General features: G+C 39.6%; 1 protein-coding gene and 2 long non-coding RNA genes across 5 annotated transcripts in view; all 3 read right to left on the reverse strand.

Annotated features, from left to right (window-relative positions):
- Positions 1-3,859, reverse strand: part of Shaw (potassium voltage-gated channel shaker cognate w) — a 56,953-nt gene extending 53,094 nt beyond the window's left edge. The window contains exon 1 of the mRNA XM_086983003.1: positions 100-3,859. The gene's annotated coding sequence lies outside the window, so the exon portion shown is untranslated. The remainder of the gene's footprint in view (positions 1-99) is intronic.
- Positions 3,860-16,976: 13,117 nt separating this feature from the next.
- LOC111248065 (uncharacterized) lies at positions 16,977-54,051 on the reverse strand. 2 transcript variants are annotated; one of them, XR_015324715.1, is made up of 3 exons: positions 53,593-54,051; positions 17,584-17,779; positions 16,977-17,154 (listed from the first exon to the last, which is right to left on the reverse strand). It is a non-coding gene; the product is annotated as an uncharacterized LOC111248065 (long non-coding RNA). The 2 variants fall into 2 exon arrangements; XR_002672391.2 differs by having other exon boundaries at positions 17,584-17,809.
- A 12,277-nt stretch (positions 54,052-66,328) lies between these two features.
- Positions 66,329-72,089, reverse strand: part of LOC111247314 (uncharacterized) — a 6,631-nt gene continuing 870 nt past the window's right edge. The window contains exons 2-5 of one of the 2 annotated variants that reach the window (XR_015323874.1): positions 70,852-70,910; positions 69,985-70,249; positions 69,393-69,476; positions 66,329-67,039 (exon numbers count right to left, since the gene is read on the reverse strand). This is a non-coding gene — a long non-coding RNA (uncharacterized LOC111247314). Of the gene's footprint in view, positions 67,040-69,392; positions 69,477-69,976; positions 70,250-70,851; positions 70,911-72,089 lie in introns of both variants that reach the window. The other variant, XR_002672079.2, reaches the window with a different exon arrangement.

The raw sequence follows: 72,089 nt of genomic DNA on the forward strand, positions 1-72,089 counted from the left end.
AAAATGTTGGTTGGAGTTCTTATCAACACATACAACCTTTCTGTTCGCGATACCCTTCACATTTACCGGCTTTAATATAACAGTAATACGCAAGCTCACCTCTTGAACTGCGTTCAGGCATCGGAGGACAAGAGCATCCTGGGCGCAGCTTGAAACGTTTGTGCGTGCACGGTCCGTCTGGCTGCCCCTGAGGGCGCAACTTTACAGACTTCTAACAGTAAAGCACAATAGAACATTCACTGCACATAACAACATACAATTCACTCACGTCACTCACTGCTCTATGCAGTGAACAAACAGGCACAAACGCATCGGAACACATACATACACACAGGCAAACAGACGTCTGCACAGGCTTACCGAACTCACGCCTGCACAACTGAAAGATTTTGCTTTTTAGTCGCCGGCGAGGTATCCGATTCCTATGAGCAACTGCTATTCCTTTGGGTTCACTAAGACAGTGATGACTGAGAGTGATGCGGACACTGCTGATACTGTGATGACATTTTACACGGGGAAAGAGTTTTCCACTTAGGCGAGACTCTGCTTGTTGTTGTTGTTGTTGTTGCTGTCATCATCGACTTTGACGGTGTCGCTGCTGTCGATAGGAACAGCAATGATTGTGATGATTGTGGTAATGATGATGATGATGATGATGGACACGGCAATGATGAATGCGGCGAACACTGCCCCCACAACAACAACAACAACAACAACAACAACAACAATGGTGGTGATGACGACGACGGGGGCGACGGCTGTGACGAGGAGAAGCAGTCCCTTGCATTTAATGTTACTGACGATGATCATAATGGTGACGATGGTGATAATGATGATGATGACGACGACGACGACGGCGAGGGCCGTCGACCCGACGTATGGCGGCGGAGGCGGCCGCCTGTTCGTGGCTGTCGTGTCCCGCCTCTCGTCAAGCAGAAGCTTGTTGGGACAGTTCGCCGTCGGTGGCCACAAGTAGCAGCAACACACATCCCCACCACAGCCCCCACAGCTCCACAACCTCACGCGCACCCCCACCCGCACCGTACCAGCACAACAACACGGAACGTAACAGCAATAGCAGTAGAAACAGCAACTAAGTATTTATCAATTTTACCTGAGTATATGCTTATCCGTATTCACGTCGGACGTTTTTGTTTTTATATTTCGACAATCATCTCTTTTTTTACTGCACAATTTCTATAATGATTTTTCTCTGTTGTCGATTAGTTTTTTTATCGTTTTTCTTCTTATTTTTCTCTATGTTTCGTGTTATTTCTCTATCTTGTGGCTTTGTAAAGTTGTTGTTGTTCTGTGATTTGTTGCTGTTGCCTTTTCTAATCCTTGCCAGGAGAAAGCTGGTGCCAGCAACACTATTAGGTCCCACGAGACTGTCACGGATGACGGCTATAAGCACTAGACCAGCGAATTTGTATTTTTGTGCGATATTGATGCGATCGACATGGCTATCATGATCGTTGTTAATTAAGTATTGCTGTTTTTTTCATTGTGTTTTGGTTCGTTCTTTTTGCTTTTTACTTGCCGCTACGAAGACTACTCACTTGTCATATTGCGCCTCTGCTATACGGTACCGTGATTTCAACTCAACAATTTCAGGCTCTGGACAGCAGAAACTACAAGAATGACGACGACAACGACGACGACGACGCCACAGCTGCACGATCGGATTACCACCTCTGCGTGCAGCTCAGAAATTGTAGCAAAAACGGTTGAAATCGTAGTAGTGCTAATAATGGTCCTGTTAAAAATATCTAGTCCACAATTGACTTTTCTATGCAAATATCTCTACGACTAATAATGCTGATGATAAAAATTTTAGTTTTACTGCCATCGCTACTGCTTCGTTTAACAACACTGAAGATTTCCGCCCACTTGTTGTCTTCCCTCTCTCGGTGTCGAGCCAAACGTGAAGAACTTAAATCAGTGCTTGTCGTGGCGGAACAAACAATCGCCGCTTAGTCTTTTGGTTCCTTGCTTGCTTTGTATTCTAGATAATGTATAAGTAAAAGAAATAAGTTTTAAGTATTTGGAAGTAGTAGCCAGGTGGCAATCTACGTTCGCGACACCCAATGATGGTGGGAATATCTAGGATGACGAAGATGGCGGTCAAGCTGACGGTTCTAGCGCTACGGAAGATTCCACAGAACCACATAAGCACAACCCAGATGATTCTCTTCCTTTCTCTCGCTTCTTCACTCGTGTTGCTGTGTTTTCCTCACTGGATCACTTCGCGTTGTTATGCGCCTCACTGGCAGATTCTCTTTACGGCTGCGCTAGATCACTAATTTACACGCATTAATGTTAATGATTTCGTTCTAAAGTCGAGAGAAAAGTACCATTATTGTACCGTATCTTGACGCTCAAAATGGGTAGACACAGCCGGCCGTTTTAGCGCACTTCAAAGCTGATGACAACAGCGACACGTAGAGAGAGTGGGTGCATGAGTAAACAAAGATTAGTAGAATGATCGAGGGGGGAGTAAAGGGATAAACGATAGCCACAACGATAACGGCGGCAATGCGTGAAAGCTTTGTGGCTTGTTGCGGTTGTTGTTGTTGTTGCTGCTGCTGCTGCTGCTGCTGTTGCTGTTGTTGTTTTTGTTGTTGTTGTTGTTGTTGTTGTTGTTGTCAGCGCACAATAGTAATGCGCTTTAAAATTTTGGTCGAATACAAGCTGAGCTGACTTGAGCGGTCGTTTGTTCTGCTGAGTGCTACGATTAAAAGTAGAGGTATCTCCCACGAGCTTTCACTTGCTAGCTAACTCACTCGACATCTTCATTTAGTCATCTGCTGAGTGATTTTTCAGTTCTGTGAACCTTGCCTGTTATACCCCTCTCCTATCTCAACAACTACGGCATTAACAAATGAAGAAATGATATCTGTGGTGTCGAGATAAAGGTGCCGAACCGTTGCGTCACTCAGCAAGCACACGGATAACACAACGAACGGATACAACACGCACTCCGCGCACACACGGGTTGTCACAACTCCGTAAAGATTGACGTGGGCAAAATACACGGCGACATTGAAGCCTCCAGACGCTTTCCAAACTTTTGGGCGATCCTTTCGATGCAAGCAAGCTCTCACAGACGAAAATAAAAGTAGAAGATACGCTTGTAGGGATGGATGTGCACCGGGTAGTAGAACAATAGACTAAACCGCCAAAGAGTAGACTAGCAGAGACACTCAAAGCGCCGGCGACATACTCACGCGTAAACAACAGATGAAAGGAAGTGTTGGCGGGTGCTCTCGTGGATTGCCCCTCAATATTGTTGTTGTTGCTGCTGCTGTTGTTGTAGTTGTTGTTATTGTTGTTGTTATTGCTATTGTCGTATTAATAATGGGCATTCCAAGTTGATGGTTCCTGTTGACTTTGTTGGTGTCAAAATAGCGTAGTTGGTTATTCCTCTTATTGGAATCGTCGGTAACACGAACTTACTGCCGGAACAAAACGTCGATGATATTAGTTGTTGTACTGAGGGTCTTCGTGTTTGCTAGTAGACGACGATTTTGCCGCTGCTGCCGAAGGAAAACGGCGGCGTTTCTTTTCGACGATGCACCCTCTTTATACAACGATGATGGTCCTGGTCCGCCCGCTGCTTGCCTTTCGTATCGTATCAGAACGGGAACCTTCAGCAGCGGTAGCCAGGCAGGCAGGAGCAGCCAGGCAGGCAGGCGGGCGGCAGGCAGACCCTGCTGCTGAAGCGGGCGGCCTTCAGCCCGGCCCTCAGGGCCGCCGTGCGGCGGCGGGCGGAGGGATAAAGCAGGGGAAAGGGATGAGATGGTTGGTCGTCGTTCGCATCGTCGTGGTGATGGTAGCGGTGCCAGTTCTAGTGGCAGAGGCCAGGGCAGGCAGGCAGGCAGGTTCTATGTTGCATGCTCCTGCTTGCTTTGCCGTCTGGATGGCAACGCAGGCAGACAGCCGTGCCGCTGTGGCGAGCAGGGGGAAGGGGCGAAAGGTCCTCCTCTATGCGGGAGGGAACACTATGGCAGGCAGCGTCCCAGGCTTAGTGGCAGGCAGGCAGGCTTGAAGGTGCCCAGGCCAGCAGGCAACGTTACGGATAGCAGGCAGGCAAGACGACAGAGCTGGAACGTGGAAAGGACCGCAAGGGTAGAACGAGAAGGAAAGAGAAAAAGAGATATTGCAAATGAGAGAGAGAGAGTCAGACAGTGGCGGCCAGCGGGACAACCCACCCACACACCCCGTCCTCCCTTCCTCAACCCCATCCATTCTACTCTCGCACACGCTTGAAGCAGCAGCAGCACCAGGAGGCTTTTAGTCCGGAATATGGCAGCTGGGCCTAAGCTAAGTCTAGTGCACTCGCTCTGTGCTCACCTCCAACGGCAAAACCACCACCACGGATGCTGCCGTCAGCAGCGGAAGCCTGCAGCACCATCATCGCGGAACGGCGCGGCGCTACCTCTCTCGTAAAAGCCGCCAAAACCCTCGCTCCGCTTGCCACTACTAGTACTAATACAACGATTACGAGGACCGCCACTCGGTAAGGCTTTTCCTTGGCTAACAACCGAAGCTTTTGCTTTTGTATCACCAATGGACGGATGACATCCCGGCAAAAGCAAACCGACGGCCATTCGGTAAAGGTCGACATAGACGTGCCGACAACGTTGATCAAAAACACTGGTTAGAGAGAGCCCAAATTCAGCGGATTCCGCTATTGGTATTTAAGTACCCTATGGCAGTGCGATGCACTACCACAAAAATCGAAGAACAAAAGAGTTTACTCCATCTTAATGAAGTGCACTGGCACAAACAAAAGAATATCAGTTATTGCTAACGAATAATCGACAGAAGTTGAATACGCAGAAGATGAATGAAGACGCTTTTTCAGAAAGCGGCGTTTTTTTTCTGTGATTTCAACAGCATGAATAAAAGACTCACGTCACAACAAAATGGGTCCAATCAGGAGCAAGCAACCACTCTTAAAGCTGCTAACAACGATGCCTTGATGACTTGTTGTTATGTTTGTCGTTTGCTCCTAGAGTGCACGAGCGTGTGCTCCCTAGCGATTGGCGTGCAACAGCTCCTAGAGTGCCTCGAAATAATCCAAAAAACCCGAAACAGATTAACAGAGCTGCCAAATAGCGTAGAGTATTGATCAGCTAAGTCTTCCTGTTTCATCTGTAGAGCTAGTATACGCTGCCTGATTGTCGAATGCCGACCGCTCAGTAGTAGGTAAACGCTTTCCCCTACGAGAGGCTACTCTTACACTCCTTAAATAGGAAAAAATCTTCTTCTTCCTTGTCCTCTTTAAAACTCATCGTGTATTCAGACAGCTGTTCGAGAACTAAACGCTTTGCTCGTCGCACATGTGCAGACACAAATACTACCGTAGGGCCGTGGACGTTAATTATTCGCAAAAGGTTCTGGCCATAGGCTGTTCTGTTCCTCATCAAGCCAGTTCAGTAGCTATCCCTTAAGTAAGTTCGTCGGAATGGGAGCGATCTGTCTTCAATATTACTTTTAGATAGAAAATACACTTTATTTTTTTCCACACCCATATCCATGTCTTCAGCTATCTGTTGCCTTCTGACTTTTTCGTATCTCCGTGACGGGTAAATAAACACATTCCCCCCGTAGGCAATGAACAGTGCGGCTGAAGAGGAAAAAGATCGCTAATAGAACCCACATATTAACACATAGTCGTTTATGCTGGTATAAAAAAGTTTTCATGAGGCTTCGATGGTATTCAGCCGTCAGTCAAGTAGACGCATTATACCCAGGACGTATAAGGCCTCTGGTCCATCTAATAGTGTCTATTTACCTTTAACATTTGAGCCTATTCTTGTTTCATGGTCCTACGACGGTTTTACGAAATGAAGCACCTGTCGGGATGGGAGTGATCCGGTCTACAGATAAATGAGAGCGGATACACGTAGCACGGGTGACGAGAAAATGTGGAAAAATCGATGAAGCAGGCTACCGTCAACATAGATATGGACGACAGGGTTAACGATAAAGCTAATAAATCATTCCGCGTTGGTATCTTCCGACACTCCTACGCTGATTGACGAAGTAGACTATTTTTTGTCTACACGTAGGTATATACAGCGGACGTTTTCTAGCGCATATTTTCCTCATACGTGTGACCATTGAGAAGCGTATTATGTATCTGAGGCAAATACAGTTAATTAGTTTCACTCAAGATCAACGTAGCGCACATGCTTTCTTCTCACTTTTTCAGAACTTTTTCAACATAACTTGTACTTACAGATAGGTGTAAAGCTGAGGTAATTTATTAATTAATAATCTGCTGTACACGGCCGCTTGCAAATTCAAAAACCGCTTCGGTTTATGTATAATCATGCAGGATTCAGCAAAGGACTACAAAAATGTCTCTAAAAACAACTACGCTAAAACATCACATATGCTGTTTTCTCATTATTACCATTATTTATAACTTAATGCTATAACTGAATCCTCGTTGGGTCGTTAACAATCTTTCGGGACTGCAGCCATAAGGGCCAGCAATTTTATGAGCTTGTCAAGCAAACGTTGGTCTACAGACAACGAAAGGTTTTAAATCAAATTACATTTTATTGATAAATTAAAATGGTGGCATTAACAAAAGGCCCAGGCACAGAACCACCCCCGCTGAATGTACGCCAGCTGTTCACTGCCGGACAACTCGTCTGTTTTACCAAACAAGGTTATTGCGTGTTCTTAAAAGTCAAAGGTGGACGCGTTGATTAAACTAGGGTAATTTACAATGCGATCTAAACATATCATTTAAAACAAATTATCTTAAATTCGTCTTTCGACAAGTAAATACGAAAAAGAAAACAAGATTGACTCATTTTCCAGACTCGTGAAATCAAAGTACCATAAGAGGTTCCCACTTCCAGTATAGTAAGAATTGAAGTGTAAATAATATTGTATATAGTATAATAATATATATACAGTATTGTTTTAGTAGGATGCGCTAGTGTTATGTACAAAATGTTGACGCTTTGCTGTTATCTTAAGTCAAACAACCCCACTATTATGGCCGCCATTGACGTCCTCCCGCTGCGTATATCTATTTACTGCAGCTAAATACAGACAAAAAGTTTGATGCCTTATCCTGTGCGTCTACAGTCAGGCAGGCTATAGTGCTTTTGTCCTTGTTACTCCTCTATACTATTTATTAACTTACGTTTGCTTGCAGCTGGGACTGTTGTAAAGTTAGTTTATCGAAGCTCGCAATAAAATTGGCGTCCAGTAGTAATATAAGTGCTCTATCTAAGCCCATACTGGTTCAACCTTGGCATTGACTGACAGATACGAACGCTTTTGTAGCCGCTGATTTGTTTTCATGTTACAGTATTATAAATTTCGTGACAACTCTGCCACGCTTACCCGGCAGAATCTTGCCGGCGCTTTTCATTAAGTCCAGGGTGAGTTTGGTTCTACTAATACCTGCCTAAGTTCAGGAAGAACTTAAGCTGCCTCTGTTGTCACGTAAAGTCCCGCTGCTGTGGACCGCATGGAGTTTTTTTGTTTTTCCTTTGTTTAAGAATTGAGGACATTCTGGGTTGGCTCTCGCACCTAGGATACTAAATGGCAGGTGCCCGTGTTGACTACGATTTTGAGGGCTTTAGCCTGATGAAGTTCGCGCTCAACCTGTCAAGGCAGTTGATCGTCAAAACAATCATTGGTTCTACGAGGATCTGCACCGCCTTCTTTTCGTTGTTGTATTTCTTGCGTTGGCCACCTTCGCAGCCGCGAATATCCTCTCGATCCTCCCTATGTTTCGAGTTCTACGTCTGCTATCGCCATTAGGCATTCCATCGTACGGCTGGCTCCCAGCGCGAAATCTGTGTGTATCTGCGTGTTCGAACCTGCATAATTACAAAATCTTAATACCACCACACATATAGCTTGGCCGCAAAGCTATCACAGAGATTATGATTTCGAGCCTTAGCTTAGGCTCTGCCTTGGAAAATAGCACGTTACCAATAAACGCCCTGGGGGTTTTGACGAAAGACTCGGAATGGATACCACGGCCTCTGCTGATCTTGGCAATACTAGGTAATACTACTCGTGACTCTGGTGCCTTAGCTTAGGGTGACTCGTTTTAACCATCTTGCAGCTCACTGCGGGTACTCATCGAGGATCGTCTAGTTGATACACCGTGACCGACGTCGTGAATATTGGTACATCTCATAAAGGGCAAGCAGGTTGGCGGATCCACGTCAAGTGTCGCAGCATCACCCCACAAACCCAAAACAAGTGGAGCCCGATATTATTATCATTATTCTTATGAATATTATTATTATTAGAATCAGGAATTTTCGGCTATATCGTCTCTATCAATAAAATCTCGGAAGCACCTCTTAGATATAGAATGCTCCCATTAAGAATCTAATCGAAAAGGGCCTTATTGGAAAGCGGTTTCTCCGATGAACCTTTGAAACGATATAGCAATATAGATCTTAATAATAAGTCTTCGTTTTTATTAATTACTTATCTTTCTTAGTTATTATATTGTATAATTTCTGGTAATCATTTTTGCTAACGCTGAGATTGAACCCTCGTGCTTGCTTGCGTTTTAGTCAGTAGCCACCATAACGACCCACCTATAAAAAATACACATCAATCATCTGCACTACCAAAGTTTTAGTTTAAACGGACTTAACAGCTGCAGATCCTCACTGATTATCGATACTTCTTTTCGCGGAACAGCGATAGCAACAGGTGTTCGTTCCTTACTGCGCGCATTTTGTGTGTGGGAGTCAGGCCTTGAGCTAAGTCTGTGTAAGAATTGGGTTTTGTTGCTGGAATGAAGTTAGTAAAATCGCCAATTTGACACTCCTGCGGTCGTTAACTAGAAACACAAGCTCGACTCCCCCAGCAGATCAGTAAACACAATAACCGCCCAGAATGTCTCCTTATTTTTACTTGAGTAGCATAATAAAAGCTCAGAAGATCTAGTCTTCCTTGCAACGAATGGTCCTATGGTTTCTCTTTGAAGCTTTATCATGTAGTTGCTCGTGGCTTTATCTGATAAGATCGGCGGCTCGGTGTCATTGGTTAGCTGAAGCGAGCACCGCGCAAGTTAGCTGTCGATGTCCTTTATCCTCAAACCCAAATTACAATACTTCGTTACAAGTTTTTTTTTTTTTAATTTAAATTTTATTTTAAGCGCAGTTACAATGCGAAGTGAGCTAATTATGAATTCGTCAAAAATTTAACCCCCCTTGTATATAGCCAAAGCCATTATGTTCGACTAACTAGCCAGAGTAACAATTCATTTTTCTTAGAATCAGATGTGTCATTGTTCTGTTGACCGAAGTTATCTTTACTATACTTTTAAATTACTGACATTTTCACGAAGAATAGGGAACCTAATACCATTTGTTTTCCTGTAATAGGGTTGCTTAGATACATTTTCAGTGAGATTTTGACATTGCCTTCCTCTACTGATGATTTTTATTCAAAGATTTGTATAGTCTGGTTTTAGTGAGTTTCACGCCCAGCTGATTTACGCGAGATATCAGTTAGAACTTATTCCTTTTGTTTAACTTACGAGAGATCGATAGTGTTGTGCCATACAGAAGGAAAGACCGTTTCCTCGAATAGCTTCAGAGAGCTCCAGAGAACTTAGTTCTAGGGCTTCACTGTCTCCTACGAAGCATGCAATTATCACGTATGCTGGCACATCTCTGATAGCGTGTTCTTGTCTGTACGGCGGCTCGTGCTTCCTGCTATTGCTCCTGTATGTCTTTACATTTTTCCGTCTACCCGTGCTTATATTCGTATAAGCGTACCAATAATTAGCAATTTCCTGTCAACGCTGTTATTGAGTGGAGCACTAGAATTTGGAAATTTTAGCTTCTATGCAGGCGTATCTAGGGCTTGTATTAACCCGATTTTTCCCTGGTGTAACGTTTCCGTAGGCTTTGTGCGTCAAGACAAGAGTACGCATCCAAAATTATACAGATAGTTACAGACGTTTCCAAGATATAAATTCTTGTGCCTGTTGATGCGGCTCCGAAAACCACCTCTGCTTTGATGATACCACTCCTCATTAGATTCTTCTATATATGGCTTTGTTATTCAACGTCATACGCAGAAGAGTCAAATATAGGATGTGTACCTATTTTTTTACAGCCAGAATAATTCGATAATCAACTGCCTCGAGAATACCATACGCAGAACACTGCACACGGCTGTAAGGCCTTACTTTTGCTATCGTTTGTTAACCATACAGACAGATGTTTCTTTAAACAACACTAAGACGTATAATGCAAATCACCCTTAAAACGATGAATATGGTAGTTTATGGCTGTCATCTATTATAATATAGGCAGATTTTCCTTTACTAACACGGATGTTGTATACGATATATGATTAGTATCTTCTAAAAGTATTTCCGAGGGTGGGAAGCTGTTGAGCAAGAAACGCGTGACCTGCAACTGTTTATTTACTAATAGGTAGACCTTTCTGTGTAAAGTAGAGTCAATAAGTAATCTCGTTAAGGCCAAACGATGTTTGTTTTTTTTTTCTCATAATTTATGTACCATGTTCGTCAACAACGAAAAACGAATCCGCTGCAGATTTACGTGGGTTTAGGCTTTCGTTTAAAAAGGAATTTTATATATATATATATATCTATGAAAATCCTATATTGGATACTCGAATGGGTGTACTAGTGAGACAAAAGCACTTACGGTCTCAAACGAGCTCAAAAAGTCTATCAGGAAACTATTTGTTGAATGAATTTGACTGGTAATCAATAATACGCTACCCTGGTTCGCGTAATCACACCCCACTACAAAACGTACCAACGTAATATATGATACAGTATTAGGAATACGAGTTTAAGCGTACAAGGTAGCAGACGAATAGAATCACACCATCTCTTCGCAACGGCTTACACCAGTTTGTGATGCTCTATATTCTTCGTTTCTGTTCATGAGATGTTGTCCCAGCATAATTTCAAGCTGCTTTTTGCTGCTTCAATCATTTCTCATTTCTCCTAACTATCCCCAGGAATCCCCAAGCTAACTAAATATTTTGACCTACTTTGTCGACAGCAATCACTTGACGACAGTGTGTGTCCTGTTGAAAAAGCAACAGGTTATCATCTGTTGCCGATGGTTCAGGACCGCCTCTTCCAATTAATAGCTCCGTTCCATTTCTAATATGCCAGCACCATGCGAGCTATTAATGGAGGCATTCATGCGATACGAATTGCCCTCGTCAAACACGACCTGCAGTAACTTCTTATCGTTCGATGGATTCGTCACGCCTTACTTCAATATGGCCCGTGCTGTGCCTTAGATGCACGCCGCAGCACCGCGCGACCGTCGTCAACGATCGTGTCGATTGTAATTGATAATGAAAACGATAGCGTTAACTTGGATCGTCGTGAAGTCGAGTAGCTCTCAGTACAGGACGGCACGTAGCATGTTCTACCCCTTGAACCATCAGGCAGTGACATTCAAAGTAACACCTACAGATATTAAAGTACAAACAAGGACCGAAAATTTTCTACATTGCAGCTTGTATACTTTCAGTGGTCAGTTCCTTCGCTGGATCCTAGATCCTTGAAAATGTTGCGCATTCTAGTAGTTTCTTGACGCTGTCTTGTACAGGACGTTACGCCATAATTCTCTAATGATAATTAGAAAGCGTCGAGCGTTGACATAGGTAAACGTACTAAATTGCTTAGAAGGTAACGACTGCGGGAAAAGCGCCATTCAGCATCGCTACTGTAACATTGTTCTTACATACAACTCTAATAATTTGGAAAAACTTTTTAATTAATATCAGCTAATCATGGAATCTAAATTCATTACCCTGTTGTATGTTTTAACAGCTCGTAATGGCAATCCACGCCAAAGCACTGTTATATCGTCGACTGGCAATTTCTGGCTATTGTAGGAAAGCTTCAAATTCAAGCACATTTTCAATCAGAAAAAAAGAAAAGAAAAGAAAGGAATTAAGAAGTAGTGAAAGCATACTCTGTCGTTTCGATTACTTGCTCAGAGATGTTTAGAGTCTGTGAGGTAGTTTTGTACACCCAAGACATCGTGGCCAGCTAAGTTTAATTTAATCCTTAACTTTCAAAGAGCAAAGCGTTCAACGAAGTTAAACTTCTTTATTACTACGATTGTCAATGCTTTGGGTCTACTATAGCCAGGGTCAGACTATGATCTATTAAATTTTAATAACTATATAAGTCAGACATGCTGCTGGTGCCACAACGTAAGGTTGTGCCGAGCTTCACTATTTACTAGTTTTGCGTACCACAGGAAGTTGGAACTCCAAAGCATTTTTATTACTATTATTATAAATTAATAAGGCACGATCCTGCCGATTTCGCGGTTACGTTTAATCTGCTTTTTCAATCGCAAAAATCACGCCATATACAGTAAATTTGGCAGATGAGTTGGTGCTGAGAAGTTTCTCTGTGTTAATAGAATGCGCTCTTTGTCATTAAAGTCTGAAAGCATTTGAGACCTAAAGTGTGATTAGGAATTATTTTCGTTTCACTTAACAGATCACGAAAATACATCCTTAAATAAAAGGTCTTCTAAAATGACCGTAAGGCTTGCTGAGTTGAGCCTATTATTTCCCCATATTGACAGTGAGAAAAAGTCGTAAAAGGCATTTTATCGAAGATGTTGGAAATCATACTTCGCGCGTCTCCTGGCCTGTCGAGGTTTGCATCCGAAAGGAGATAGTCTTTAAGGTTTGTCCGAAGCTAATAATGTATGAAGATTCCTAACCTCTTCCAGTTAATTGCATGTCATTCTTAAGATGGAAGTTGTATTCTTCACGTCAACTTCAGATCTGTGTATGCCTTACAGATCATTGTTATGGGATGTTCGCTCATAGAACTGGGGCTTCTGATATAGGAGGGTGTCTGTCCTCAGGCACTGTATGAAATACTTATATATTTATCAAAGTACGGGGGGGGTATTTTATCCTGCTAAAAACGAAAGCTAGAAGCAATAACTGAATAACAGCAATAATAATATATACTTCATTCGCCGAATCCCTCACGGACGGCAGTTACAAAGTAACAGCGATGGACGTAAAAAAAACTCTAACCTATGTTATTATCTTAAAATATGCAGGTTTTTGACTACTCATATCTATGAACCCTGAAAAGCATATCCATATATCATTGGAGATTCCCAGTTGTCATACGGTAAAACCAGATTAGCCTGAGGGTTCTTTCACTAAACATTACCTCTGCACGTTGCATGCTATAGATCACTGCCCACTTATGTCGAGTGCCTGAAACGCTAAGGGCACTCTTCACCCAAGGGGATATATCCGTCTGCACTTACGTAAAAGCTGATAAGTAATTTAGGTAACTACCTGAATACCCTATATATATATAAGGGACACACTACTATATTGTTGAAAAATTATGTCTATTTAGTTATAAAACTAAATAGACGTAATTTTTCACCATATGAATATGTGTCATAGTCCACATTCAGTCTACGCTTTTAAGAGTTTTCGGTGTAGTGTGAGTTTTTCCTAATGATGAGCCAAGAATTTATTGGCTTACATCTAAGACCTCTTATATATATACTAATCTTCCCTAAAATTTGCACCGAGCAATATGCATTATTACTATTTAGATATGTTCAGCCAATTTGGCACTAACGCTTCACATACTTCTGATAAGTCAACCGTTTATTTAACTGCTAAAGCACAGAATAAACTGTATCTAATAAGTGACCAGTTGAGAAGGGATTGCGGAACTAGGTTCACTTTGTGCCTAGGCAGAGTTACACTACCTAGATCCCTGTCCCTACACTAGAAGGAAACCACACGAGTTCACTACGCGAACATTTCCTATGTACCATGCGAAATAATATAACAGTTAAGCAATATTATTACTTTGGCTTCAACAGAAGAATACGTTTATCTGTGTCTAATATGTATGATATCATAGAGGGTTTCTCAAGTAGCAAACACACTTCGACAAACTATTCGTGGCTGAGAATGAGTGCACGGTACTACCGGACCAGGGTAAAGGAACTGTTGATTGATATATTGGTTTTAACCAAATTAGGACGAATCAAGGCACAGAACGATGCGAAAAATGGGATGAACTCGTAAGCTACTAAGCGAGTGCTTGGGGAATGCGCATCTTTGAAGTTTAAATTGGATTCTTAGACATTTTTTGGCCTTGTCAATTTCGCAAGCTAATGTACCAGAACGAGGAACCTGTGTGTAGATCGTTGACTTTACACAGTCTCTGAAGGAGAAGGTCCAGTGTATCGTATTAGAATGTTAGACAGCAACCCATTACACGGTGCATTATGGCATTATGATCTGATATTTGGTAACTGTTTCAACCAAGTCGGTATCAATAGTGAGTAGGACATTAAGAGTAGAGGTAGGATAGTGGATAAAAGTTGTTACGAGATGGGCAAGGTCTTTTTCGAAAGCAGACATTTATTAATAGGCCTTCTTTCATCTCAGCTGGCACAAAAAGGGCAACTGTCGACCATTTAATCCGAGCAAAAAGAGAATTTCTAGTAAATGTAACTAATAAGCCAGTGTTCAGTATAGAGCAGATACCCGGCGTGACATCCATCACAATTTTGGAGTTTCCGCCGCCTCTAAGATAAAACCATACGGTACAAAGTTTGGCAAGATTTAGAAAACGTTGATTCCGATATGTTTACCATGTTAAATTAAATACGATCTCGATCATACTAGGATAACGCTCGGACAATATGTAAACTCCGTTATAGAGTGTAAGACATCAAAACTATTATTTTTTAGATGGTTCAATATCACTAATAAGGCTCTCGAACCCAGTCACAAATAGATATAAAATATCCGCACGCAGTCAGCATCTTGTACGAGTAAACGTCGCCTAAGGCAACAAGCTTGGCTGCAGAACGAGGATTTCAATGGTCATAACATTTTACCTAGTAGCGTTTGGTTGGCCAGCCAATCCTCTTGGGATAACAGAGATAGCAGATGTTATCGATGGTCTAGCAGGCCAACGATGGGCTGGGCCATACCAAAGAGAATTTTCTATAATGTTGAACCATTAATTTTTAAATATATTTCATGCGGGACAGACTTTCGCCGTATTTTTGTCCGTAGGTCAAACCCCTTACCTCATGGAGTTATAATTAAGTGAATTAAGGTAGCGACTTTAGGTTTAAAATAGATACTTTCGATAAGGATAAAGGTGCATCATTTCGGTGGCCAAACCTGCCTTTGGAATCAACTAGACCACTGTGATAAGTAAAGTTTGTATGATTATCAAAGTCTACAGGTGTATCATAATGAAGATTAAGAATAAATAATAGGCAATTTTACGGTTTAGATGAAGGGTGATTTTTGGGAAAGATAAACGAACTAGAAAAGGACGGTTCGTACCTTTGCTTTTAATCAAAGGTAAAACGTAATGATGCTTTACTGAATGTTTCTAACAAAATTTTTGGCATTTGCCAGGCGAGAATATATCAGCTTTTAAGGTTCGTTCAGGGAAGTGCCGGAGTCAGAGGTATGAAATGTCTAAGATGTAGAAGCTTACACAGCATAGGCATAAATAGGTACAGTATGAAAAGCACGCTCCTACAGCATGTTTGCTTAATAGTACTGTTATCTGTTACCATTTGTAAATAGTTTTAACTATTACTGACGAATTGCACTTAGTTTCTCCCGACACATCGTTTAAGTTAAAAGTTATTGAGACAACTTTCAGCTGAGCGCAATGAATGAAAATACTTTGTTTTGGTGTTTAAGTTGCCAAAAGTGGGAACTAACTTTGCACATTTTTTAACATAATAATAGCTCACAGAAATTCACTTGTCGTCTGTTTAAGCTGTAATTCCGAGTCGTATCACGTACGCTCTTGTGTCCACTTTGATGTATAAAACTGTGTATTAGGTGAGAAAAGTTCGAGAAATCGCGCGAGGATTAACAGTACACCATTTATAATAAGTTATAATGCGATAGGTTTTCTATTCTATCGGCCTATGGAATATAGCTCGCCAATTATATTATACTTGTATCCTCCTACGCCCTGGATCGTCCAACTCAAAAAAGTATCAGTACATTTTACTGACGGCCTAACATGTTATTGAGTGAAGGTAATAATTTAGCACACTTCACTAGTGGGACGCCTATATCTCTGACGGCAAAGACAATCGTGATACGAATTCGGTTGTAGTCCATGTTTAGAGAACCGTCAGACGACACGTGGCGCTTCCGTAAGCTTGCCTTTTATAATTAAGGATTGATTTGAAGATCGCAGTGAGGACCGCTACGAGCCGTAATAAAGCCTCCTACTTGGCAGCGTGTCTTTTATCGTAAGACACTGATGGGTCATTTTTTTTTTTGATAAATCGCGCGACGACTATGTCTGTATGTAACAAGGGACAAAACGTAATGAACGAAATGAAGAAATTTTCACCTCTAGGATCCTCTAGTGAAGATTTGGTAATTTTATAAAAAAAAAAACTTCAAAATAAGAATGACAATTTAATGATGTTTATTATTTTATTAACACTTAACATGTAACTTTATTATTAGTCTATTAGAGATGTTACGCAAAGGACGGTTTCATTTTTAAGTGTACATCTAAGTCCGCCACACCACGTACCCTTCCAGCATACTTTGCAAATATGTAAATGACATTGAAATGCAACCTAGTCTAAAGATGTGCCTGTACAGATAAACACTCATTTAAAACTATTCACCATAAAACTCGAGATCGACCATCGTAGAAACGGGCTAACGGATAAAAAGCTCTTCATTATAATGCAACAGTATAGCACCCGCTAAAAACTGTCAAGCATCAGATATAGAAGTTCTGGAGATTTTTAAAAATGGTTTTCGGCCTTCTGACTAATAAACAATAGGTTTTCCAGCATGAACAAAAGCCATCGTTAAGCTTGTATCAATGCAAACCAGAAAACAACACTCTCATACGTGCAAATCACATGCTCTAATGGCATACCATTTTTTTGTCCACGTGTGTGCATCCGCCATGCACGCTTGACATCAATTTATTCTTGTACCGCTGCGGTCTTCTGCTATATAGAGCGTTAAAACGGGAAGCCTCATCAGAGCAGCGATGAAAAACGTCTGTCTACTGTGGGCATATCACCGATAGAGGCTTCAGAACACCTAGTAGCTTTACTTCTGAAAAGCGAAGTTTCATGGAAGCGTCAATTTTTTTTTCCATTAAAATCTCCATAAATTATATGCGTAGTTAATAAAATTTATTTTTACGGTTGATCAGGTAATGATATCAACGAACCCGAAATACGGTTTAAACTAAATTTTAATTAAGCGATAGAAGTGATAGCATATATGTAATGACTTACAGCAAGTTCAGTAGTTGATTAGGCAATGTTCTACGTATCAATTACGCTAGGTTTTGACAGAAAAATTGAAACATCTAACTTATCCTGCACTCAGTATCGGCCTGCATGCTAAATGATCAACGTGAATCACATTGCCCAGGCCTTACATTTGCGCTTCAGAAACTGAACAAAGCCATTTCGGCCAGCAATCCCAGTGATACGTCGCCCATTTCTCGCTCACCGGTTATTCTTTAGGGGGACATACCTGGACTTGATTGTCACGTTTTTGGTTCGAGTCCCCTTTAGAACCTCTCCATAAGCTTGGAATTTCTAATTAAGCCTGGATCTTTTGTGTAAGGCCGTCGGTCGGTCGGTCGGTCGCTCTCGGGCGAGGGGGGGGGTCAGCCAGTCGGGAAGTCGGGAGTCAAAGGAGCTCCGTGGATGTCTGTTATCACCTATAACTATGACACCCCATGACAGAATGAGGATTCCTTAAGAGAACAAAGAAAAAATTGAAAACAGAAGAATTGGCTGAGGCAATGCTTTTATATTGAGTCATTGTATCAAGTTCACCTATTGTCGTGTTTTTTTCGAAATATTTCTTTTTTATTTCTACATAATAATTTGCTGACAATGATCAAGACTATATCATTGTTTGCTACACGTTAAAGCATTGTCGTGAACTCTAATTATATCTCGTTATTCTTGCCCGTGATATTAGTACAGCCTAAGTAAATGGTGGATAAGTCAAAACGCCTCAGCCAAAGTCCATCGTTTTATTATCAAAGTTCTACAGAGGCACGTCGTGTCAGATCACACTGGCATAATCGTACCAGATACACAGCATAATATTCTTTATAAAGCGTACTTTTCTTTCTTTTTTTTTTATCATTTTCTCACACACTTTACATATACGCTAGTTTTTAGGCGCTAACTGTAGGCAAATGTCTGTGGGATCCACGTAAGGATCGTTCGGCTCATCGAAAATAGGTTGAGATACTTTCCAACCACAAATAAAATACTTAACCGTAAATACATACATACAGATTTAAAAAAAACTAGCTGCTCTTTACGTTTATTCCTAAGTTAAAAGAAAAAAAGTTCATACTATTGGAATATACATTTAGTTAATGCAGAGCACAAGATAGATGGAGTGGGTGTTCTTTCTTGGGAGAAGTTGGCACAAAAAATACTGGTCGCGTCGGTCAGTAGCAAAACGAGAGAAGTGGACATAAGATGGAGTCTAGGAGTTAGTCTATTTATGTAATATTTAAACTGAGTATGTAGGTGGCAGCCTAGGAACAAAAATGTCAAACGACATACCTTCCACGCCACAAAGCCTTTTTACCATAGACCAACGGGTAAATGAAGCGGGACGAAGTCCTACAATCCTATGAAAAGTGTTCTCTTGGAGCTGCTGAAGTTTTATTCTCAGATTGAGCCGATTATATAAATACGTCGTTTTCGGGGGGATAGCGTCTTCTATCATTTGTAATCTCGACAATTGTTAAAAAGTGTATTTTAGGAAGTTTTTTTTTTTTTTTTTTTTTTTTTGTTTTTCGAACTCTATAAAATAGGCGCAAAATTGTAATATGTATAGATTTTACGATCTAACGGTAAGATTGTCCTGGCATTGTTTACTATTAATAATATAGAAATCATCCTGGCACATAATTGCTATTCTTAGCCTGCACGACTATTTTTCTCGCGGTAAGAGTTTTTTTCTTCTATAAGCTTTTGATTCTAATTCCGTTAATTTGCGAAACGGTTTATAAATGATGAAATATCAGGCATGTATTTTATGTTCCTCAGCCGAAGAAATACTTTTTTACTCGGCGGTTGCTCTTTTGCGGCAGAGAATATAACGGCAAATTAATGTCCAACGGCTGAAACACTATACGTCGAACACGAAAAAAAAAAAAAAAAAAGAAGACATAATGATAATTTTGCCAATTTGAGCTGTTCTTCGGTGATTTGTTATCTAACCGTTGAAGATTTTTGTATGACTGCCACTAGATCAGCCCACCTTTCCTGAGGTTCTCGCAAGTAGCAGAGCGCGATTGGACAGAGAAGGTAATATTGTCAGGTTACGTTCTAGCACAAAATTTTCACTTGATGTACATCGGTCTGTGTGACTGTTACACGATTAGCTGCTTCGAATTTCAGTTCCTTCTTTGATTGGGAAAACGCTGTCCAATTGGTGTACCGTTGCGCCAAGCTATCCGCGCGTCCATCTTGTTGCTTTCGTTACGCAAACCAGGAACAGAGCCCGTGGATAGGAATCTACTAATGTATTTTATTTATCAACATCATGAGCTTACTGCAGAAACGTACGTTTCAGTGGAGAAGTCGAACCAAGGACCTTCAGAGTAGCACATAACTCAAATAGAAACAAATGCAAAATCTAGACCTACTTGGGCATCACCGAAATTTCCCAGCTGTAAACCAATATGCTCTATCTGAAAAACGGACATTTTATACACAGACAGTTTTTTATTTATTTAAAGCATATTTGAACTAAATGACGAGCTCTGTCTACGCTGTTTGCTCTCTTCAAGTTTTGGTTTGCGTTCTTCTATATCGCACCGTCTTAACAAACCAACATGACCCACTGCAAACCCTAGGATATATATATATATATATCCTGACACATTTATGCATGTTCCTACGTACGTATGTGTAGAAAGCGGTTCTTTTCTACAAAAAGCATTTGGATTTATAGCACGAGCGTGTGGGAGGCATATGAATGGCCGGATTTGGGAGCGCGCCAAGAGTGATGATAACTCTTGGCCGTCCATCGCAGTAACGCTCTTCCGATTAACAAGAAGCAGGAGCTCTTCTTACTATCTCACACATGTTCCTCCCATCTAATAGCGCTTTTGTGACTGGCGGGGGTAATGATGCGTTCATCTGTGTCACCCCAAATAAACACGGCCAAACTATGCAAGTTGCCTTTGCTCTATAGTTCTTTACTAAGTGTGCAGGTGGAAGCTGCAGCGTGAATAATATCAGTTGAAGCAAAAACAATGCATTGCTATGTGTTTGTAATAGAATGGTGGTGGCTAATTGTACGGGTGTCCGTAATGCCACACATTTAACCACTTTTATCTATTTCTCACTTCTCGAGGTCTCGTAGGTCAATAGATATTGAAACACGAGTCATTTACAGAACAGGAGGAAAAAAGTCGATGGTGATATCTTTGCGTTCGTTTCGAATTAAGTTCGAACGTCGCCAGCAACCTGTATTCATCAATGACCCACTCGTAATATGTTGGGGGAGTTGGACACAATCCGTCAATCACCCTACCCGTTCGATTGACTTTATATATATATATATATCACCAGCAAAATAACTGCCCATATTATTAGACAGATTCCGACCCAGAAAAATTTGTCGGAACGTGTGGAGCTATCACGTAAAGGCTTAATATCTTCAGGTAAAGGTTACGTAATATGTAAGAGCGTACATTTATTCTACAGACCTAAGTGCAGCTGGTATAAAGCTATCATAGGAAACTGAAGCGCCTTATATTCCCAGTAAAAATGATCTAACTTCTCTGCCATCGGTTTCAGTAATTCGGAGGCGTTTACACACACACAAATTAGAAGTTGCGTTGCAGATTGAATCAAAATGGTTAAAATAAAATTACATTTTATTTTGGGAGCTGCATTTTCGTAACATACTATTTTATGCGCAGTGAATAAACATGATTTGTTCTTTCGAAGATTACGAGCATTATTTGTTATGTTATTTTTATTTACCTTAAAAATTAAGTATAAAATTAACACAAAACCAAGCGTAGCTTATATAGCTTTTCCAATGCGTTTACTCGAACTAACCGGTCGTGTTTTTATGCGCATCCTGTAATGACTAAGCGAGCATAACCGATTGAAATATAGGCGGAAACCCCCATCATCAGCCTATCTGGTGGCAAAGACATTTTGTACAAAAATGTGTTTTATCCATTAGCAAAAGTTCTAACCAGAAAGAGGCTCTTTATTCAACATAACGTCCTGCGACAAGATGAGCGGAAATAGCGTCGGTACACGAGTTTCTAGGAAAGCAGTGATATTAATGACACTGATGAAAAAGCTGACAGCAAATCTAGTTTTTTTTGTTGAGTTTAGGAAGGTTAATAAAGAAGAAGAAAAAGAGCTAAAGAACAATGGTTGAAGAATCTGCGCAGCTCAAGCTCTGTACAAAGTACTATTCACAAAGGTTACTCTAAAAGGTGACAGAATGGAAAATAGCACATAAATAGCTAAGGTTAAGTTAGGCTAGCTGCTGAATTTGTGAATGGGACCACAGCAAAGGTTTCCTGCCTCTAATTTTCGAAGAATTGCATTTCTGTGCATTCCAGCCTGGTATCAAAACAGCATAGGTTATTTTAGGAACCAACCACATTAAAAATAATAAGTCGACAATTTAATGACGAAATGTCGTTTTAATCCTGGCACGAACTGTAAGCACAGGTACGATAAACAAGGTCAGTCAGTTATAATGCAAGTGTTCAGGGGACTTAGCTCCTCTCGCTGTTGTAGCAGGAAATAAGTAATAAATTAGGTTGGAAAGAAAGTGCCCTTTGTTACTAAATAGGCAATAAGTCATTATGTAATGCGTTGTCCGTTACTGTCGATGTGTTTTTCTCTTTTTTTTTTGCTAAATGATGTATGCCGTCTCACGAGATAATAGTAAGGTTCATCTCGAAGATGTTTTCTAACCACGCCCTGGTTGGCTCTGAAAGTAAAGCCAAGGTAATTGTTCAGTGAACGGAAATGATGAAAGTCCATCGGTGCAGTGTCCGGCGGGTGCAGCAAAACGACTCATTAGAAGCCGGGAGAGTAACCTTGCCATATGTAGCCTCGTGTTATGGGGCAAAATGATTTGACTTGGTTTGTCGGGCCTTCGTTTTACATAGCCTGGTTGACTAGATGTAACTAGGCCAAACAAACGTGCTGGCCAACTGGCTAAAAAGCAATTTCCAGTGAGTAAGGTTCTCACAGTTTCGCCAAACGCAAAATATATTTTTTTTCTAAACAACCATCTGGCTAAGACTTCAGCTCTGGCTTCTCTTTTAAAGTCACCCATATCGATTGGTTAATCTTGACTTACAGGCACCACCTCTTATTACCGGTGACAACTCTGTGCCAAAAACCGGTTACTGAAACCGCGTGACGTTCTCCGTTTCTTGTTGGACTCAAAAACCTCACGAAATACTCAAGCTCCAAATTTCAGTGTAAGCCCAAAGGACTTAAGTTGACCAACGACAGCTGTACGCCTGCAGTACGTTCTTTCGGCCGATTCCTGAGTTGTTTGTCAGCTATTTTCCTTTAGAAGTGCCTCCCGATAATCATCATTAAATTCAGATGATCGGGCAGAGAAGAGGGTACCCTCTAGGTCCCGGATTCCGTCTTCAAACTTGCAAAACCACTCTTGAGCAGTCCTTTTGGCGACAGCGTTATTACCATGTACAAGGCAAATGTCTTATGTACTGCGGCAGCGTTTTGGCCTTCACGCATAATGTATAATGTAGAAAGTGTCGAAAATGTATTTTTTTTTTTACCCGGAACATCCATCTTCGAGGAACCCTTTCGGGTTGAAGTGCATTCGCAACACCATACCATTACAGCACACCCCTAGAAGGGGAAGAGCGCTCTCGAGCGGCATATCAGAAGTACACAACAAATATGAGGAAATGAAAAAAAAAAAACAGTTTTTTAAATGCGCAAGAACTGTCTGTCGAACCTATATATCAACAATGACTAGTCGGGCCAATCTTTCTTTCCATCTCTAAATTTTTGTGAGTGTTTCTTTTCCTGGCTGAAGTGTCTATAAATCAACGAGGACATTACGGTTCCAGCAGCAAGATATTGGTCCACTTAACCATCTCGACAAATACCCTCGAATAAAAATGTAGCTTGCCCAAAGGCTTCTTCGACGGACTCGTTTCTATCGAAGACATTTCCGTACTTGCGGGAAATGTTTGGGTCCATTAATGCGCACAGCGAACTACAGGCCTCTATATCCCGATGAGTATAATTGGCGTTACGCAACAGCTTAGAATGAACGCGCAACACCGTATGACACCCAATTCTCAATCAAAGTAAGCTAACTATTTTAAACCATTGTCCGCCAAAGCCACGGGGTAAGCTAGGCTAGAGGGTAAGTAAGTGGTAAAGGATGTTACTATTTTATAATTATAATCTAATTAAAAGTCCAGTTTCGGGTGGACTGATTTGTCGACCAAGTTCCCGTCTTTTAATGTCTGTAGAATACAACCGAAATGTTTGTTCTCCTGATTGTTATCACCACGGGAGTCGTTAGGGTGCGATATCATAACTATCGATCTGCTCAGGAAGCACTCGCCTTTCGGCAGGAGTTTTGTTGCAGTGTAGCAGACCCTTGTTATCTCATACTTATGGTCACTAACTGCTTCATCCAGGCATCGGCAACCTCCAAATTTAATAGTATTCTATACAACAAGCTGACAATAAGACGGACCCAACAAGTGATGCCTTTCTAAAGTGAGGATTCGGTGTGTGCAACGTTCAAGTAATAGATTGTGCAATAGAATGTTTCATAAGATATCTGAAGATCAGTCCATATTTCAGCTCTAAAGCAATAATAATGTATTGTGTCGTCCATTGTTTACTAGCGCTTGAAGAAAGGTTGGCTAATCTCGCAGAAATGCGAAGACCCCTGTGACCACCGGAGCGGACCACTGGAACGACCGATACGATTATCATGATAAAGAAGAGGCGTCCTGCTCCCACAGAGACACGTTTCCCTAGAAAATTGGTGAGGGTAATAGGCGACAAGGTAGTAAAAACGCTGAGATCTGCTTCAAAGGAACTCTTTCCGAAAAAGAAGTCTCACAGCCGTTCGATCAACGAAAAATGTAGATATAACCAGCATAGTCAAGGAAGCCGAGAGGTACATCAGAAGCACTTTCGGCCCTGCGATGACCTTTTCGCAGGCCAGTTACCATGGGAGCATGGAGCCCTCCGACGTTAACTCGAAAACATTCCGACTTATCTCTGAACTTCATGTCCTGTCTGTACACCTTTTTCAGTTGATTACAAGTTAGGCAATAATGATATCTCATTAAAAACTAAGCCCGGGATAGCTCACCTTACTACGCGCTTTGAGTAACATAAAGAGCAGCAGATGGTCAGAAGTGACCGGTTCAGCCGTAAAAGAGACGTCGACAAGAGAATCGCAATCAGCTAAACAAGGAAAACCAAATATTTTTTTAGGAATCAAAACTCTGGCATTTCACCAAAAGAGCTTTCAAGAGTCTGTGGACTAGAACCGCGACTGACCAGGGGATGACGAACTTTAACTACCCCGAGTAAACTTAAAGAAGTCCCCACTCAATGGTCGTCAGCCCTTATACCGATATCTGAACCGTTATAACAAACACCATTTCGACAAAGCGCTTTGGACGCGGGACTGATGCCTGTCTTCGACACTCGTAAATCTAACAGGCTTCCTTACATAGGCACTGGCGGGTCTACATGTTCGGGAGGCGTCTTGTCGCAACGAACAGTAGCTTGAAAGAAGCCGTACTCAGTCCCAAAGCCGGTCACAGAGTAGAGACCGGAGCCGTAGATGTCGAAACAACTGAGAATCGTACACTTTGATTAAAAAAGGAGTTAGTTAAGTAACCTCTGTTGTATAGTCGAATGCAAAGGGAGCAACTCAAGGTCCATCGCTGCTACCACCAACTGGCTGTATTGGCTTTGATGTCATTATACTCACTAAGACCCGTTAGTCACTGCCCTCCGAATTATCGGGTTTTCTCGTCACCTTTCCTCCACACGCCTGTCTCAAGCAAAGCTGCTGTTCTGGGAACATACTGGTGCTGGACAACATTTAAAAAAAATTAGTGCTGTGCTTCCCGAGAATGATGTAATGGTACTGAAAAGCAATAGATATAGCATCATAATACGATACACTCCCCCTCCAAGCCACGAGGACACGATTATACTAATCAGCAAGATCACTTGTGCCATTCAGGTCCACCATTTACGTCCTAACTGTCGATATTTGCAGGTAACTTAAGCACAAGGGTTGACAAACGCGGACGCCGCAATACTCAGCCTGCTGAATCAGGTCGGATGTTACTTCCCGTCCGATAGCAATACGGTAACGTTTGAGAGGGAGTTCGGTAGTCGACACATCCAACTTAATTGCTGGAAAAGCTTGATACTTTGGAAAAACAATCCACTAAGCAAAACTAGCTCTGATATGGCACGTGCCAGTGGGTCAAACTGTTTTCCCAATAAAAAACAGTCTGCAAAAAAGAAACACTGGGTGACTTTATATGCTTTATACGACCAAGCTGGATACCAAACTAACAAGTCTGTTCCTGGTACAAGGGGATCCGGGCATCGACCCTTATACCCAAACCTTGAGCGAAATATTAAAATTGATCCAAAATCGACTTGGCAATAGCCGCGGTTTTATAAAGGTTGTAGATTGGCTGCTGCTGCTGCTGGGCTACGCCAGCCAGGAAAATTGACCAAGCGCCAGCCAGCTAATCGTAATGGACCAAGGTGATTGGATGAGACCTGATTCGCAGTAAGCAGTTAAAAAGTGGGTCTGACATGCTTTTTTACAGTAGGTATATTCAATGTTGGCTTACGACATGCCGAAAAGCAGGAGTGAAATATTTTTGAACGCCATTTCCGAAGGAAAAGGCCATTCGCTTGACCCATCTTCGTGGAGAGCGATCACGATGAAACGCTGCTAAGAAGATGTATATGCAATATGCTCTGCAGTGCCATCATTGGATGGTTGTTTCGGTTAGGTACACTAATCTTGAAGTTTTTAGTTTGTGTTCACAAGTAAATTTCTTAAGCACACATGAACTACCCGTCATAAGTCACCCATCAAATGTTGTTGGAAGCAGGCAGTCCTTTTCGAGGTAAGATGCACTGCTGGCTACACGGTCGCAATAAGCCGCAATAGTAAGAGAATCTTAAGATGCGTGAATTGATTGTTGCTAGGTGGTACGACAAGTCAATGCTACTTTCAAGCCGCATTATGATGATATTGGAACAAGCCTCAAAGGCGCATCTCTTCGTAGTATGATACAGTGTTGCTCGGTCTTCGTGATACGCCCTGGTGTTACATAAACGAAAGTCTAGGACACATGAATTGTTTCAGTCTCTCTAGACCTCGCAAATTACACCAAGGCCAGGAATCGACTCACAAGTTCAGCTATCAAACTGTAACCATGTATAGAGTAAACCAAAGCATATACCCCGAGCAGTTCGGAGGCGTGTAGATTAGGCCCCGGCAACCGTTCTGCAGGAAGGAAAAACCCGAGATTGTTGGGTCTTTCCTTCCTGCAGAACGGTTTGGATGGAACTCGATCATGATGCATAAATACCGGAAGGTAGTTATGAGCACGTTTCTTGTCCAGCAGCGTCTCGCTTTGATTTCGCTGCGTTCGTTTATTTCTTTAGACTGTTCTGTGGGTTGGGTGGACGTCGTTCCCGCCCACGAAGGAGTGTGCCTAATGATGTGGTAGCCACCGCAAAATTGGTTTCAAGGTAGGTGGCCTGATGTGCGAAGTCAGGAGTCGTTAAAGTCTTGTACTTTACAGACTCCTTTTTGAATGATTTCAAAGTAATACTAGCTCTGCAAGAAAAACAAGCGGAAGCACAAGATAACTCGTCCATGTTTTTCATCTGAGAGACGCTAAGTGTACGAAGGCTTCATTATGGCTGCCCTTCATTCGACACAGATACTCTACTTAGCATTGGCTAAGTTCTGTGACACTAGCTAATGAATATAAATTGAAGATATGTTTCAAACGAGGTAAGACTCATCATATTTTGTGCATGTCTGTTTTCGCTCCGTAAGAATGGTTTATTTCGCTTTAATGCTAATTCCTTGACTTTGAGGTATGTATTTCTAAATTATGGATATAGTCCGCATTCGCGACAATCTTGTCTATGCGTTTGGCCCAGTGCAATAGAGGTCTGACCCAATGGAAAACGCGTATTACTGGAACTTTTCTGCTGAGCAGAACAGCATTCATTATCCCAATTCAATTCAAACGAACATCTCTGACGAAACAAGAGAAGGTCGTATATTAGATAAGGTGAAGAAAATGTCGTTTAATTTTTTTTGAAGCGAGACAGCGCAGACTTGAGCCGTTTGCAGCCTAGCTCTTGTAAGGCTTAGGTCCTTATTTGTGGCTATTCTCGTGCAGGCAATGCACGCATGCTAAACAAGGTCAGTCTAACAATTGTCTAACACAGAGTCAACCTCGTGTCATTCTGCGGAAAGATTTAAGGTCATGCCTTTATTGGAATCCATCAAACCGTCATTCGAAACCGACAGTTTTGTCAAGGCAGTGGCATAAAGCCAACGAGCAATATCTTGAAGGTTTTTCGACAAACTCGTAACGGATATGGCTTCAAAATTTCTTAAATTTGCCGCCTGGCAAAACGAGTGGAAGATCCTTTTGTTTCACGGGCTCGGTTAAATTCGTCGTACTAGTTAGCCGTCGTGACCACTTAGTGTGTTGGCACGAGGTGGCAGAACTGACCACACCTAGCATGCTTCCGCATAGTTAGAGGATTTGCTTGCGGAAGATCACTGGACGTCTCTTGGACGTTGCTAATTAGAAAACGACTGGTCAATAAGTTTCAGAATTTAGAAGTATCGTTATCTGAGCACAATCGCTTCCGCGATTAAAGTGCTTAGACATAGCAGAAGATAAAACGTGGCTTATGAGACGGTAGGTTATGATGCAGAGCATGCTTGAGCACAGCGCGCAGTACACACAATTTAATAAGCGTTGAAAATCTGTTTCTCGGAGTTTTGTGTATAAAGTACGATATATTTCCGTTAGATCCTCAATGTACCATTTTGCCGTCATGTCCTATGAGCTATTATCGGTCTTCCTTTTACCTATTGCTTGGCCATCAACGGCATTGTGTCGTGTAGGACATTTTCCGTCACGGTATAATGTAAATGTAAAGGTGCTTGTTTTGTTTTATGTAACCCGAGAACGCTATCCTGCATCGGGAATTGCTGAAATTTATGAAGCAAACATTTATATAAAATAAGCTTTCCTCAATTTCTTTTTCGATAGATTCCTGACCCCGAGGCGTCCCTTACCTCATGCAGTTGAAGCAATGAATTAGCTGTCAGAGTCATAAGCATGGTATCTGAGATCGGTCCGCAATTCTTTTTAAACGAGTTGAATTTTTAATTTTAATCCGGTGTATAGCCATGTTTTTCAAGAGTAAACACCAATACATTTATCGTATGTAGACGTCACTGAGTGCTCTAGCAGTATTTTGCAAAAAAAATAAATGTCTACGTTGCTAAATTGGCGTAAATTGACAGTACTGCTTTAAGTTTAGTACTGTTCTATTGATTGAATTAATAGGGGTTTGCCTCTTGTGTTGAGCACGTCTTCGCTTTAGTAGCAGAAAACAGTCAGTTCACCAAGATCATCGGGCCTTCGAATTACCTGAAGACGTTGCTGACCGATCGGAATCTACCCAAAGACCTAGTGATGTTTTATTAGGTTGAATATGATTCGTCATTCCCGTATAAGGTTGACGGAAAGTTAGGTCCCAAAGCAAGCCAATTTCGCGCCCCCTTACAATCGACATGAACGAAAAGAGAAGTTTCCGAGATTTTGTGAATATGTTTCCCGTTGATCGGGTCTGTTTCTTGATGTGATAACATTTAGTCTTAAACTATAGGTAGTTTGCTTTTTGTAAAAACCTTTAGGACAGGAACGGATGTACTAACATATAGCTTGGCATTTCTCCACTCGTAGATGAATGGCAAACGATTTCTCCCGCAATTAATATAAAACATTTTTTCAACTCAATCGATGATTTTCCTGACGCTACATTAGTAGCATACTAACCGGCTAAATTTTCAACCGAAACTCGACATAGCTATACTAGCGCTTTTTTCGTCCTAATGGGGGCCGGCTGTTTAAAGCAGCAATGCTTGGCTGAAATTCCGACCAAACCCGATCATTATTGACCCATAAATGGAATCCGTCGTTTTTGTGTTCTATTCTGCGCGTACGTCTCAGCGCAAAACTCCCCTAGGTAATAAGCCTCGAGTTAGTCGAATAATTTTAAGATAGGGTAAGCATTTTACGGAGCCAGCAACATAAAAAATTGCCTAAGACCTTGCCTAAAAACTAGTCCTAAAGCTGATTCTTACCTCTAAGCGCTTCGGGACACATCGTTGATCATGTTTAGAAACGCAATGCTAACATTATTAGACAGATTTTTTTCTGAAATCTCAAACTACTTTAGGTACAATAAATCTTGATAGTAAGTCGTAAGCTATATTACCGATCCACTATTTTACAAAATCATATTAATGAAAAACGCGATATTTGCTCCTCGTTTTTTTTTTCGTTTCCACTCCCTTAATTACAAAAGGTTTAACTGTTTTCTAAAGGCGCAAGTAAGAAACAAGAAAAATAATGAAATGCTTATGATGCTTCGAATAACCTAACTAATAATTATCGTTCTGTGTGTGCTGGAATTGTGTAACAGTTGCTGCTTCTTTTTTTGTGCTTGTTCGCGGTATTCATTCTCAGTTCCAGTCTTTCAGAGCCTAATACTTGTATGTCCTTCTCCTTAGAATTGGGCCTACCTGCATATAGAAGGTTTGTTATGCGTCATTTTAAAGAAGTTCATACTTCATGGCCTTACCCTATTGACATAGGTGCTAGCTAGTTTTTCTCACCGTGCAATTATCCAGTTGATTCGTGGAATACAGGTACATGGCGTTCTGTAAGAAAGAAGCCCGTCTACGGTAGAGCGTATAATAATATCGATAAATTATATAAGGGAACTACGTTCTGGACCAAGTAATCAGAGCTGAATAAATATGGATATGTGGTAGTCCTATGTTGCCCATATCTGTAAAGAGCCATTTACTACTTAATGACAAGCTGAATTGTAAATAAACAGAAGAAGGCTCGCAAGCTAGAGGATTACGAGATGAATAGACTATTGTGTATATATATATATATATATATATATATATGTAAAGAAGGTAAATTCGACAACCGGTTGACGCGATTACTCTAGCTAACCGATTAATCACAGTCCCATAAATGATTTTGTCTTGGTAAGGCAGCGTTGCTTCATACTCTTTATGCGCTGCCATGTATACTTCGGCTTCATTAAGCCACGACTCAATTTACTCAAAGAGTTCGTGAATCTCACCCAAATCACCATTCATTTCACCTTCGCAATCAATCCTGCCCACATGTATATGTGCTAGGTAATGCCGTTTCCACCAAGGCTGATTTTCGACACTTCAACTTTATGAACTTTTCATATACCTCGTCGTTTTCGCTCCACTTACTTATTTGTTTCTTCATAGACACTTATACGCGGGCGTGTAAAAATGCCGTGGAGAAACTGCCGTTGATCGACAGCCTCTTAGACGTAACGGGGGCTAGCTGCCAATAGATTGGCAAAATATTGCAGTACCCGAATACGATTTCTTAAAATATTATCGCGTTAATGAACGTATAATAAGCAATAGTCGCAGCAATGTACGACAGAATATCCTGCCGTGAGCTTATGGACATAGTGTCATAAACATTTAGAAATCGTATTAGGGTGTCTCTAGATGCACCGTGAATCCATTCCTGGTTGTAATAATTCCCGTAGCTCCTGCTACTTTACTGGGTATGAAACTCTACATATACATATAACTGTCAAGTGACTTTTTTCAAGCTGTCCATAGATTTCGGTCTCACTCTGTATACCTACACTCTAATAAACTGATACTATTGTTTAATAAACTCTCGTGCCTGTGCATTGTAGAACCTACAGTTGACTTAGCCCAAGTCACAGTTTGCTGGTTCACTGTTTTTCCAGCATTTTTTGTGTCTTTCCAAAGTTCGAAATCCGGAGCAGAGACGTCTACGGTTTTTATATTCGTTATATCAATAGACATATGCCGTCAAGTCAATACGTATTCCTACTTTTCTAAGCCGACACAAGCATGACGTATCCCCGAATAATGCTGTTGAATAACAGTTATGCGCGGAAAGCTTTGAACATCTCCTACGATGTTCCCCCATTTGCTTTTTGCTTTCGTATTTACAGTTTCACTAATTATATCCGCTTTTCTCTTGGTTAGCTATTGATTCAGTCCTCATTAATTAGACACATCTTTTGGCCACTGGCGGTAGCGGTGACGCTTGTTTGGTGCTTTGGCAAAATTGTGTATCTCGAAAGACTAATTTTTAGGGTAAAGCGGTTTAAATAGAATTGAATACAAAGCTTCTTTATGAATAAAAAAAGATTTGGTAGACAAATACAATCATGGGACATGCGTGTTGGTAAAGTATGATCTACGGCACTGCGCTAGCTCCGTTCATTGAGATAGCTTGGTTGCGGGTTATTCCGCCGCCTAGTGAAATTTGCCAACATCTAATTGCGTCCAGTGCCTAAATAGCTAGCCATGGCCTTAGGATGGCACGGGGAGGTACGCCTGTGTCCGGCATCGTGTCCAGAACAACAGAGACTCGTGCTTAACCACCGATAACAGGATTTGTCTCCTTTCTTTAAACGACATTATTCTCGTGCAGGTCGATTTTCTTCAGGAGGCAATTTAAAATTTGCCTATTTTTGAAGCACGATAATAATCATGTTATGTGTGCACGCTGGGTTAATTAAGAATTAAGTACATGTCACCATCTTATGCTACATCAAAACATTAAACCAATGATTTACCAAAATTACCATAAGGAAGTAAAAAACAACTGGATTGTTTATTGAATTATATAATTTCTTCAAATTTAAATATGGCGTTTGTTCTTTTATGGTGAGAGTATTTCTCCGTCTTTTATGGACAGAGAAATACTCTCACTAAACGCATACACCTGTATTTTCTCTGTGCAAAGAATAAACGCACTGTGAAATAATGAGATTTAGGTCAATAATAGCCGGCATAAAATAGGGGGAGCGTCGAAAACACTACACTGATGCGGCTAACTATTTAATTGTTCTAATAATTTCTATGCGTTTTAGAACAACACCCCTCGAATAACAACACACTCTTATTAATTTTTTTCCTGCTCTTGACAAAACTTCGTGACCTTAGGGTTTCGGTATCACGTCAAAGTTTGCTGGCATTTTTTTTCTAGTGCACTACACGTTTTTTCCTAGATATTTGAAAAACAAGATTAGAGATAGGCCTGCCACTGTGGACAGGTACCTCGTCGCAAGAAGAAGCTCAACGACTATAATGATCTGGCACCATTTCAGAATTGAATATCGCGACTTAGAGTGTGCATGTTATCAATGATAATAACAGCGCTAAGGACATATTGTCATAAAATTGTTACATAAGATTGTGTAAGGGATAAATGTAGTCCCATTTGGAATTTTAATTAAGCCGGCACCGTTTCAAGGATTGTGAGCTGTAAATTTATATCATTATTACTAGAATTATCTAAACAAAAAGTAGACTGTCTACGAAAAATCAAGCTCGGGCCGGACCGCCAGTATCTTAACCTTCGTTTGTCGTGGCAGTCAAATAAGAAAAATGAATACATATGAGCAGTTATTAGTTTCCGCCTGCCCAGATACGTATTGTTGTTGGTAGATCACTGTTGGAGCCGTTGTAAGTAAAAATATAATAATTACTAACATTATTTTTTATACTGTTCACCGGAACAGGTGTTGACTTATGAAAGATATATGATTTGACGAAATATTTTATTAGTAAAAATTTAAATTCTTAAAAAACAAAATTAAAAGCTTAGAGGTCCATTATGCTTAAGTCATACGCTTAAGTGAAAACAACGAACGTCTCTAACTAATGCGCCAGCAAACAACCAGCTTTAGTACCCTTATCCATATTAATGGGACCGAAAAATCGTAGAAAAATTAAGATGAGCACGTACATTTCTTTCAAATGGACGGTGTTTCCGCTGCTCATGAAGCAAAATTAATCGAATGAGGAACTGGACGCCTGCAATACTTACTTACTTACTTACTTATAAACAACTTAATAGCGCATGAAACGCGATCTATCGACAGACGGACAAACATATCAAATTAGAGAAATAGTTATATTTATTATTAAAAATATTGCGAAGTTGGCCTAATTTGAAGTTATGACGTACCTGTATCAAGCATACTAAAATACCTCGTATTATTTATAACAGTTCCATTCAGGAAGTGGTTTTCTTCAGTCTGGATCTTATTCATCGATAGCATGTACCACTGCTGGAATATAGCTTGTCCATTTATAACATCTTAAAATCCACTAGATTTCAAGTTTTTTTGCCGGTTTTTAAGGTATTTCTTATATATATCTTTCCAGTACTCTAAGTCGACTGGTGAGGTCCGTTAATATTCTAGGTTTTTCGAAACTGAACAGTTTCATTTAAGTTACAACTTTATCCATATAATTGTGAATGACGTTGGTGGGACCCCCTTGCTTGCGATATTGGCCTGCTACATTATTACATATTTCTAATAGCATTTCCGAGTAAATTTTCCTCGTTCAAAACTTTATCATAATCATTTTGAGTTACATCTTGAGAAAAGAATCATTAGAAGGTTATAATACAGCAAATCTTATTAGTACTATTATTATCATTGACTAAACTGAAGTAAAAATGTTAAGTCAAGTCTTTTTTTAATTTTTAGATCGAGATAGAGATTTAAATCGTTCGTCAGCACTATTATGATACACACCTTTACACAATTTATACGCCTGTCTTGAAGCCTAGGACCAAGCACCCTACCCTATAAAATAGGTTACAAACTATATGCAGTGTAAGTTGCACAATGTACAAATAGTGACTTGTCGAAAAAATGCGCTTCTTCTTCTTCTTAATGATCCGATGTAGCCGTTCACCACGAACGTGATACGCTTCACTGTCAAAAATTATACACAAGACAAAACTGCTCGAATCTTCTTCTTCTCTTCTCAGGGAATCTAGTTAATCAACCCTTGAAACTGATTTGGATCCGATATCGCTATTTCTGAACACTTTTAGGCCTATGTCTTCATAGGCCTGTGTTGCTTATTCGTAAAGAGAGAGAAGCTAACGACGATGAAGCAAGACATGGCTATACATATAACTTAAAATACGAGGAGTAAAATAAAGCAAGTTCAAGCTAACTAAACTGCTGCCGCCTGGTGAAAATCACTTGGTGATTTACGTTCTACAAGAGTTTGTAAATAGTAACTTGGTCTATAATTATAGTCGCAGTCTGCTCGTGTACATAACAGCTATCCTCGGTACGGGTCAAAGTGCTTAATACGGATCAGGTTTTTACCTAGCCATAGCACCAAAATGGGAGGGTATTACGCTTATGTATCGAGGATGGAACATATGTACCACAGTTTTTCGTTTGTTGAGCTAATCGCTTTTAAGGCTTGGTTTCTAAATCAATTGCAAGCACAGTATAATCACAACATAATGCTTCATAATGCACATCTCATTTAATATGAACAGTATATATTACTGAAATTTTTTTGTATCAAAATCAATGTATTATTCAAGGATTCATGTTTGTTTAGGTTCGCTGACTCGCCGAAATCGGTTAGATAAAATGTTGATTTGATCAGAGGTTTTATCGGCCGGTGGACCATCGTGCAAAAATTAAATTCTTGTAGAAAATATTTTCTGTAGGAAAGAACTGGTTTCATTTTATTTTTGTCTTTACATAAAGTAGCTACACGACTGCAAGGAGCGTGGACTGCATTGTATATATATACACACCATATTGAAACGGTTCCAATGTTTTTTGATTTTCCGAGCAACGCTATAGGAGTTCAACGTGTTGTTTACCTAGGAGCCCATCAGCGCTCAAATCATGATATAAATAATCAATCGAAAACTTCAAAACAAAGTATTTACGTAACTGCCGACGGATATTTTGGACGATAGCTGTTAAGCCTACTGAATAAGATTAAAGTATTTTGAAAAAGGGCTTTATCTCTAGCCAAAAAGAAGCCGAAACATGTATAGAGGCATTATGCTATACACTTCAGTGAACTCTGTCTGCTTACTTGAGCCGCAGTAGACAGGGTTCATTGGACTGCATTTCCACACAACTATAGCTTCATCTGACGCGGATGACAGGTTCTCTGTTATTAGGAGAGCAGAAAGCCCAATATCCTCGCAGCTATCCGTTGGTCCCCGCTAATCTACGGGGTCTTTAATGGGTAGAAAATCAAATTGCTACTGGTTGTTCAACACTAAGATCTCGTGAAGATGAAATAAATATCCAAATACCAACCAAGCTGATCTTAGAAGAACGCTTTGCAGTTTTTGTCAAAACATCAGAACAAATTTGCATCTATAACCCATTTGACAAAACAAGCAAGTTTCAGAAACAGAAATTTTCCAATCAGGATCCTTAAGAATCGCCCCTGATTTTTATCAATATCAACCCTTGAAATATCAAAAACTGGTTTTGGCATACGGAAATCTTTCTCGGGTTCTTCAAAAGTACAACGACGCATATTAGGCTGATCTTATTTCATACTTCAAAAACGGACTTTTGGCTTTCGCTACGATGAGTTCGTAATTTTGTTAAAAAAAAAAAAAAAAAAAAAAGTTGCCTACTTCTAGTATCGAGAACAGCGGACGAACTCGCTCGCGTTTTCGCATATTACGCAGCGCCCTATTTGACGACTCTGTCGACTTTTTATGCTTAATGATTGATGCGTAGCATAGTAGACTGCCTATACCGATACGAACGTTTGTATGCTACGGCTGCTAGCATACGATTATATGTTTATTATTTATATATATACAAAGTATATAATTGAACTAGTTGTTTCTACGATTAGTCAAGCTAAAAGTAGCAAGTACATTATAAGGGGCAATATCACTTGCGATGAGGTGAAAAGTAATGATACAACAATATGGAGAGAAGGAACAAAAAAACACTCAACTATACAATGTTCATATATTTTAATTAATTTGAGCTAGGATCTGTGGGATGTATTGAAGTTGTTATAAAGAACAGCCTTAGTTTTTAGGGGTAAAGATATAGGCAGTTCATGTATTAAGGTATTTTGATTCTTTTTAGTTAAGGTATTCAAGGTAGGCCGTCCTTGTTTTGTGGGTGAGCACTTCATACTGCGTCAAATAAATACAGTCCCGTCATCCACAAGTTTTACCCCTAAGAACTCCCTAAGGAGCCTTACACTACATGGTTGAGGCTGCATGGTAACGGCTTCGTTGGCTAGCACTTCGCAGTCGTACGTACGTTGCTGTAATTATTTATTCAGCGGCAGACGTAACTGTTTGCAGCATAATGTCGCACCTGTTCGAGACGGATTATCACTGAAGCCTTCGTTTGAAACAGTTTTTCCGTGGAAATAATCGTTATTCTGTCGCATGCACGTTATGTCGGAAACGTCGTATCAGGTTATTTACGTCGAAAACAGAATAGTTCAACGGCAGTCCCGAACAGAAAATCTGAAGGATTTATTTGAAGTCATTCAGGTATTGTTTTTGTGCAAATTTTTCTAAACACCTTTGAGTGCACTGCATTTAGATAGCTTGGGCATAAATGAATAAGCATGTTTCAAGTTTATTTGCCATATTTTATAATAGTCTTATTTTTATTTAATAAGAATATTACCTTTATTTAGAGTGAACTCTTTTAAAGACCTTGCAGTACTCTTAAATTATTTCCAATACGATATTCCGAAACTTTTTTTTTGTTTCGTTTTTGACATTTTCCAACGGGTTCGATTACTCGAGTAGGAATGACTTGTAACGTTAGTGTTATTAAAAGAAAAAATAATTAATAATTTTAATATAAATATTTTTTGTGATACTGAAACAACAATTGTATAACGATAAAGGTCATTATTGTAGGGTGTTCAATAGGCTTCAAAACCCTACCAGGAGCTGAGCAAAATTGAGCTTTTGAAAAGCTCATTTTTTTGTCGAAATATAAAATACATACATAGTATCGTTCATTTAAACACAAAGCAAAAAAAGTTATCTTTGCTGACGGCATTTATAATATCGTACGATCTCTTTTGGTATGTGTCCGCCAGCTCTGCTGTCACCTGAGTTAACTTTTAAATGATACAAAACACTTGCGACCGTTCAAATACGTATTCACGAATCATAGAAAGAAAATGTCGACGGCGCAACTTTTTGCATATCCTGCACGCTGCACGAGAGCTGATAGTTCAATTTAAGCTTTAGATCCACATACAATACAAATCAGACAGTTTTTTTTTACATCAATATCTACGAATATTGCAAACGGTTATGTTTCAAAAAAGATACCTTCATCCTATTTTGCACTGTCTGTAGTAAATAGCATATACAAAAGCGCAGATAGAAGGTAATTTCTTTAATCATTCTAAAAGTTGTAAATGTGCCTTGGTCTTGGATCGGACTTGTTGGTCTACTGTCAATCAAGCGACGTTTAATAAAAATTTTTTTCTGTTTTAGAAAGGAGGGCATACGTTTTGGAAGAATTCATAACAAATTAGAAAGGAAAAAGTATAGTACTTCTATAGCACTACCTTGTCGTTGTACCTTTCCATTTAGATTTACGGCGTATGTTTTGCGCTTGCGTTCTTACCGTGCTTATCTGTTTCGCCCTGTCAGCGGAAATCGCAATAAGGTAAGTTGTTCCTCCCTTGGAAGCGCAGTGGACAAATAGCAGCTCTTAAGCCATTAGTTAAGGCATCGACGTTGACACTCTATATAGTCATTTGATTGTCGTGTGTGCCTCGTCCTGCATAGCTACTATTACGCCACTTCATTTTGGCTAATGGCAATTCAGTACAAAAAGAATGACGTTTTTTTTACTTGTCTCTATTCGTTAAGGACCGCCTTATTGCGAAATGTGTAAAATAGAGCAGAACACAACTTCCAAAAAATTATTAAGTCGTTTACATATCATACTTGTCTATAGATCCTTCAAGCTTAAACTACTGATAACCAGCTAACTACTGATGAAATAATTTCCTTTTAACACTATGCCGAAGGTACAGTCTATCTGTGAGGGATCTTAGTTGAAGATGTTTTAGCGTCCACTGTCTCCTGCTAGTCGGTTCCCTGAATGGAGTTTTTTTTTTTCTATGGGTCTAGGTTTTAATGGCATTCTATGACACCGACGGTACTTCGCTTCATAGGTGGCCAGTGTTTCTCTCGAGAGGTCGTTTTCCATCGTGTGAGACCACACTGGATTGAGAACTTTATATATTGTCTTTGTAAATTAATATTCTTATAATTCCAATGAGTGATCACTAGGTCATATCCAGTAAATGTACATCACTTCGACGCTCTGGCAATCCCGACCAGAGGTAGACCAAATCGAACTGTGATTCTTAAACCAAATAACCCTGTGCAGTATAGAATGGTGAGGTATACAAAAGAGGAATTAAAGATATGCTTGGAATACAACTTACAAGTAATATTTAATCATAACGTGTGGATTAGTAGCTGGTGTTTTTGCAGATCGATGTACAGCTTTTGCAGGTTCAACTATACTGCATGGAGATTTTTAACTGAGATGCTCGATCTAGGTGAGTGCGGTTAGGAATTCCCAATTATTTAGGTTTTTGTTCCTTTTAAGCGGTTCACAGGGCGAGCTATATATCATCGACCTGGTGTACGGCTTTCCAATAAATTATCTACAAATTATAGTAAGATTAAAGAAACTTAACTTCAAGTTGTTCGTTGAGCCGAACATTCACCGCCCATTCTACTTTAGGAAAAGCTTAACAGATACCTTAGTTTATGTCTGTACCGACAAAGCCCGGTAAAGGTTGTAGACGATGTAGACTCGAGGGCACAGAATAAAAACCAAACATTACAGATTCAAATAGCAAACGGCTATCGTTGACGAGTAGAAGCTCTATGGCTTTTTACTTAACCATCAAAATTTCGCTAAAGGCATACGCGATATAAGTCATCGAGAAAAAGTATAGAAGACATTGGCGTGTCCGACGGAGCAAAATGGGTCCCACACAAACTTAGTAAAGGTTCTATTGTTAAGCACTTTATAATATGTAAACTATAACTAGTAAGGCAGGAAAAGAAGTAGTTTCTAAACAAGGTTAATATCAGTTGAGATGAAAAAGAAACTTTTCGTAGCAATGTTCCGCAAAAAAAGGGACTAAACTCAAAACAACCCGCTTCCGTTCCAAGTGGCTATTTCAGACGAAATGTACTTATTAATAAAATTAGTGTAGATAACATTCGTAAAATAACATTCGACTTGATCTCTAAAATTTTGGCAATCTTCAGGTGGACATTTTGTGTGCTTATACTGTAGCCCAGAGTTCTCCCTATTTGCTACAGCCAACCAGATTCACGCTAAAATAATACTGTAAGAAGCTATAATAATAATTATATAATAATAAAAACGAGTTCATTTTTAAGAAAAATTAAAAAACTTTTAAGAAACTTTTTTTTTAAAACTTTTTAAGAAAATTTATTCAACTGGTCCGCAATAATAGTTTAAATATAAATAATAATAAAATCGTTTAAAGAGTCATTTGGAGCCGGCAAGTTATGAAATTATTATACACAGCTATTTGCCATGTTGTTTGATTCCGCCATAGATTTCACCATGTCAAATACCGTATAGAGACTATGCAGTAAGCAGTGTCCATCAAAATTGATGACACAGATATTTGTCCGTTAATGACTTAGATAAATGATTTAATTGGCATTACGGTATCCCTTTCGTCATCTTATTACAAGGTTGAACTTGGATTAATGCATTAAAAGAAGATAATTGAATTTTCTCTTAGATGGATTGCGCAATTTTAAAAAAACCTTTACGTATATACTGCTCCCGCCTCCGAATAACTTAATGAGAGACGTCCTACTGCTCTGTTCGTGCCTCATTAAGCAAGAATACACACAAAGGAGAGGAAAGACAGATCTTTCGTTCGAAGCTGGACCTTCTTCGGCTTTGAGGACGGAAACCACGAACAGCGTTAAGCAAGGTTCAACGAGTACGTCATTTTTTTTATCAGTGCCACTCTTGCTTTCGTCATGCTACCGCAAACACATCAGTGCTGAGATCGATGCTTTTTTTTTTATTTGTAGCACGATTTTATTCCTTGGGACAAACTCAAATTTTCTGAAAAATCTATTAAATGTTATGATGAATCACCAGGATGCTTAAACTTATAATGAAAGTGAGTCAAAAATGTCGCGCAGGTACCAAGCCATAGACCTTTACATACGGTATTGTTGCACAATTGAAACTAGATGTAAATGCAGGCTTTCAATGAAGTGCGTTGCGCAACTATACTATACTAATTAAATGTATATTAACTTGAAAGCTACGGCGAAAACTTTAGGCCAGAACAGATGCAAACAAAGGTGTCGTTAAAAAAAATATGTGTATATTATAAGAGAAACGTTTGTAAAAACAAAAATGCAGACGGCACATTTCTGAGTTAATGAAGGCATTCGAATAATAAAGACGTTATCCTATCTGGACTTGCGCTTTTTATATGAAAAAATGTTTTTCTAGAAAATCACAGATAATTCGATAATCGAACACATTCTTAAGTAACGCAGTTACAACACTTCTCTGCTCTATTTTATGATATTCATTTTTCTATGATGCACAAATTTTTTTAGCACAATATCGAAATTAGGTTAAGTCGATAATATTGCGGTACTGCATAAGCGTTAGCTGTAGAAACAATACCATAATTTTACAAAAAAAAAAAAAAAAAACGTCTACATAATTATCAGAACCTTACATCGATTATATTACGAATATCAAATACGCCATCTTCATAAGGCCTTATATGATCCCATACTCCAGCTTTCATTCTTCTTTAGGTTTAATAACAAAACCGTTTAAGCGACATGGCCATATTGATTAAGAAAAAACTATCTGATGCGAAGTGGTTTATTGTGAGCTTCCCTGCTTTGTCGACGACTTATGAGGTTCGCCACCGCACCGGAAACTATAGTCCCATCTCTCACAAATGAGCCTTGTCGTTGGGCCAAACATTGTGGCCAACAGCGGCTTTTCTATTAGAGCGTAAAAGCGATCCGGCTATCTAGCGAAGGTTCAGAATTCATAGTCAAATGCGATGACCCAAATGAAAAGACACGCGGGAGCTACTAAACGCATGACAAAGAATTCAATCCAAAGCTACGACGTAAAAAGGAACCAGTGATCTCCTTAAAACACGAAAAACTGCGGAGGTGATGGAACAGCACCGAAATCCGCTTTTAGTCATGTCTTTTCGTGGTCATACCCCCTTCCTGTCTTCTGATGAGAAAAGAAAGTTTATTTTGCTTGATTTGGGTTGCCTAGTTGCCAAGCTGTCGCTTTGTTTGCTCAGCTCGGATGCCAAATTCAAAACGCTGCTACTCTTTTCGTAATCTCTCAATCTCGGTGATGTCTGCTGTTATTTGGGAAAGGCGTGTCTCCTTTGTGAGCCATTCGAATCGCTTAATTAATTCCAGATGATTTTAGGCTAGGTTTCGAAGGCGGTAAAGCTTCAATGTATGTGGTGTTATAGCCGCGTCAAAAACAAGATCTTCGAAGGCACAGCGACCTATGTACACTCATCAACAATAGACTAAAGCGCATCAGTAGTAGTTTAAATGCGGTAACATTCGAGGTGAACGCTGCCTGTATCCTTCTTCAAGCACAAATGCGTTCAAAGGAGTCAACGCTGGTAAGGCCGCACCTACTCTAAGAAGCGGACGCTGTGGCCGGCTCGAAAATGGACCGACTGTTCCCAAGCATAAATATTTTAATATTATCGAAATTCATTTGGTCACTGCCACTAGGCTCGCGTAATAATGACAAGCTGACTAGTCGTTTCGAACGGATTAAGTTTCCAATCAAACACAGTCAATGCGCACTTTTTGGTAGCCAACACGAACTTGCGTCTCAGTGCTGGTTTACGTGAACATTTTCATGGATAGCAGTGTGCTAGTGACGGTGCTCTTGACGACCTTTGGTGCATCGTGGCTGGCGATTGAGCATTAGAACTATCCCTGATTCATCTAAGGCTCTAGAGCTTTAGCTTAAGTCGTCACATAATTACCGAACACGATCGGCGTTCGATGCGCGCTACACAAGCACGCAGCGTGCTATCGATGTACCGAGAGGAGCAGGTTTGGGCTTCTCACCTGTTGGTCTGGGACCATTTCAATTATTATACGTAAGTTGTATACAGTGTGCATTGCACTCTGCTGGACCCATATAATGAGGTACTAGCAATCATGCAAATCGCTAAGAGATAGCATTTTACCTTCTGCGACGTTTGGCCGCACTCATAGACCAGACTTAAATAAGCGGATCAATTCTCTCTCGTGTTAACAATGATGATAATCCTGCTACCTGACGTTGAACACCTTGATATAAGAGCGCATGACCTTGAAGTTATCTTACTTGATATAAGGTTAAACATTATTGCAGGTAGCTTGTTCTGTAGATTATACCGCCGTTTGATTTGTTCGCCATTTGCTTCACCACAAACCTCTAAAGCAAAGGCGTCCTAATTCCTTCCCTCCTTTCCTAAATTTTGGCGGTTAGCCAACATCAGTCCTGTGAGGTTATTCATATATAAATCATATATTACGTATATAACAGATATAATAGACAAAAATTAAATAAAATCCTGATTTTTATTTGGCGTCACTTTACAATGAACACCCTCGCAACCCAAACTGATTTACACGGTTATATCTCTTAATGAAAAATAGCTATATAGTTGAAAAAACATGTGTCTATTGCTTGCGATAACAGCTTGAATCAAGGATTATTTCGCATTCGTTAACTGCCACTGAAAGCGTGTTCTTCTTAAAGCTACGACCCAGGTCTTTTGTGTGATAGGATGTTTCTTGACTAAAACAATTGACGCTCTATGGAGAGTTCATTTAAGTACCTTTTGGTAGGTTATGACCAATTTAAAAGCTTTTAAACGTTTTGCTGTTTAAGGTACTTCACAATACATGATCAATGTAGAATGACGTCTACGTCATGGGTCTTAAGCTAGCACTTCACTTGAGTCGAGTGGCCAGAAGGTTTTTTTGTCCCCCAGTTATAGGGCTGCCTATGCAAACATGCATGGCACCCATAGACCGGATCAAAGGTCTGACAAGACCTCTCCTGATAGATAGAGGCCTGTCCCGCGTAAAGGATGATTAAGGCTTACCTTGAAAAATTGTCATATTACTGCCGCTGCTTTTTTTTTCTCGTTCTCTAGTCAATATAGATACAATTAAATACGTTATCTCTCTCTCTCTCTCTCTCTCTCTTCGCCACAATATGTTGTACTGTTCTGGTGGATCATAGAAGACGTTTCGCACTGCCTATTCCTCTCATTAGCGTCTGAACAATTACCAGTATGGCTGTATAGTAAAATGTAGATAGAATCTTATTTACCTATGAGTATATGAATGTCAATATACTCAAACTGTGGTCCACATTGATCAAGTGTAGCTTAAGCACCCTCTAGCTAACTGATACGAAAACGTATATTTCCTTTTTCTTTTTATTACCATTAATTAAATATGCAGAGAATAAATAATATGTATGTAATTCAAGTCAGAATTGTTGATAACTATAAGCTTACAAGAGAGACACAATTAAAATCGGACGTCCTGTTACGTTTTAATGAACATCTAGAGCTAACTAGCGGTGTTAATGAAATTCAACTTAATTACCAATTAGTCAAAATTAATTAAAGCAGACTTTTACTACTATACAGAATCAATTTATATTACAAAAAGCTTTATATTTATAGATTAGTTAAGAAATTATCCTTAGGAACGAATTTGAAGGGAGCGCTATAGGTAGGATCGCTATTGGACGCTGGCTGACGAAGGTAAGTAAAGTGTATGTTCGAGAAAGGGTATGGACAAAATTAGTTTGTAACCTAAAGCTATGGGCTAAAGTTAGCGATTGTTTGTCTCAGATCTAGATCGTGACGGGCTGAAGGAGACCGTCAAGCATGTACACCAAGATAAAAATCAGCTCCAACTTTAAAAATGTGTCAGTCATTATAGTCAGGCTAAATTACGGAAAGAATGTTTCTGACGTCCGATAAGAGCTATTGTAACCAACATTGCTACTATATAGCGCAAAGGCTAGGGTGGTTTCGTTAAAAAATAATGAGACATGGCTCTGTAGGTAGAAGAGCTCGATGCTGCAGATGTATGCAGGGCAAATCTGTAATAGTACTTTGTCGTGCTTCCAGTCTAAAATCAAAAATTGATTTACGAAGGTCTAGTTGAAATTCGACAGATAAAAAGGCTCCACCCTTTCTTGTTTTAGTTTTCATTCGTTTTGTTCTGTTTCTTCTTCGCAGTCTCACGTCAGTGTCCATTTGTGTGTTCCTAACGTCAATGTGGTCGTCAACAGAGAGCTAGTAGGCCTTTCAGTAGGGTGACAGGGAATAAGAGTATCTGCTCGCAGTGGAATGTTTCAACATAAAAATGAAAGGATTCGTTCTTACATGGCTGTGCCGAGAACTCACACAGCGCTACACGAGTGACCTCTCAATAGGGCCGTCTCTGAAAGGCTGCTGGCCTTTCTCAAGGCAGGAAAGCATCTTGCAAATGAACCACCAGTATGCATCAAGACCCTAGACGTCTTGTGAGACGAGTTGGAGTTTGATAGGGATGATATAGGGCCTTGCAATACAACGTAGAAGTTGCGCGGTACAGCTGACCACAAAAACATAGAAATCTGCTTATTGAAGCTGAGAGAATTGATCACGGCATGAGTACGACATTTATACGTTTGGAAAATATATTTGATTGATTTATTTGTTAGTTGATTACCTCAAACCAAAAGTAAAGTATAATTTCCAATCTAACGAGCAAGCCAATTATATACTGCGTGTTATATACTGAGCTCACAAATACAGTAGATCAATAGTCAAAAACATCATAGAGCAAGAATTTTGCTAAAACCAAAGAGCCGCATTGGTATACCATCACTGCATTATAAAAAAAGGAGTTATAATTGCATGCTTCAATACACGCTAAAGGCGATATTTTTGTCTTCGAATTTAGATAGATTATAAAAAAGACATATATATTTTATGCTGCGCCCGTAATGCGTGTAAATAGTTTAAACAAGTGGCTATAAAAATATTGCGCGAATTAAGTAAAATTTTCCAGTAGACGATTTAGCTCATTTTCAATGAGCAGTATACATATAACGAGAAGCCACGAAAAAAAGAATACATTTCATAATTATTTCACTTTGTTTTTCAACTCCTAGATCATTAGGATATTTGGTAAGATACTCTGGCATAGGTAGTAGGCTTTGTGTGTTTATAAATATCATATTTTCAATAAAGATAGCAAAATCTGCCGTAACCTAAGTTCTTTACTGATCTCTGAGAGGCACCTGTGTTACGCTCAAGCCATCGTACGTTTAACTTCTCAGATTTTATTCGCGATGGCCCTCCATGCAACGCTATATTTTTAAAGTCATATAGCTTCAAGCTTGGTTTTGCGAGCTGAAGGGATTCTACTGACCAACGAGATGGCATACTTAGATGGGAGAACCACCTAAATAAAGAATCGTTTTCTACCGAAAGCAGAACGAATGGTAAATTCTCGACAAAATTTCTAACTGACATTATAGTGCGCGTGCAACATTAATCTCAACAATCTTTATAATAAAAAAGTATGATTTACCATTTTTTTTTTTTATTGGCGATCTAATGAGGTGCTGCTGATGAGTCTTTGCGTCTGTCTATAGTTAGGCGGATTCCATACCTAATAGAAATTGATAACTAAATTTAGATGGATTTTGTATTCAATCTCTGGGGTCAGAAACAACACAAATTTTTTTAATTACCTCCAAGACCGTTAGCTAAAATAACCGTTTGTCTTGACATAAATTTTTGAAGTAAGCTATGAAAATTAGCTAAATGCATTGTGCGAATGAATTAAACCCCTAACCTACTTGGAAGTCTTCAACCCTATTTGTGCTGAACGTTTCAGCGGTTCCAAACAGAATTTTAAGTGGTATAGATCACTAATTTGCTCAATTATAATACAAATAACGTATGTAATGTAATACGTATTCTTTTAATTTTTTTAAATTTAGTAAAAAACTACCTAAAGTACTTTTTCGGCCCATAAAATTTTTAAAAGTTACATATGTATATATATATATATATACTCTACCTTTTGAAGTTCGGTCAAAGAGAAAGCTCCAGGTACCTCAGTCGCACAAAATTTCTGACTAGAGTACACTTTGAAAATTCCAAAACTTTGATAGTATTAAAAAAACAACGCTTCCATGTTAGAAAAAACAAGATATGACCATACAGCCTCTGCCGTATATAGTTCACCTTCCCGTATCCCCTGAGTATGCCATTGGCTATGTTCTATTATTTAATTCATTGGAACCATCCACAACGATGTATACTGCTTAGGTCGTACGGCGTCTTTTCGTAAAAGGGCGCCCTTTCTCTATGTATCGACTTTGAAGTAAATAGAAATTACATTTCCTTCTTTTGCTCGTTTTTTCGAATTGTCTTATTCCATTTTTAAAATATCGGAACATTCGCAGGATCCAAATTTCTGTGTTCCTCTACAGAAACGCCCAGTCCTTCGATGAAATGATTGCAATTACACCTTTTGTTAAAAAAAAAAACCGATATAATTGGGGGACTAGTCTAGTCAATGTAATTAACATTACAATACACATGAGCTAAAGGCAAATAATAAATTAGTAAAATTAGCTCCCTGTTCGGTGAAGATGCGAGTTTAAAGAGCAATACAATAAGTAACTAACAATCTCCTCAGTTAAATGAGAAACTTTATTACAACTATATTTCTTTCAGTCCTTCCAAAGTTGGCGTTCATAGCCTCTGTTTACCTTTCAGCATAAACATTTTACAGTATATTTTTGGCTTGTTCCTTACTTAAAAATATCTTTTTTTCACAACAGACTAACGTCATGGTAGTAAATAGACTGACAGAAAAAAAAAAAATAAGGACAGCTGTTTGTCCTCTCTAAGGTCTCCGATCCCTTTACAATAGTGGTTTAAAGAAGTCGAACAAAGTAAGAGGTAATGGAGATTATGTGTGGTCGTGACTAGGGAAATTAATGGGGACGTCCCAGTGGCAGCGAAGTTAGTACCAAGTTTTAGCATATCACGTAAAAACTATTATTTTTCCCTTTTTTTTTAAAATTTTTTCAGCCTACATTCCGGATCAGTCGGTACATTCGCACTCTCTGTCTGCGATATGCCCACTGGCTCACCGTGTCCCATTTGAAAATGAAACGTGGGTTTAACTTACAACACTAGTGAGTCTGGTTTGCCATTACTGCTATGGCAAATGCTGTAGCAAGTGCTGCTTTTCGCTGCTCCTGGCGCTGGTGTGACGTGTGAACAACCACCCGTATGCCTCGATCACCTTATCGGTCTCTCGGTCGGTCAGCTTTTATGTCGCTCCGTGCAGACCCGTATCTATTGTGTCGTCGTACTCCTGCTTTAGCTAAAGGCCTGTTTCAGCCATTTTCTGCTACCTTACTCAAAAATCCCTTTCTTTCCCTATCTCAGCTGCCTTGCTTGCTTTCTCTGCCTCGACGTCATCACCACTGTCTTTTTCTCTTTCTAAAGAAAGTTTGGCTCTGGTTATCTGCGTCGTCGACGGCCTCTTAACGATCTGCAATGTTAACCCAAGCTTGTCTTCCGTACGTACGTTGTCCGTATTCTCACAGATTTTTCGCAAACTCTAGTAGTAACAGTAAGACACTGCTGCATAGTCTAGCTGGCTGAAAGGGTTGATACACCTCATACATGCCTTTGGTCCGTTCCATATTCTCAAATATCTTCTTGATGATTCGTGCTGGTCCATTTAGGAGGAGTTGAATAGAAGGCAGTCGTTTGTTTATTTACCTTCTAGATATATACAAATTAAGTATAATATGATGGCACTGGCAAAAGTCATACAAGTAAAGGTAGTTGTATTATAATGCAGGGTCATTGGCAGTGGTGGTATATTTACGAGAGGATGCGATTAGGTTCTCCGAAGGGCAACGGTATATCATCATTGCATCCCCTTCCCTGGCCTATAAACCATACCATTTTGTCTAAGTGCTTACATGGCGTTGTTCTGTGTCTTGTATACCGAATAAACAAGAATGGACAGTTATAGTGTCTACATAAAAGCTCCCATTACACATTCAGGCGCCGGAAATAGTCTTGAAACTTTACTGTGAACTATGTTTAAATTAACTTAAGGTCTGTTCTGAATAATACCTCAAATTCAACGCTACATTTAGAATTAGAAAACCCTGACATTCGCAAGCTGTTATATTTTTTCAGCGCATTCCATACACATCATTACATTTTTTGAGCCAGCCATGTGCCACATTTGGAAACGGTGGAATACTTGTCTAGCTTTTTTACATGGCATTTAGAAGAGCTAGCTTATGGTTTAATTCGTTTATATATATGCTCGACAATCCGCAAGAGTCTGTCTGTCTATTATACCCGGACGCGTTATCAAAAGTGTTTCTTGTGACGGCTAAATGCGTATAACCTTTGCAGGGCTTACAACGATTTAGGGTAATTTTATTTACCTGTTTCCCCATGTTGGATTTATGTTCAGTTTTTTTTTTTTTTTTTTTTTTTTTCAATTATTCCCCCGTTTGGCCAATGTGTTGCCTTCCAGATTCTAACGAAATGCAGCATACGGTATCGTATTCCTTTGGCAAACTTCTTGGTTCATCTTTATTAGTAAAAGTAATGACATGTTTTAGTATTTTGAAACCACATTCTAGCCATATCTTCTGACACAGTACCAAATTAGATGACTTCTTGATCCTATGTTTGCATTTGTATTTTCAGTAGGCAGTTGCAAAACAACTTTGTGTACTACGTCTCGAATGTTACCTATCAAGTATCTTGACTCATTGCATATTTACACTAATTATATACTGACGTGGCGAACCACACCTAAAAGATTTTTCAGTCACCCATTTTTCACGACTGCTGCTGTACGGGAGAAGCGGTTCTAGAGAACGTCTGTACGCGTCCTTTTCCGCGTCCGTCATAGGTGATCTGTGCCTAGTAAAAGCCGACACCTCGACCTTTGGGGATCGAATGCAATAGTGAAAAAAAGATGCTAAACGACAGTTTGGAAAATCGAGGTGTGTACAACCAGCCAACGACAAATAAATTGCGAAGTGGATCTTTTATAAAACAATTTGGACGGCCTAATTGTCACTACAGAAACTTTAGAATACAGTAGAATTCAGTCCTCTGTGCATATATACACCAAAAAAGAAAGGGTCATGTGCCGGCTGTGCAGGCAGCGCTCTCTAAAGCCATTTTCCTCTTGCAACGGTAGTCATGCAAAGTTTTGTGAATATTTAGTTTGAAAAAAAAAAAAAGAATTAACCTCTACGTGCAGCATCTCAGAAAGTCAAAACAGTCTATAATTAACATTTCGAAAATAGCGTTGAACGCTACCGTTAGTATAGTGGATTTCTGTGCTGTGAGGCATTGTCGAAGGGAGGAAGCTAAGGGTTTCGGTCAAGATGTAGTCTTCGGATACTAACCCTACTCGGGTAAAAACAAACCGAACAAAAGACAGCGTCTTTAAAGAATATAATGCAACATATAGGGTTATCTGGAAAAGAATACATCGGCCAAAACGGAGGTTTTACCAAAGCAACGGAATACCTGAGCGTAGGGCCGACACGAATTTCTAGATGGGCACCGAACAAACCATTAGTCAGCGGTCCACTATTTTCGTGTGGGCATGGGCTGTTAGTGGCAAAGTGGAGAAGCTACATTAATGCATTAGTATCACTCAGGAAACCTGTATAAAATCGACCGCTATCTTAGCAATGCCTTAAGTTACAGTAATGGTGGCGCAATGTGTTAGGAACGTCAAAGTTCGATACAGATTAAACGCTAAGTACAAATGGAACGTTCAAACTCTATGGAACCGTAATACAGGCTAGCAACAATAAATAGATGTGCGTCCGTCTCAATGCGCAATACATTAAAAAGTGCGTTGGAGGAATCGAAAATCATTACGTACCGAATGCCCCTCTAAAGACAACTAACTAAAATATCATTTGGGCTACTTTAAATTAGGACAAATAATGTCCATCGTTAGTAATGAAGTTTAAACATAAATAATTAAATGTTTTTTAACTTAAAAAATAATTTAATTATATATATATATATATGTATAAAATAAGAAAAAATACCGCCGAGCCCTTAAGGACTTAGATTACGTCGTCTGCCTACTTTTGGGGAACTATTATAGATTTTATAATATTTCTTGCTTCGTACATACTACACATTGTAACGTTGTCACTTACGTATACATACATATCATAAGAAAGCTCAACGAGAATTGAAAACCATTTATATTCGTGTAAACAGTGGTGGTAGTGGTGATGATGAGTGTCTAATAGCTAATATTTATTTGGCGCAGCCATTTAAAACAACTATTATTTTTTAAAAAATAATAGTTATTTTAAATTTTTTGACCAAAGACCCTCCTGTCTTGTAGGTCATCAGCGGCTTACGTGTATTTGTCCACCTTTTAGAAATATCAATAAAAGATATTTATGTTATTTGTATGTATAGTTTCACAGGTGGACTCATACGAGGTCAAAGGCTAATGATTCCTTGCGAACATGTCAATCATCTAAGAAACTTTTATTAAAAAAAAAATGTTTATCCTCTAACAAAATAATTGCTGATGGTTTTCGTTCATTTCCAACGAAGCTAGTTAGCTGTTAAAAGAAGACCTGTGTAGTCCCAATAAGTTTTGCTGAGGTTTGTGCTTGAAAGTTTTGTGAAATTACATTGAATGACCCGAGTATTGACATATTTAGAAGTTACGCTTTTTAAGAAGTAGTTCGTAACGATAATAATAATATGTGGCAATACAGCCAACTGGGCAGTCCAGAAGCCTGTGCCACTAACGCGGTTCTCGATGGTCAGTGTCCAGGAAAGAAGACATGGTTCCAACGTACCTGTTAGCGATATCGTTTAGTCTTACCGGTGAACCATGGTAATGCGATAATTAGCCGGTCACAGTTTTTTCAACTACATGTACTTGACAATGCATGTCACATGATGTATAATAACGAACGGTGGATACGAGAATACAATGCCCTTAGTATGTACACTGAATGCAACGCTCGCCTTCGGACAAACTTCCCTGGGCTCTTTGTCGGGCATGCAATCATACTAGGAATAGCGGCTCCTGGTACCAGGAAAAGGAGCCAGTTCCTTTTTAAAGAAAATAGCAAGATCGTTATGGCGAAAGAAAGTGCATCGTAAAGGAATCAGAGCAAACATCAATAATTACTCAATTTTTCTGTGATGGATTAACTTCTACGAAGGTAAAACTTTCCTTTTTTGTTCGAAATAGCTCAAGAGTTAGCTTTTATATGCTTGGATTTTTTGTACAGAAATTATCGACCTTTTTGAACAGTAGAGTATCAATTTTCAATACGATCGTCCAGGTAAACACTAGCAATTTGTCTTTTTAAGATTTTTTACACTTCTTGGATTTCTTTTGTTTGTTTTGGAGTTTTACATTCTTAGGACTTTTGGTCTGTTATCAGTCGTAAATTTATTTCCGCCCGAAATTCTTCTATTAATCTTACTCAAGCGACGCTCCGGCAAATTTACAACTGTCAACATTACGTGATACACAGTTTCTATTAAAAAGTTATTTGCGGGTTAATCAAGGAGTTATTTGAAAATGATCGGTGAATATTTCAAGCTTCGTATTGAAGCCGTAATTGCGCTAAACGGTTGATCGTTCTGCTCCGGTGAAAGCCAGGTCTTTTGAACTTTTCTTTGACCACTAAAAAAACGGAGTGGTACTCCGACGGTTCGAGTGGTCCAAGGGGACTTACTGACAAGCTGCGAGAGTCAAGCTCGTCTTTCGAGTTAACGACCCCACAACCGCTAAATCAACAACTTTAGCTAATTTCATCGCACCAGCAAGGGTTCGAATAGCTCAGAGTTATGGGCCGAATCAACTTTACGTCCCGTGGGCAAAACACTCCCATCAAAAAGCAACCACTGGTTTCTGTCGTTGTTCCGATAGAGGGCAGATAAACGAAGAGCGCCCGTCTGTTAAACCCGTTTAGAGGAAAATGTCAGACTTTAGTTTTGTGGCCTGCCAATGTGAGACGATACTGGGACACTCTCCACGCGAATTCGCCAACCTGCTTGTCCTCTATTAAAAGTGCCTACTTTACGATGTCGGCCGCGATCTATCAACTATACAATCCCCGATGGGCGCCTATACTAAGAGTGCTGCGAACCAAGCGAAAGGATTCATCCTGAGCAAAGATACACTATGCAGTGCCACTCCGAGGGAGTAGCGAGCACTGCTAACAAGGTTAGCCGAGGCCGTGGTATTCTGAGTCTGCCATCGGAATCACCCAGATGTAGACAAAACGGTACGCAAATTGGTGGAGTGGCATTTTTCAAAGTAAAGCATCAGGGCTCAGGTTCGAAAGTATCTCCATAGCTGCAAAGGCTGCCAATATAAGAGGCACAACAATGTAGGAAAACTACTGCAGTTCCTCAGGAAGAACCAATCAACAATCAACAGCCTTGACAAGTTAGACGTAAATTTTTCAGGCATAAGCCCTTAGAGCCGTAGTTAGTACTGATACTTAAACCTTTGACGTCCAACATGCGGGAGCCGAGTTAGAACAAGTCATATGCTCTCGATATGTCGGCGTATGATGCAAAGGAAACCAGTTCTACGAAGTCTAAGTCAGTAAGTGTGCGCGCTGCAATCAGCGCAACTCGAAAGGTAATTGGTTGCTTCAAAAGTCAGACGGGTATGTATAAGAACTTGTCATAAAATAAATATCATAATTTTAATTTAACAATGAAACGCGTTAGCGATTACATAAACGCAATTACGTGGACTTCAAAAACGAAGACTACCTAACTGTTAGCATTTCGAGCACTTGTGCGTGTCATGTCATTCGGTACAACTCAGGTCACAGGATTTTTTTTCTCAACCCAATTTCAAAGCGGGGACACCTGGACCATCTAACTATTTTATTAATTTTCACGGCTGATAAAGAATACCTAAGTTTTTTTCTACCTCAGTTTTATCTATTGCAGAGCCGCATTTTCTAAAGCGGACTAAAAGCCGATCGTAAAATATAACTTTGACGAAAATATAGCTTTGTGAAAAGCAAGACCTCAACAGAAACATGGGCTATTTTAGTATAGTAGTGTAGTACAGTAAACGTTTGATGCTGCTTAACTTACCCTAGTAACTGAAATCTTTAACAGTTGGTCGACAAGAGTCCACTAGTTTATTCTGCACTGCACTTCCGCAAGAACCACCTGTCCTCATTTTTTTGTTCACGAGTAATTACGTTTTGATCAGCGTAGAAATAGGAGCATCTCATTGTTCTAACGAACATCTATAAGGTCTTTCTCAAATACAAACGCGTTAAGGCTGCATCATATTTTGAGCACGGGGTAGCTGCTTGCTTGTTTTGACTGAACGTATGGTCTCCAGTTCGTTCACAGACGCCAAGTGGATACTTTAATGTTCGTTTTTTTTTATGACAAGTAAATAGATGTAGATAGATACGTACATGTAGTATGTACAATTGATGATTCAGTGGCTAGATAAAATTCAATCATCATCATCATAATACTATGTACGTTAACAAACATCTCGTGATAGCAAAAACGAAACAAGGCTGAGAAGTAATTCGAAAGTCTCTGCGCCATAGATTACTCTGAAGACCCGTTGAGAAATAATTTCGAAAAGTAACTGCTGAAGTGTGGTCACGTAGTCCTCTGATTCGGTTATGTTCTGTTTATAGTAGAATGGCACAACGTATATAAATATTTACAGTTGTAAACGTACGTAATATTTTCTAGTTTAGGTGTGCAGATATTAACATAAAGTTAATATACATTTTGCAGTGTGTTTAAGATGATCGTCAGTGGCTTCTTAACTTCTTACAAAATTAACGACTCTCAATTACTGAAGTGTTACAACGGTTGTGTTCCCAATGAAGAGTAAACTTTGCTAAAACTCGGTAGATGATGCGGTAAATTGTTACACATATTAAGGTTTACATTGAACGGCTGATAGATTATACTATGCATTCGTTCATGTTCTATTACTAGTTTACCGGTTTATGTTTAATTCAGTTGCGTAACAAGTTTCTGAGAAGTATGTGTGCAGGTATTATTGTAGTACATCCTGGAAGAACTCTGTTGGCAGCCGTTCGCAAGATCGTCTTCGAGCCTGTATTAAGCTTTGGTTGCTATGATAACGTGACGGTTGGGTGCTATTGGGTTAGTATAAAGCAAAAAGCAGAAATCAGCTTAGTAGCAAGTCTTCGAAGACATGTCCGCAGGGCAAGAGCAAGTCTTAATCGCCGTGATCGACGTGGCCTACGACCTGTCGTCGATGTTGCCGTTGGCCAAGCTTAACTATACGGACAGATTCCGTTCTTATGAGTAAGTACACTTGCCGAGATGTGAGCGGGAAAGCAGGAAACTCCTTCTGGCTCTCAGCCTTTCTAAACCTAGGGAAATCCAAAAAAGCAACTCTCCTTTCCTCCCTTTTCGGTCCAACAGACGCCATCCGACACCCCCTGCCTTCACATACTCTTCGCTTGTGCCGCTCTGGGTGTAGCAGGTATGTTATAAACCAGACGCAACATTCTTCCTTTTAGTGCTTGAAGATAACCCTTATGGCCAACATCCTGTTATCTCTTTCCTTGTTTGCTCGTACATTAGTAAATCTATCGCTGTGTACGTCTAGAGACAACCCGATAACGTAGAAATGAGTAAACCGTCACGTGCTGTGGTAGACTACGCGGGTGATTTTACCTTTAGAACTGACAGATAATTCCTTATTTCTTTACGCAGAAAAAAAAATGCTTCGCAACGCCCACCGGTTCAGGTAGATAAGGCTGGTCTGAGAGCAATTTGACTTAGGTCCTCTTGAATTGGCAATAGTCAATTCCTTACCGCTTAAAAAACTAAAATGTTATTCCATAAATATGCTGTATTGCCAACGAACAGACATGCGTTTCTATAGAAGTATTTGCTTCTAACGCGTATTTAGTACCCTCTGGATCTGTCACAGTAGAGGGTTCTTACCAAGAAAATTATTGCTTACAGCTGCTTTATAGCTTTCCTAAGAAGAGTTAATTTTATTTTCGCTTACAAGATGTGCATGTGCTTACAACTCAATGTTTGTGCTGTAAAGCAAAAAAAAAAACTTTGGAAATTGCTTTAACACTTTACGGCTGTAAACCCTAGCAGCGACTGTGAACTATTATGTGTTTTAGATGGCAAGTAGAGCAGATGAACTCTGTTCTATTGCGAACGAGTCTGATACATTGGGGTGTTAAAAATATTGACCGCTTTCAAGTAAAAATTAAAGGAAATATTTTTTCTATGGTTACATTAGAACAGCCCTATAGAGACTGAAGCGGGTGATAGACAGTCCTCTAGTGCAAATTCCGCGCTATGCGGCGAGTGCCCTATAGCGCCTATTCCAATTTCTGTCAGGCCTTGCCAGTTAGCCAAGGATGCATGTGGTTTGACATTTTCGTGATGGAAGACAAGGCTTATTATTTTCAATTGTCCTTAATGGGTTGTTGGCAGTAGAGATTGAAATCAAATGTTTTGTCAGGCGGCAGTAACCCATCATGTACGATTTCTTTGAAATAACACAAAAGACATTGTGTCACCTTCTTTGATGTCGGGCTGGTCTTTGCCACAAATATTGGAATTGATTTTTGATTTTTTTTTTCGTATTTGCCCATTCTTATCGTGTGTGATTCACTTTTCATCACCCGTGATCAATCACTTTAGAAATGCCCCGATGCCTAGTTCCTTGCCCATATCATGACCACTTATGTATCGCCCTTGTTCAATCTTCGCAATGATTTCATTAACTTCTTCCATAATTGGTCCGCCGCTACAAGGAGTGTTTTTTACACCGATATTTGGGTGTATCCACCTTAGATATATCGCATCGTAACCATGAAAAGCAGAACTTTCTGTAAATTTGGGCAGCTATTGTGTCTATATTATAATAAAATCGTAAGGTATGGTAATTTTCTTCATAAATTTGGCTCATCCTCAAGGCGCTCTATCTTTAGTCTGAATACAGGAATTCTAACAGTTTTAGTGCACCTGTTGTTGCTAGATCCCACCTTCCCAATGATACCAATGCTAACCCGACGTCACTTAAATATGACTCTAAAACCCTCTAGCTAGAAAAATGGCCAGTACTTTTTCAAAAATCCAATATATACATGTGCACCATAAAATATGCCTATTGATACAATAAAACTGAACAGTGTGCATATTCCACTTGTGGGTTTCCCAAATCGTCGATCCTTCCTTGCTGTGTGATTAATCGTCTCTTCTTTCCGAATTGCCATTACATAGAATGCCGTCCAGTTGTGCGTTCTAATTAGACGTTGGTCTTCCCTAGCTCTGTTATTTTCTGTCCAGTTATAAAAACAATCCTTTCCAAGAACGATGAAACTCATCCATTCATTTTAATAAAAATTACTTTAGGCTTTAAAAATTAGCCTTGCTTTACAACACTTACCCTTGAGCATCAAGTATCTGTAGAGTTTTTGTTGTTATGAAAAATGATGCCGTTAGGATTTGTGTTCTATCGAGTCATATGTTTTTTTAATAAATACAAGTCCGTTAACTATTCCCTTTATCAGATCTAAAGCCCACTTTTTTAAAATCCACCACAGTTCAGTTCCTTTTAATTTGTCCCTTCATTTTAATAGGTAGTCAATGCTGGATAGCGCACCACATTACTTTGCCAAAATCTGGGTCAACTGATACTAATAGAACATACGACCAAGCACAGCCCCACTTTACATGTTTGAGCTGGAATTTGATTGTTATTTCCCGTTTCGTAAATATTGCTGCTTTGTGGCTGGCAGTATGCGCTGCCTTACACTTGCCTGGTTGCCAAAATATCTCTCGAGTATTGTTAGGCCTATATAAAACGAGAATTGCCGGCTGGTTTGCTGATGGCCTCTTCAACCCAATGTAGGCTCCATAGCCCGCGGCAGTGTGAACTCGTGGCCTCGGCAAAGGACCAACTTAGATATTTTTGGACGATTTTAATATTTGCTTATGGCCTTTTGGTTGAAATTTTCTAGTCAGCTTTCACCTTACTTGCGGGTTATAACGAACCCTTACGAGGAAGACCATAAAATATCTAGAAACAACAGACTCCAGGTTATGCTTTCTTACAGCTGCCCCATGCTCCGGTTGATACCTTTTCAAGCGAACTTGCACTCCGAAAACTGCGTAGATCTACGATAACTCCAGCCATGAGTAAAGCTGGTCTTATAGTTGTGGCCTACCTGACGGCAAGTCCTAGTAAAGGACGTCAAACTTTGAGGCTGGTGAATCACTAGCGGTGGATCGAACGAGATTAAAGTGGACACCAGTTACTACTAGAAAATGTTACAATGAGCTGTAGCCTAAATTTGGTTGTTTTTTAACGCTAAACGACAACATAGATTATTAACAATTATTAGTTGTGAATATGTTAGCCTTAATAGCAGAGTCAACATTTTAATTATCGCTCACTATTTTCATGATAGACTTTGAAATTAAGTAACTCTTGAGCCGGGAAAGATAGAACGATTTTTTCTGCGCTAGAGTTATTCTCCCTAATTTTTTTACACACTTGCCCCGGTAGCTTTTGAATAGACATATCATTCATATCATTCGTATTCTCACGTGCATTCCTTTCATCCATGGTTTCTCGAAATAAATGGATAGTGGAGTATGCTTGCACCCCAGTTGTCCTTTTTAGGGCATGGAAAATCCTGCAGTGACGCGGACCTTGATCAGAAGAAGCGGCGGGTTGAAACCAACGCTAAATGTTCCTTCTCTCAATGCAGGAAGTAACTGAGGCATGGCAATCATGTCTGACGTTCTTATCGAGCAACCAGACTGCCGTGCGATCTGTCAATGAGTCTCTTGAGGAATATAAAATAGCCGACTGCAGTCATTGTTTTGTTTTCAACGAGCATTTCGTAGGAACAGATGCCGTTACAAATACTACCATCATGATCATCGAGTCTACTTGGCGATGCCGTCGAAGTCGATTTTTCCCAGGAAGACGCCATTCTTTCGTTTGGTTCCTGGCGTACTAGCTGTCATATTATCCATGACGACCGTATACCTCAGGCGGGTTTATCGTTAATTAAAGTTTCGCATTTTCAACTGGCTTGGACCTAATTTACTGCTTTTTTTTTTTGCGGAACTATTTTCCACTCGGTTTTTAGTATCTTAACTGTAATTCTGTAACATGTTATATGTGATACGCCAATCTTGCATTTCCTTCTTGTCTAATGTCTTCAACAATCTCTAACGAATTCCCACTGCGCTGTGGCCTTCGGCAGGCAAAAACATATTACCCTGGCGCGAATTTCCAAGACTAAATGTTGTTGTTTCTTTGAACTGATCTCCCAAGGAGTGAGCTCAACCGATTTTTATTTACAAGTTTTCTAGAAGACTGGAGCGCTCACCAGATAAATTTTATCCCCTAATGGTAAACAATTATTTCGATTTAAAACATGTGTGTGCATACTATGGTATCATTAGACAACTGAGCTAGATTAGAATAGATGCCGAATTAAGTGTTGCACGGTTGATTAAATGTTTTTTTTTTTTAACTGTATTTCTGTTTATATAGCATAGCACATACTTTGATTGCTCATTTCTTTACATTATATATCCATAAATATCAGACCGTGCTGTGGTCTAACTGAATCGCGTTAAGAAATCGACTGCCCGATACTACTACACGCAATGAATTTCATAGATACAAATAATAGTGAACATGTTTTGATATTCTTCCTAAGCGGTTCTAGCCTAAGGATCAGCTCTAAGGATTGAGCAGTTTGAAATCTCTTCACATCTTTAGGTTGAATGACGGAACGGATCCTGGGAGCATTACATCTACATAAAATAGATATTTGGATCAGCTCAATAGCTAATTAGATTCTACATAAAGTGAAGCAGACTATCCCGAAAATTCATTTAGATTAGCAGGTGTGCTTCGCGCACAAAGGCGCGAACGGGGTGCGGATAGGCAAACGCTCAGCGCTATGCAGATTCCGTCGCGTTTAAACGAACGATGGCCTTTTACCTAGTACCTGTATGAGGGTCGACGTTACAGGACTTATGAATGTCAACTAGTGAATCCACAATATATGCCTGCGTATAGGCCTGCTAGGTTTCTGTATTATCAATGGAATAAGTTTCGATTATCCCGTAATGTTCCTAAGAGTATGACAGATCCTTATAATAGATTCGTGCACTGCAACCACGTATATGGTGTATATCATTATAGTGACTGTGGATGCAGTTGGCACGTTACTACCAAGCAACACATAAGCAAACGAAGAGTTTAAGAAAGAGAGTTCCAGATACCTAATCAAAGAATACAAATCGGTCATTCAATGTATATTTCTATGGCACGCGCTTTAGTTTATCTGTAGGAGGCAATCACATTTACATTTTGCATATCTACAAATGGGCCATAGTGCATATTCACTAGGATATCTAAAAGAAGACAATCTATCGTAAATGAATAGGAATCATTGCATTGGGTTCTATATATACTTTTGACAAGCACGTAATCCTCTAAGGGGTAATCAGCTATAAAAGGGTGAAAGGAACATGCAAAATGGAAATTTTCCCAGTAGCGTTATCGGGCAAAAATACATTATTCTATACGAAATTTATCTAAGAATAACGTGATCGAAATAACAAAGTTAAATAGTAATAACAATAAAGTTAATATATCTGATTCAAGATGAAATGGAAACTTCGTGTTTATGTTCAGTTACCTACTTCGCGGGTTTCGGAAAAGAAAATCGGCTATCTCTTTGTGGATGATACAGAAGCTAGAAGAGATGCCTTGTATCGTTAGCTGAGTTCTGCTGTTTAAAGGCAAGCACATTGGGTCAGCAAACCGTCAAATATCTTACTGAGTGTCTCGTTAGCGTCAGCGGTCTGCTTTGAAGGGCTATGCTTCTAGCTATTGAAAAGAGATCTCGAAAAGCCAAGAGGCACGTATCTATTAAGCGGAGCGGCATAGTCCGCATGGATATGATTGAAGCGCGTGTTTACTGCTAGACAAAGGCGTAGTGGAGTCTGTCTTGTGGACTTAATCATGTAAGACTGGAACTTGATTGACGTCGGTCTTGTCGCCTAATTTTAGGAATAAATGAGCCAACAGGTCATTCGTTTCCTGAATATCCAGATGTACTCGGTTCAAAGCTTTCATCTATAGTGGAACCACATCGAATGCTGCCATCTAGAGGAAAGCGTTTTTGACAGCTGGAAAATGGGGCCTTATGGTCCTCTGAAGATACCGAACGTTAGGTTACATCTTAAAATTACTTACCTGTTTTTGCTGCTTTTTGAATAGTTCTGAGTGTTTTAGTTTGCGATATATAATGCTAGATCTTGTCTAAAACGCCTGGGAGTGCTTGAGTCAGCTGTATCAGAAACGCAAAAAGGAAGTCTAGGTTTAGTGATATCGGGTACAATTTTTTCTTCGGCCAACATGCTTCTATCTCGTGATGCGTATAGATACACAATATCACCGAAACTTAAAGCTATAGTTCTTACAATGTAGGTATCGAACCTGCATTTTAACTTGTTTTGTCTGAGCTTGCGTGTATCGATTACATGTCTTTGTCTTTTTTCAAAAATAGCAAGAGTAAAATAGTGTTCTACGTACACTGAATAAGCCTACAACGCACGTATTTATGGAAAGCCTTATAGTAATAAATTAAACTCAGGGGCGCTTTCTTGATCTTTAGTAACTGGTTAATATGCGGCTAGCGTATATTATCGAAGGTCCTGAACCGATCGCCATCCTTTAGAAAGTGTCAGCAGCGTGCATGTTCTCGTGCATTGCGATCATAATTTGCAATCGAAATCCCTAATGTGTTAAGCGCGAGTCTGACTTCACAATTGAACTTCGTGGCACGCAATTGACAAGTTAAACTTGCGGTCTTCTCATCAGGAGTCGAAATACTGTTTCGAGCATACGAGATATATGGAAATACTCGCAGTGACGACAGCTTTAATATCCTTCTTTCTTGTCCTGGTTTATGACCCCGAAATAATAGACCTATAAGCTAAGTAGTACTTGAAGGCCATAGTCCGAGATTCCTCTGAAGTTCCTAGACACATTCATTTTGCTCATTAATTGTAAAGCCGCAAACTATCTCATCATAAGGTGCACTGATGATGATACCTGATTGCGTCGTAAAGCTTGTAAAGTCATTGCATAGCCGTTGGCAGAAAATGTTGTCTACTTTTCTAAAGTCACACATCTTAGGTAATATAAGTCGCGTTTAAAATTGTTCGAAGATCTAAATGTTGCCTCGGCTCATAAAACAAAAAAGTTATGCTGCTTCTGATAAAAAAAAAAACTGGAAGGAACGATCCAAAAACGGTTGTGTCGTTTTAGTTCTGGATATTTTAATATAAAGGGCGTTTGTTGCGGTTGTCGATCCATTACAAAAAAGGTTGATGAGATTATTGCAGAAGTTAGCAGGAACAATATGTGAAAGGGCATGCTATTTCCAACGGATGAAACATCAACCGCTAAACAACTTCTTTATCTATCTGAAGAAAGCCGACCGGAAAAAATGTCATCTTGGTACTTCATAAATCAAGTGTCGTTCCAATTAAGTGTTTAATAAAGTTTAGTGCGTGTTAAACTATGAACATTGGCCTGTAACTTTCTCGCTATGTATACTATGGTATGTATATATTTGGTCTACAGGTTGTGCGCCAAGAATAATTATGAGTTCGGAAGAAAAAAATTAGACACCGGGAACCTTTAAGACTTGCCAGGATGAAGCTAGTGGTCAAAGCTGATGAAGCTCGAGCCGATATCGAAACATAGCCTTGTTTCTGGTTGTTAAAGAGGACACTGTGACAGAATACGTCTAAACGTGTCGTGACGTTAATATTGCTTATCTGCTAAAAAGGTTTTTGAAGGGACCTTTTTTTTACCTCGTGCGGTAGTTTCTTTCTGTTTCTGATAGGTGTTAGTGTTCAGGTAAGTTCTAGGATAATCTGTGTTCGTCGTCAGCGTTTATTACATTTATTTTCACAAAAAATAGGCGCATAAAGAAGTATCGTGTACCATGTAATTAGATATAACTAATTAAGAAGGAAAACCAGTGTGCCGCACCTATGGATTCCTTCGACGTAACTTTTACGCCTAGTTACGATTGACAATTTTTGTTTCGAAGCTTATTTACTATAAAAATTATCGGTCTTAAAGTAAAAATAATGATTTGTATAACCCATTTTATACAAGTAGGAAATGGCTCAAGGATATTGCCCCTTAAACGACGATTTTCAAGGCAGATTAGTTCGGTAATATCCCAATAAACACCTCTAACGTAGTTGTCGTAAAAATAGTTTTTGCACATCTTTAAGCATCGATTTATGTTCGAGGAAACATTATTACAGTTTGGATAAAACAACGACCTTATGTAAACGAATAAAAGCGTCCCTAGTTTTTTTCTACATAACATCTAAAGCGTATGCCTGTAAGTGTTACTAGCTAGAGTAAATGTTAATCGGATTTTAGTGGATACGACAGGGAACATAGTACTTTCAGTTTTTATAGTAGACATTACATTTTTCAACATCGAACATTTTTGGAAATTCCACTCTCAGCACGCCAGCGTACCATGCCATTGATTACACTTCGAAGACTGTAACGTGGCCGATAAATCCTCAAATGATCTGCACATTTCAAAATGAAGTTTCACGAAGGTGGGATATATGTGTCTATAAGTACAAAAACCGCATAAGGCCACACAACATCGTTGAGGGACACCAGAGGCCAGTATATAAACATTTCTAACCACAAAACAACTTTGCAATTAGGTAGGTTGAAGGGCATCGTAAAGCGGATTGGCGTATAGCCAGCTCAGTGACCCGTAAAAAAGACCCACCTAAACTTTATTCAAGGCATTTCTTTAAATTCAGATAAGTGTAATGGTATTGGCTGTGGCTGCCAGTTTAAGCATCTAACATAACTAAGTTCGCTAGGGGATCAATGATTAGATATTGAAAACGAATCGAAACTGCTTTGTTGCTTCTGGAACCCCTTAGTTGTATTCGTGGGTCCAGTTTCGGGGACGCGGAACGATTCCGAAACTTGAAACTGTAGTATATAGTTTCACTAACTAGATCGTTTGCGTATTAGTAACAGATGTGTCAGTATAAAAATCATGATTCGGTTGGGCGTTCTTATAGGTAAAGCTTACGGCAGAAACATTTCAGCAAATACAGGTTAAGTTATAACGACATCTCGGCTTACCTCAAGCTGTATGTGATGATATTAGAGTCGAAAAGAGTACGACAACTTCTTCATTAAAGGCTGCTTTGGAAAAAGTGCTGTTAGTCGCTTACGCTAAATTTTGTCACTTCTAAAGATGTTCGAAGTATCACGGCTAGATCTAATATGTTTGTAAGGCTTGTGAGTTAACGCTCTAACACATTAATGAGCATGACTTGAATAAATCGAATATCTTTTTATATATATATATATATATATATATAACACGAACGTTTCTGAGTCTTCATTTTGATTAAAGTAGCAGGAGATGTTCAAATCATTGGAACTATGCCCTACCCTAACATAATTTCTATCTTCCAGAGGACGGCTATCTAACATTTAAAACGATGCAAAGAAGGAACTTAATATTATTTACATAAATCTTCCGTTGTTACAAATTTTTTACATATACAATTTTATTTACATATACAATATCATGCATCAATAATGTGGAATTCCTTGGTTTTCTTTACGGTGGCTTTTTTTTGGGTTTCATCTCTAAAATGGCGGTACGGATTTTCTCAGCCTTGTCCATCGTCGTGGATTGTCATAAACGAAATATCCCCGAGCTAGCCATGAAAGGAGTTCACATCCCGAGAAACCCACTGTCTGATGCGGCATGTGGGCTAGGGCATTATTGGCTCTTTTTTTTTCCCAAAAGTCAATAAACCCTGTCCAGTACCAGAAAGTAAATTCAAGCTTTTTTGTACTCGTTGAGAAAAGGATTTGCAAAAACAAAATAGCTCACCCTTCTACGTAACTTATAAGTAAATCACCTCAAACATTACTTCGGTATACGTATATTCTGCGGGCGGGATAAAGACATTGAATGGCCTTCCATATCATGTGATTGAGTGGAGTCCACTTGACTTTCTTCTATGACAATGTTAAAAAAGAAAAGTGCACTAGAGCAGTTGACCGACGCTTGCCAGACTCAAAGAAAAGGTCCTTACCGCCATTTTAAATATAGGGCCAAACGCATGCGAAGAAGTGACTAAAAAATGGTGAAACAAATCAGTGCCATGAAGAAAGTCAAAGAAGCCCACCTAATATTATATTTAAGTAAAACCTTGAATGTATAAGACTTTGTAATAAATAAAAATTTGTGTGAATATATATGATTGTTTTTGTTTATCATTAGCGAGGCAGCCGGGTGAACGTTGTGCTATAAGTATGTAGAAACTATTTTTATATTAGATAATAAAATAATTCGAAGAGCTGCAGTTGTACCTATTTTAACTATTCCATGTTAGTAATATACCAAAGCTACGACATTATAGAATATTATTTAAAAAAATATTAATACATCAACCATCACAAACGTGTTGCACAATTAAATCCGCTCCCTATTGCAATAATTTGCACACCTTCTCCTGCATCAACAGATTGAAGTGGGGACTCTTCAAATTATCGTTAGATAGCTCCTCTTATATATATATTAGTCTTTCGTTTCTTAATTTAGATATTTAAACAAAAACACCTTGCATAACAATTCGGGTACATTCTTATACAATGTTATAAAAATATTCTATAAAGCATGAATCATCGACAAAGCTAAAACCAACATATAAATCGTCCAGCACGGTAATGCGGCAACATGGCCTAAACGATTTTAAAAAAAAAAAAGATTACATGTATTATAGCCCTCCCCAAGGGCATAAGCCCAAGGGCTTTTTTTCCATATTACCCTAATTAGGATAAGCTGTACTCGATTCGTTTAACTAACTGGCCTAGGCCTAGACAATATTGATATATTTACAAAAAAAACTTTTCACGCTGTATTCATCTTTACCTCTCGTCATGACCTTATCCCTTTGATAACTTTAAAGGCCAGACTTTACTCCAACTCTAACGACCGAAAAGCAAGGTAGGCTCGATTAGACCCTAAACCGTTGACTGCTAACTACAGGTTTTAATGTGCCCTCCTCTAAACGACGCGTCTACGATTGCTGCTAGTAACTGAGTGTAACAAGACAAACTACGTGGTCTTTCGGGCTTTATCCATCATTTGTTAAAACAATAATGGTACCGATAGCGAACATATGCCCAGCCAAGAGAGAAAGGCTTAGTATCGTGAAATAAAATCCTGAGCTGTTAATATTTTGATTTTGTTAGCGTTGGAGTTCTGCATCTGCCACAGCTTAAAGCGATTTGAATAGGGCAATATGTTTCTTCTATTTATCTTTGTCTTAAAGCGAACCAGGGAATAAATATTGCCAGAAATTGATACTGATTAAATGTTAAAAACCATCCAGTAAGTGAGCGCTTAGTCAAATAGGTCCTTGATATTCCAATTTCCGGAATCAATGTAATCTTGCAGGACAAGGAAATGAATAATTTTTATGTACACACAATGTCTCACGTACATTCACTTTAATATTAAATATATTCGGTTTTGTGCATATATAACTGGGAAACCGTAGATAAGGGATAGCATTCATTAAAGTGGCCCAAAGACGTTAGCGTTCACCGTACGCGTTTGTCCTTAAGAGAGCATAGGAATATATAGGAATATATATATATATATATATATATATATATATATATATAGTATATGCGCTTCAGCAGGCACTCGTCAGTCGCCCCTTTTGATCGATGTTATATTATACTGGTAATTATTAATCAAGAATAATTTACAATACTACCAAAAATAGTGACTTGATGGCGAGACGATGGGGTTTATTTCGAGTGGGCACGCCATTAACATACCTTTAAGCCAGCTAGATGTTGAGCTTCAATCCTTTCGATAATGCACATTTCTTGCCTTCTCGATCGACAAAAACTTACATGCCATTGACCCTCCTAGGTCATATTTTACGGACTAAGCCTCTTCTTGAGGAAAAGGGAACATTCAGTGCTTCCTGTTTTTTTTTTTATCTACGATGGTCCCCTTGTTGTTGTTAACCTATTATACTGCCGAGTGGGACCGATCGAACAGTGGATGGGAAATCAACTATACTGCATTTGGAATAAACTTGTTTATCTGTGGCGCTTTCATTTGTTTAGGGGATCAGTGAGACTCTAGCTGTCTGTCGAGCGTCCTAGGGTCGAAACTTATATTCAGTACATTTATATTCAAAACGATGTAACTGGATTTAATGATTATTCTATGATAAACACCTGTACATTGAAAACCTTTTTACTAGGTGCAGATGATCACCACTTATCAAGCGAATACTAGTCCTAATCAAGAAATCTCAACATAATTATACAGGCAAAAATTATAATTATATCATTTAGGCAGGTTTTTAGGTGATCATGTCACGCCTGGCTGGAGGCACCGAACCGAAGCGTTGGTTGTGCCTGAAAGAAAAACGGGAACGTGAACAGCAGACATATAATTGGTTATTAATTTTGTGTAATATATGAGAAAATTATAATTTATAACCCCTTCAGGCATACTACAAATGTTAGTTTGCTAACCGCTGATAAGTTTTCTTTTGGGCTGATAGTCATGTAAAGCTTGAACTGGCAATTTTTCTTTACTGTGTGTCGGCACTGAGTTGATTGGCTACTGAATTATTGACAATCGAAGTGCCCGTCTTTAGATTCATGATCTCCGCAAGTTGTTGGCAATACTCTAATGATCTCTTTATTCGATGTAACCCGTTCGTCGTCCGTTTGTTGGATCGTGCATTGATACTAGCAAGTGCTTCATACTTTTGTTGTGCTTAAAAGGCTTAAACGCCACACCACGATCTGTCACCAATATGATCGATGCACCGATTCTCAAAAACAGCTTTTATGCAAATGGTAACGCTTGCGTCGTCAATGTTGATCTGACGGCCTTTGTCCCAACAGATTTCAAGAATCCGTCCATCTACGATAACGTGCTTCGCAAGATTTACTTTAGGTATCGGTCTGGTGTTATCGCCGTATTATCTCTGAAACGTGTTTGGGTCGTCGACTTCTTCGAAGTCTCTCTTCACTGTTATTCCTCCCTGACAGCCAACGCAGAGATGCGCTCACGAACGTCTGCACATATGATTTTATTTTAACGGGCCAGTAACGTTCACGGATAATGGCCATCGCGTTAGCCTTAGCATAATGTCCTTCCTGTTCGTGGCCCGTCACCAACACAAACTTTCTCATTGGTCTTCAGACGCCACTAATTTTAACTTTCTCGGTTCACTGCTCTTCCCATCCCTGCTTCTTTCTTCCTAAAAAACAACATAAATCCCTTATAACAAAAACTCTATGTTCCTTTTGGAGTTCTATTAACTTTATCTTTCGTGAGTGCCTTCAGCCACTATACGATGAGATGGCCGTTTGCTAGAATTGCCGCTTGACCATCGAGTGGTAAAAGTGTGACGCGCTTCACAGGTCCATTGTTTTTGTTGGATTTGCTGACTTCCGCGTGCAGACTCAACTCTACCGTGCTACGGCTCAATGCGTTTGCGTGTTGCATCGCCGTTTCTGACCTGTGCCCAATTCTAAATTGAAATTTAGCAATGGGATAGATCGCCCGATGCTTGGATCGGGACTTACACCCTGTATAATAGGTTACCAACGTCGGTCTGACCAGTAATACCATAAACGTTGCACTGTCCATACGGCGCACAACTGCTTCAGTTTGGTTACCAATACAGACAACTTTTAACTTACCATGTGTATCAATCGCCATTACTGTCGACTAGTTGTATCAGCAGTGCTTTTTCTATGAGGCCACTTGCATTAGTACCGCCGACCTGCCTCTCTCACGTTAGGTGGATCAATAGGGCCTACCTAAACAATTCGGGCGTTTTTTCGTTTTATACAGACCACTCGAATTTCGCCGACTTCTTCAATAGCGAATCTAGTGGGAATGCCATCTTCCCAAATCCCTTGATGAGCCGTCGGAAGAGTCCAATTGGTTTCAGGAATTTCTTTACCTCTGTTATTCTTTTTGGCCTTGGGCATTGGCTAATTGCTTTCACTCTGCCTGTACCAGGCCTGATCCGATGCTTCAACATTCTGAACTATAAAAGTCAACAGCTCTTGACGAACGCCCAATTGTCATGGCATACCGTTGCTTTCAGTTCATTCAATGCCTCTAGTATAAGCTGTTTAATGTTCACTAGCTGTTTTCTATACGTATTATCTGGCGCGAGGAGAGCGCCCATAAATTCGAACACAATATTATCACCTAGCTTTAGCCGGTCACCATCTATTGAAATTGATCCATTATACAAACCCGTCAATAATACTGTGACTACAAGGCCTATTAAATTAAATGTCTTTTTTTAAATGTTTTCTTCCGCAGTGGTAGCCCTATGCGACATCAAATATTGACAACGGCACCGTGAAGTTCATTCGCACCGTCTACGCCTTTCACTTGCGATCGTCGATGCTTATTCTGTAGATTTTTTATTATAAGAGTGGAAACTGCATCCACCGATCTTTTGCATTTCTGTCATTTCGTTCATAACGTATCTCCCCCAGGTAACGTTATTAGGTCCAGCTTCGATGCTCCGCCTGAGCTAATTCAAATATTGAATTAATAAATATTTCTAGCCTAATAGCGCGTCTAATTGTTGCTTAATTTCGTTTTATCGCAGTTCAATTAATTTGTCCCAATCTGAGCGGGGCCATCATTTCCACGTTCTGATTATGCTTGTTCGACCCTTTTTGTGCGTCCTACACGGTGTGATGATGCCATCATTGCTGTGTATCTCACCTCATGTAGTTATCTCCGTGTGCGAAACTTGTCCAGATTTGAAGCCGTGCGAAGACACTTTGTCCTGCGCTGGAAGCCAGTCGTCTGAAGTGACACGTAACGATTCAGGTACCACACGTAAATAAAAAAAAAAAAAAAAAAAACATTTTTTTCACTTACAGCAGTTTCGCTGATTGCAGTTTGTCCGTAACGGTGGGTCACCATTGGTAAAACAAGTTGGACAGCGTTTATAGCATAACTGCAGTGTGGTCCTCCTATACCATTACGAAATCACAGTATTCACCCGCACACACAGCTCGCAACGTAACTCTAAGTATTATTCGCGGCTCATTAGCGTTACCAACCCTTCGCGATAAAGCGATTTTTTCCGTAGAAGCACTGGATGTCTACACTTAACCGAGTCCGGCAATACGATCACAATCAGACTCTCATAAGTTGACCCACCCGTCATTGTAGTTATTTCACATTAGCCTGCTGGTTTGTACCGCCCAATAATTTTGCCAAGATGCCCTTATTTTGTAAGTTGTAGCTCGAGTCGCACGTCCCTATTTGTCCGCTCTGCTAGCATTCTCACGTCTACTTACGAGTCTACCTGTTGGCCATTTTTTCCCGCTGATTTTAGTTGTCCGAGTGTCTGCTTGTTCACTCACACACGAATCATTTAATGGTTATGCTGCAATGTACACTCGGGTACAGTCTCTAGCAATTTGTCCTTGAGCCTCGCAAGGGTAGTCCTATTTCTACCTTCGGTTGCTTGAACCCTGGATCTGTGTTCTGCGCTTTAGCTGTGTTATTGCTGAACTAGGGTCTGCAGAAGCACATTGCTGTCGTTCTAACGTTTGGCATGGTACCGTTAACTTTGGGGGGTGATCGTGGCGGTACAAGGCATTCAACCCAATGAAGATGACAAAAAAAAAAAGTGCAAGATTAGTATATAGCGGCTTTTTCTTTTTCGGACACATCTGTCATTTGTCTTCGCTACGTAATGAGCGAATCGAGACCATACTGTAACTAATAATGGAAAACATCGATAAAGGGCGCGCTAAGAAAAAATATGACCATATGCGCAGTTATACAAACGAAGCTCCCCGGTGGAGCAAACATATGCTATGATAAACGCGGGAAATGTAGACTATGGCAATAATAATAGTACTGTAAGGATATTTGTTTATAATTAAGCAGCATGTTATTTGTAATAAAATAATCTCCTATAATAATGTAACCTATTTAATTCAACCGACATTTTCATGGCAAGCGATATTTTCCATTTCAAGCAACAAAATCAGAATCGTATAATTTTACGTTTGAGCCTAACTCGAAAGTGAAATATTCGAGCTTTGTGAAGTGTCCCAAACTTTTCTGAAAGATCTGTTGTTCTATGCTTGGTATTTCCATTCCTACCGAAGATAAGGAAATCAACGTTTTAGCTTTCATCAGCAAAAACGCGGTGAATACTCACACCGATTTCGAGATCAATCTTCGAGAGTCGAGGTGAAACGTCCGCACTTAAACCGTCATCTACCCGGCGATAAACAATCATTATGTCATTATAAAGCGCTGCATAGATTAGTTAAACCGTTGTCAACAATTTTTAATGATTTTAGGTTTTTTGGAAGGGACCGACCGGTCCTTAGTCACTAAAGAAGTTGGGGTTATTAGTAGCAATAAGCATATATATATATATATAGTAGGTAGATCGTTAAGTTGTAACTGCACTTGGCCACAGTCAAGAAATTCTGATAGGAGTATACAGTTAATAAAGGAAACAAAACAACTGAAACTATAAGTAGCTTAAATAATGAACGTGCAAAGTAGCTGATTGGGTTAATTAGACCTTGGAAAGAGAAAATTAAACCGCATTAGTTCTGCGCCGTTGAAGATATTTACAATCAGCTTTTACCAGGTTTTGTGAAATAGCAGGGAACTTTAAGGGTCGTCTTGCCGTCGCTATGACTAGACATGTTGGGCGTTAAAAAAGGTCCAAAGGTCCAGTCACTGAGCAACCCTCTATGGTTGTATCCAAATTATTGAAATTAATACGATCAGTTAATGGAATTATTATGTTTAAACAACGCGAAACACATAACACTGTTCACACATAATAGATTTTATTGGGCCAATATATCTTGGTACCAAGTCGCTTCAGTCTTCAAAACAAGCCTTTAAAATAATTCAACTAAAAATCAGTTTAATTAAAAAAGGACAAGCAACATTTTGATAATTTAGTTATCCAGCCAAGCCATATGGTGCTACGGAACGTATCAATAAGAGCTGATACTACGAAGAAAAGCAGAAAAAACCTCTAGTGGATTACGCAAATCAACAGTGCCATTGTAAATTCAATGCTTGTGAAGAACACGTTGAAGACTAGTAACGCTGCGGCAGCTAAAAATCGCTAAAAGCTTTCTGCAAGGACGCGGCGTAGGTAATTTTGGTATGATCTCCTTTGTAGCACAGAGTTAAAAATGCCTATGTACGAACGTTGCAAAATCATCTCAACGCACAGCAGCGATAGAATTAATTCGCAAAAACTAATAGCACTTAAACATTTTACGGGTAGTCTTTAGGGTGTAGTTAATTATTCAACGGCCCAATGCTAGTAAACGGTTTCCTCCCAAATTACCTCCTTCCATTGAATTTACATGGATATTAAACGATTTCCTAAAAACCGGCTGCATATGGCCTTAAACAATAACC

This window comes from Varroa destructor, unplaced genomic scaffold (assembly GCF_002443255.2).
Source record: "Varroa destructor unplaced genomic scaffold, Vdes_3.0 BEIS01000003.1, whole genome shotgun sequence".
NCBI classification, from domain to species: Eukaryota; Metazoa; Arthropoda; class Arachnida; order Mesostigmata; family Varroidae; genus Varroa; species Varroa destructor.